Genomic DNA, 72,089 nt, shown 5'->3' with positions numbered 1-72,089 from the left:
TGTCATTTCTCAGTGTGAAGCCATTCCCTGTGTCCTGTCCCTTTGGCCCTTGGGAATTGTCTCTCTCCAGGTTTCCTGGGGCTCCTTCAGGCCCTGCAAGGCCACCCTGAGCTCAGCCCAAAGCTTCTCCTGTCCAGGCTGAACAATCCCAGCTGTGCCAGCCTTTCCTCCCAGCAGAGCTGCTCCATCCCTCTGCTCATCCTGGAGCCTCCTCTGGGCTCTCTCCTGCAGCTCTAGCTCCTCCCTGTCCACAAGTCCCATCCTACAACACTCTCATCCATGAGCCAGAGCCCATCCCAAAGCTCTCCATGGGCAGGGCTGGAAGGACACGGCTCAGCTCAGGATTTTGCAGTGGGAATGAGGAGCAAAGGAACATTCAGGGGAGTGGTGGGAATTTTGTGGAGCTGGGTGCAGGTGAAGGACACGTTTGTGTGTACATGGACACCACTCCAGGCACAGTGGGGATTGCTGGGCTGGCAGGGCCAGGAGCTGCACTGGGATCCTTGTGTGTCTCTTCCAACTCGGATATTCCACCATTCCATGAATCCTGTGTTTGGCTGCACCCTTGAGAAGCCCCTGAAGCCCCATGAGATCAGCTTTGCCCTGAGGGGCTGGGACAGGAGGGGCCCTCTGGAGCTCCCTGGGGCAGAGACTCCTCAGCCTCCCTGAAGCTTGAACACCTTTGGTGCTTCAATATTTTGGGTTCCTACACACCTCCTTTGGGTGAACCAATATTTTGGGTTCTTACACACCTTCTTTGGGTGATTAAATATTTGAAGTTCTTCCACATCTCCTTTGGGTAATTAAATATTTTTGGTTCTTACACACCTCCTTTGGGTGAATAAATATTTTGGTTTCTTACACACCTCCTTTGCATGAATCATTATTTTGGCTTCTTTCACAGCTCCTTTGGCTGCTTCAGCATTTTGGGTTCTTACACATCTCCTTTTGGTGAATCAATATTTTGGGTTGTTACACACCACACCACCTTTGGCTGCTTCAATATTTTGGGTTCCTACACATCTCCTTTTGGTGAATCAATATTTTGGGTTGTTACACACCACACCACCTTTGGCTGCTCAATATTTTGGTTTCTTATACAGCTCCTTTGGGTGCTTCAGTATTTTGAGTTCCTATACACCTCCTTTGGGTGCTTCAACATTTGAAGCTCTTACACACCACCTTTGGGTCCTTCCATATTTTAGGTTCTTACACACCTCCTTTTGGTGCTTCAATATTTTGTGTTCTTACTCACCACCTTTGGGTGCTTGAATGTTTTGGTTTCTTACACACCTCCTTTTGGTGATTAAATATTTTGGGCTCTTACACACCACCTTTGGGTGAACCAATATTTTGTGTTCTTACACATCACCTTTAGGTGCTTCAATATTTTGGGTTCCTACACACCTCCTTTGGGTGATTAAATATTTTGGGTTCTTACACATCTCCTTTTGGTGAATCAATATTTTGGCTTCTTACGCAGCTCCTTTGGCTGCTTCAATATTTTTGGGTCTTACACACCTCCTTTGGGTGCTTCAATATTTTGTGTTCTTACACACCTCCTTTGGGTGAACCAATATTTTGTGTTCTTACACACATCCTTTGGCTGCTTCAATATTTTGGGTTCCTACACACCTCCTTTGGGTGATTAAATATTTTGTGTTCTTACACAGCTCCTTTTGGCGAATCAATATTTTGGTTTCTTACACACCTCCTGTGGGTGAATCAGTATTTTGTGTTCTCGCACAGCTCCTTTGGTGTCGGGTTTCGCTCAGGTCTCCAGTCTGAGCCGGGATTTGTGTCCTGCCCATCAGATGGAAGCCCAGCAGAGCCGCCTGCCCTGCAGAGCTTATCCATTAACACCTGATTTCCTTTATTTACCTGTTCCCTGCTTCCAGTTCTCACAAGGTGAGGATTTCAAGGCCAACCAAAAAAAAAAAAAAAAAAAAAAAAAAAAAAAAAAAAAAAAAAAAAAAAACCAAACAAAAAAACCCCAGTGATAAGGAGTCCCTGATCGTTAACAAAAGCCAACAAAAATCCCTTTCAGTGCTAAGCGGTGCCTGCCCCGAACATCCCCGCAGGGTTGGAGCCCGACAAAAGATTAGCTCTTTAAATATTCCCGGCAGTTTTACAAAAGACAGAGGGAAGGACTGACAGGGCGTTAATTCTCTTTGTAGGACACACATTTCCAGCAGGAATGGTTTGTTACAGACCTGGCTGTGTCCGTGCCCTCGGGAACAGAGATTTTTGTCATTTTTTGGTGGAGCTGAGCCAGGTGAGGGCACTGGGACAGGGCAGGAAAGTGGGAACACAGAGAGCCAGGGACAGGTGAAGTCACTTGTCACTTTTGGGTGTCCCAAAGGAGTTTTGGGACAAACCCAGAGCTGTCCCAGTGGGAGCTTTGGATTCCTTGTTCCCGCACTCATCACTCAATCACTTATCAATTAACCCCCCCTGTTCCCTCAAGCTCTTTACGCCCCATCTGTTCCCAAACCAGCCCCCGGAGAATAAATTTAATTTTCGGAGCTCGGCGAGGATTAGCGCACACCTTCTTTATTAAAGGATGAGTGCAGGTATTAATGAATTAATGAATTAATGCTCGCAGATGTCAGACTTGAGCCGCAGCCCAAGATCCCCCCGCAGTCTGGTGGGAACAACTTTTATCCCTGGGGGTTTTTAATTTGCCTGGACTCGGATTATTGTAACCCCTTTTCCTTCCCGGCTGCAAATCAAAGTTGTAATTTTTTTTGCAGCCAGAGGTAAAGAAAAAGAAAAAAAATAAAAAAAGAAAAAAAATAAAATACCTTTTTTTTTTTTTTTTTTTTTTTTTTTCCCTCTAACTGGGAATTGGAGGGAAGTTGAGGCTCCAGAAATGGGGTGGGATTTAATAGGATTCCCCAGCATGGGATGGAGGGAGGGATTTGTCAGGATAAACACAGACAGGTACAAACAGCCCGCCTGGAGACAAGAATTACTTGGGGTATAAAACTTCCACGGATCCCTTGTGGTATAAAAAAATTACCTATACAAGAATATGAATACAGTATTATCAATATTTATATATTAATACTGAACATTAATAATAAAAAAATAACCCCCAACTCCTTATGTATTTGTACATAAGCCAGTTCTATATCCTATTTAAAATGTGATTTTTAACTGCGGGAAAGACAAAGTCGCAAGTGGAAGAATTCTGTTGGAGGACTGGGATTTTTTTATTGCTTTCAGAGCTTTTTTGTGTTCCTTAATTTTCCTTGGGGAAGTCGGTGTGAAATTCCATCATTCCGTGCCCGGGAGGGCGTTCAGAGAGAAGGAAGAGGGAGGTGAATTATTAAAAAACTGTGGATATTGATCTAATACCAATATCCAACTATTGATGGACAAAGACTTTCTAATAGTTTAAAGTTAGAAAGTGTGTGTTTGGGGCTCCCAAATACACAAATACCTCAATCCACGGATGATCACAGGGAGTTTTTATGTCCAGGAGTATTGAATACCCAAAACACAAATGCACATTCATAACTCTGGTACATCCTACTCTCTGCTTTGTATGGTAATTAGCCAAAAAGCCATTAAGCATGGGGAGTTTGTTCTTTGAAATGGGTCGGTGGTCTTTTTTATGGGGTGGGGTCCCAAAATGATGAAGAAAGATGGGTCTTCCTCTCTTTGAGGAACAGCTGAATCCTGTTTTTCCAGGACTGTTTGATTTATGATTGTATTGTACTCATGGGGTCTATTGATTATTCAGGATGTAAAAGCCTGGTTTGGCAGGTTCTGTGATTTATCAGTTCCTTCCATGATTTATCAATTCCTTCAGTCTGGCTTCTGTTAACAAAAGGGAAATTTAGCTACTTTACCTTATTTATTTATTTACATTTATTTATATATTTATATTTATATTTATATATTTATATATATATAAATATATAAATATCTTTTAAAATATATATTTATATATTTATATATATTTATATTTATATTTATTTATAAATATAAATATATATATTTATATTTATAAATATATATTTATATTAAGCAATATTTATTTTAACTAAAGTCTTTAATTCTTCTAAATCAATATTTCAGAGGGATGGGCTGCTGGAGATCCCGGCGGGTTGTGCTGATCCCATTTGTGCTCAGCCCGTCAGGGACAATCCCAGCCCTTCTCCTGCCTGGGGAAAAGGCTGGGCTGGGAAACGCAGAAATCCAAGAAACTCCTCAAAAGTCAGGCTGGGCAAGCAGAGAGGAGGAGGAGATGCTTCTTCATGCTGAATCCCACCGGTCCCTCACTTCCTTCTGGTTTTTATTTAATTCCTGAATTCCCACAGGAACTGGAGGAGCCCGGATTTAAATTCTGAATGAATTATTCTGGAGCGTGTTAAAAAAGCAGGAGAAAAACGGTAACGGAGCTTGCAAAAACAAAACAAAACAAAACAAACAAACAAACAAACAAACACAACAAAAAAACACAACCAAAAAAAAAACCCCAAACCAACCAAAACCCAACAAAAAACACATAAAAAACCCAAAAACAAACAAACAAAAACCCCCCAACCCCCCCAAAACCAAAAAACAACAACAACCAAAAACCCAAATAAAAAACCCCAAATAAACAACAAAAAACACAAAACAAAAAAAACCACAAAAACCCCCTTTATATATTATTATATATTTATATTATTATAATCGATATTATATTTGTATGTTTCCATTACTATATTATTTATATTAATATATCGTTTATATTAATATATTATTTATATATTATTTATTTATTATATTTATATGTCTTTATATGTTATATTTTTATATGTTTATCTATTACATTTATTTATACAATATTATACTTATATATTATATTATATTATATTATATTATATTATATTATATTGCATTTTAATATATTATTACATCTATATATAATATACTTAGAAATTAAAATTTTATGTGATTTTAGCTATATTTGAGTACTTTAAACCTGCTCATTGTCCAAAAGGATCTTTGATTTTCCTTTTATTTTGGATAAGCTGCACTATCCTAATGAAACAATAGAATAACGAGGCAGGCGAGGTAACAAACAGACATTATTTATTGTTTTGTTGTCTAAATGAATCAAATCCCGGTTTGGAATTAACTGGGAAGCAGTAAAGTCCTGGAATCTCGTATTTGGCTCCTTTTGGACAAATCCAGGCTTTTAATCCTGCTGGGGAAATCCCTGCTGAGCTCCCATCCCTCCTCTCCTTTTCCCAACATTCCTGAGCCTCCTCCTGCCCCAGGGAAGGGACTCCTTTAGGGAATTTAAAATCCCGCTCTGCTCCGGGGGGGTCCCGGAGGTGTTTAAAGCTGAGAGCCTCTGCAGGGCTCATTTAGGAATTGTGATTTCTTTATTGCCATCATCATCATCATCATCATCATCATCATGTTCTCCTCCTCCTCCTCCTCCTTCTCCTTCTCCTTCTCCTTCTCCTTCTCCTTCTCCTTCTCCTTCTCCTTCTCCTCCTCCTCCTTCTCCTTCTCCTTCTCCTTCTCCTTCTCCTTCTCCTTCTCCTTCTCCTTCTCCTTCTCCTTCTCCTTCTCCTCCTCCTCCTTCTCCTCCTCCTTCTCCTTCTCCTCCTCCTTCTCCTTTTCCTTCTCCTCCTTCTCCTTCTCCTTCTCCTTCTCCTTCTCCTTCTCCTTCTCCTTCTCCTTCTCCTCCTCCTTCTCCTTCTCCTCCTCCTCCTCCTTCTCCTTCTCCTTCTCCTTCTCCTTTTCCTTCTCCTCCTTCTCCTTCTCCTCCTCCTTCTCCTTCTCCTTCTCCTTCTCCTTCTCCTTCTCCTTCTCCTTCTCCTTCTCCTTCTCCTTCTCCTTCTCCTTCTCCTTCTCCTTCTCCTTCTCCTTTTTTCCTCCTTCTCCTTCTCCTCCTCCTTCTCCTTCTCCTTCTCCCCCTCTCCCCTCTCCTCTCTGCTCCTGGAATTCCTGAGGTGACTGGAAAACGATTCTGATTTCACCGGCTCCAGGCAAATAAAAACCTTTAAAACAAACCGGAGCCGTTGTGCCCAGTGCCCGGGACACGTCCACACTCCCAATTAAATCTATAAATTCAGTGCTGGATGTTTTTCTGGGTTATAAACGCTGCTTTTCTCACATTATACAAAATAGGATCACGACTTCCATCAGAGCATTTTACTGGGAGCCTGGAAATAACTCAAAGCTTTGGAAGCTCTCGGGGATTTTCTTCACTTTAAATGAAGTGTCCAGATTGTCTTGAACTCTATTGTTTTAATTCCTACTACGTCAAGCTGTCATTTATTTTAAATGTTTCCTGGTTTATTGTGCCTGTTACTTCTTGAAATACTTTCTTGGGATATAACCCCTAATGACAGTTCATTTGATTTCTTTTATACTCTTGTTTTAAATTTCATTTCACCTTCAGAGCGTTTAATTTTTTCCCCCTCCATTCTGCACCATTTCCACTTGATCTTGGCTTTTATTTCAATTCTTCTTTGTAAAACTCAGGGAACTTTTTAAGTTTAATGTGGCTTTTTTAAGAACTATTTGTGGACATGGTGCAGGGGTGATGCTGGAGGTGCTGGGGTTACAGGGGGGATGGATCATCCCAAAGGGCTCTTCCCACCTCAGTCAATTTGTGATAATTCTGGATTTGGGAATAAAAGCTGGAATATTTTAAAGCAGCAATATAAATATTTGAGTTGCTGATATTGATGTTGCATGTGCAATCAAGAGGTGCAATGAGAATTTTTCTTTTTCATAATGGCATTTTATTTTATTTTATTTTATTTTATTTTATTTTATTTTATTGCAGGTTATGCTACAATCCTCTCCTTTTCCCTTCTCCCTTTCTTTTTATTTTTCCTTTTAAATTTTATTTTTCTCTTTATTTTTTCTTTATCTCCTTTTTATTTATTTATTTTTTGTTTCTTTCTCTTCTTTTTCATTCTCTTTCTCTTTTCCTCCTTTTTTGTTTCTCTTTTTGTCCTTCTCGTTTTTCTTTTCCTTTCCCTTTCTCTTTCTTGTCTTTTTTTTCTTTTTCTTTTGCTTTCCTTTTCCTTTTCCTTTTCCTTTTTTTCCTTTTTCCTTTTCTTTTTTAATTTTTCTTTTTCTCTTTCTCTATTTTTCTATCTCCTTTTCCTTTCTTTCTTTCTTTCTTTCTTTCTTTCTTTCTTTCTTTCTTTCTTTCTTTCTTTCTTTCTTTCTTTCTTTCTCTCTTTCCTTTTCTCTTTCATTTTCTTTCCCTTTTTCTTTCTTTTTATTCGTCCTTTTTCTCTTTGAAATATTTCTTTTCTTCCCTTTTCTTCTTTTACTTTTCCATTTCCCCTCTTTTTCTTTCCTTTTAAACCATTTTTCCTTTTCCCAGGCTTAGGACTCCAACCGTCCTCTGTCTCCTAATAGCTTGGACAGAACTTTTACTGAAACTTTGTTATATTTATTTTTATTATTTCCTTTCAGCAGCTCTTGCCGGACAAACCCGTTTGTTCCACAGCACTTGTGACCGAGCCCTGCTGTAAATCAGTAACTGGGGCTGTTACTGATTACTCTGAATTAATTAATTTAAAAAAAAAAAAAAAAAAAAAAAAAAAAGCTTTTCCCTCTCCTGTTATTTCTCTTTCCTACCTCATTTAGAAGCCAATTTACCTGGGCAGAGTTGGAAAATCAGGAAGAGGAGCAGGATAAATAACCTGGGATGGAAACAGATCCTGGAGATCTGGGGTGGCATCTAAGGGTGGCAGCGACCTCAGGGGAGTGCAGCTTGTCCCAGCACTTTGGGGAGTGAGGGAAAGGAATTCCAGAGCTGCTTCCCAGCTCCTGGGATTGGGAAGGAGCAGAACAAGCCACAGGAGGAGGGAGATCCCAGTGAGAGAGAGGAGATTGGGCTGATGGCACCCAACAAATCTGCTGAGCTGGGTCAGGGACAGGAGTTTTCTGCCTCTCCCAACCCTCCCCAACAGCCTCAGCCTCCCTTCCCAGCCTCCTCCCAATAGCAGAGAAGCAAAACCTGAACTCTACTGTGCTGGTTTTGTTTATTGGTGTTTTATTTCCATCTTTCATTAGAAGAGACCCACAGGATCTTGGGGAGTTCCACAAATCTCAGTGCCAGGGGCTGCTCCTGGTTTGGGACAATCCCAGGGATGAGCAGGGACTGGGGAAGGATCTGGGGGATCTGATCTCCAACCCTGCCCTGGGCACAGTTCACAGCCAGAAATGTGGGGATCAGGAAAGGGATTGGGATGAGGAAAGGGATTGGGATGAGGAAAGGGATTGGGATGAGGAAAGGGATTGGGATTGTCCCCTGTGCCCCCCCAGGTGAGGCCCCACCTGCAGAGCTGCCCCAGCCCTGGGGCCCAGCCCAGGGAGGACGTGGAGCTGCAGGAGAGAGCCCAGAGGAGGCTCCAGGATGAGCAGAGGGATGGAGCAGCTCTGCTGGGAGGAAAGGCTGGCACAGCTGGGATTGTTCAGCCTGGACAGGAGAAGCTTTGGGCTGAGCTCAGGGTGGCCTTGCAGGGCCTGAAGGAGCCCCAGGAAACCTGGAGAGAGACAATTCCCAAGGGCCAAAGGGACAGGACACAGGGAATGGCCTCAAAGTGAAAAATGACAAGTTTAGGTGGGATGTTGGGAAAAAATCCTTCCCTGGGAGGGTGGGGAGGGGCTGGGATGGAATTCCCAGATTTGCTGTGGCTGCCCCTGGATCCCTGGCAGTGCCCAAGGCCAGGTTGGACATTGGGGACAGTGGGAGGTGTCCCTGCCATGGATCAGGTTGAATTTTAAGGTCCCTTCCATCCCAAACCATTCCATGATCTGTGATTCTTTCTTGCCCTGGGACAATCCTGCTTTTCCCTTTGACCTTTCCTGTCAGTGGCTCCTTCACAGGGCTCTGCCTCCTGTGTGCTGCAATCCCTCCTGAGAGCCTCATTTCCTGGGATATTTCACTAAAAAAATCAGCAAACTCTCCCATTTACCTTTTTGAGGTGTTTTTCATGGGCCAAGCAGCTCCTCTGGGCTCATTTCTCAGACAGATTGTTCCCCTCAACACAGACAGAGCTCTGAGCTTCTCCAACACAAGCCAGACATTTAAAGTGAGTTTATAAAGCACCCAAAATATTTAGTTATTAATAATTAATATCAATTATATATTATATATTATATATTATATATTATATATTATATATAAATATATGTTATTAAAGTATAATATAATTATATAATATATAATAATTATTAAATTATATTTATTCAATTATATATTACATAATACATTATATAAAATAATATATAGAGTACATATTAGCTATAAATAAATATTAATAATTATTTATAATAAAGAATTAATATGATAATCAATTAATTAATATTAAATACTTCAGTTTAACTTTACTTTGAGCAAAGCAGGTGCCCTCCAAAAGAAAACAGACCTAAAGGAAATCCCTAACCTCATTTAACAGCTTATCCTGATGTTAAACGTTGTTAAAGTTTTTTTTTTTTAATTTCTTGCTTAAATCTGTTTAATGACTGGAGTTGTTTGTTCTTGTTTTGTGACAAAAACCCTCCCGGTGCTCCACATTTAGCTGGAGCCTCTCCTCACCATTCTTTTTGCTCAGCTGAGCAGATCCAGCCCTGAAAACATCTCAGGAGTGGGTTTTTTTTTTTTTTTTTTTGTTTTTTTTTTTTTTTTTTTTCTCTTAAAGCTCCTAAAAGTGGTTTCACACCTGGTCCAAACCCCCCACGGAAAATGTTCATCTTAAAACAACACAGGTTTCATTTTTTATTTATTTATTTCTTTAATAGATCACTTTTTAATATTTGCTGGTGTTTTTACTAACAGCATCCCAGGAATTCACCATTCACATTCACTATTTCCAGCTGTATTGGCTGAAAATCTCTCATGATTTTGGCTCTTAAAGGAAAATGTCTGTAGGAGCACAAGCCAAGGGTTCAGGTTGGATTTTAGAAAATAATTCCATGGAAAAAGGGGTCAGGGGGACAGGGTGGTCCTTGGGGACAGAGTTTGGGGTGATGCTGGTGCTGCTGGATCGTCCTAAAGGTCTCTTCCCACTTTGGTAATTCTGGGATTCTGTGATGTTTATTCTTTCTCTGTTTAGTTATAACTCAATATATTTTATTTTTTATTATTTTATTTTATTTTTTATTATATTTTATATTTTATATGTTATATTTTATATGTTATTTTATTTTATATTTTATTTTATATGTTACTTTATTTTATATTTTATATTTTTATATTTTTATATTTTATTCTATATTTTATTTTATGTTATTTTTAATATTATATTTTATTTTATTTTATATTTTATATTTTATTCTATATGTTATTTTATTTTATTTTTTATATTTTTATATTTTATTTTATATTTTATTTATTTTATTTCATTTTTTATTTTTTACTTTATTTTATATTTTATATGTTATTTTATATTTTATTTTATATGTTATTTTTAATATTATATTTTATATTTTGTGTTATATTATATTTTATTTTATATTTTATATGTTATTTTATATATTTTTAATATTATATTTTATATTCTATGTTATATTATATTTTATTTTATATTTTATATTTTATTTTATATTTTATATTTTATTTTATATGTTATTTTATTTTATATTTTATATTTTTATTTTATATTTTATTTTATATTTTATTTTATTTTATATGTTACTTTATATTTTGTTTTATATGTTATTTTTAATATTATATTTTATATACTATATTACATTATATTATACTATATTTTATATTTTATTTCATTTTATTTAATTTTATTTCATTTTATTTTTCCCAGCTACTTTTCCCTTGAGAAACGCAGATTTTTGGATTTTTTTTTGGAGGCAGATCCCTACCATAAAAATCCCCCTCTCCAGGAATCCCTGGAGGTTTTTTGTACCACTAGATGGTGATGTCTGTGCTGGGAACATTCCCCTGGCTTTTTTCCAGGCATCGCTCAGCTTTTCCTGCGGGTAAATCATTCCCCTTAATCCCCCTCACTTACAGCCAACGATTGGCTCAAACATTGCAAAGAAAATCCATTTATTTTTCCTTCTCTCGCCGCCTCTTCCACTCAAAAGCGTTTCCTTCCTATGGAAAAAGAAAATATGAACAATTAAATCCTCAGATTAGGGAGATTCAAGTTTAATTTTTTATTATTTTTATTTTTTTCTGACGTTTGTGATTAAATTAACGCTTAAAACTTTGAAGCCCCGCAGGGTTTGCTGAGAACGATCCCAGACGACCTTTAACCTCAATTAATGACAGAAAATATCATTAATAAATATATTTTCTCCCTTCAAATGTGACACCTGGATTGTAATAACCACCTAGTACCATCAGCAGCAGTTAAAAATTAATATTTCCCAGTGGTTTTCCTGCCAGGCTGCAGGGACAAGAATTTATTGCTGGATTTTTATTTATTTTTATTTTAAATTCTATGGAAAAACAGATTTCATTTAGGATTGCTCAGGTGGAATTTGCACAAGGGGTTGGAATGATGCAGAAAATCCAGAGATGCTCCTCAAGAGAGGAAAATGTCATGTCAAGAAGCATAAAAAGCATAAAAATGTGGTTTAAAATGGTTTTATTTTGGCTGGATTTATCATTAAACACTTTGGGGTGGCTCAGAAAAATCACTTTTATTTTAAGAGACATTTTGTCTTGATCTGAGAAGGTGAAAATTTATGTCACCTGGAAAAAATGATCATAAAAAACACCCTGGATTTATCTTATTCCTCTGAAAAAGATTTAAATGGTTCCAAAAGTGAGTAGAGAATCTGAAGAAATTTGGTGTGGGATGTTTGGAGATGGGTGAATATAACAATAATTTAATTTAAAAACTCTCTGAAGCTCCTTCTCGGGCCTTTCTCTGGAAGGTGGTATAAAATAAATATATAAACATATTATATTTATATATAATATTTGTAAATTATATTATATATAATTATATATAATACTAGAGAAAATATTTTATATGGACACAGGCACAGAAACAAATATCACAATAATTTAATTTTAAAACTCTCTGAAGCTCCTTCTTGGGCCTTTCACTGGAAGGTGGTATAAAAAAATATATATATAAATATATTTATATATTGTATATAAAAATTATATTATATATAATTATACATAATATTAGAGAAAATATTTTATGTGGATACAAACACAGATACAACTAAATATCACAATAATTTAATTTTAAAACTCTCTGGAGCTCCTTCTTGGGCCTTTCTCTGGAAGGTGGTATAAAAATAAATATATAAATATATTTATCTATAATATATAAAAATTATATTATATATACTTATATATAATATTAGATAAAATATTTTATATGGAATAGAGGCACAAATACAATTAAATATCACAATAATTTAATAAAAAAAAACCTCTGTGACCTTTGAAGCTCCTTCTTGGGTCTTTCTCTGGAAGGTGGTATAAAAATAAATATATAAATATATTATATTTATATATAATATTTATAAATTATATTATATATAATTATATATAATATTAGAGAAAATATTTTATATGGATACAGGCACGGATACAATTAAATATCACAATAATTTAATAAAAAAAAACAACTCTGTGACCTTTGAAGCTCCTTCTTGGGTCTTTCTCAGGAAGGTGGTATAAAAATAAATATTTAAAAATAAGTATAAATATATAAAAATAAATATATAAAAATAAATATAAATGCAAGCAAAATATTAGAGAAAATATTTTATATGAATACAGGCACGGATACAATTAAATATTAAAAATAGAATGTATATAAATGTAAAAAAATATATAAAATATTTCTCTGGGTCTCTTAGGTGAGACAAAGGTAGGTCAGCTTGTCCCCAAAGATATGAGAATTACAACACACACAGGGGCAAATTTCAGCTGACTTGGAGGTCCTGGAGTGAGGAATTTTTTATATTTATCTGGTATTTTGATATAAATATTTAGTATTTATATTCTAGAACAGGTCACTCCGAGCTCCATCAAACACTGAAAACTTCCAGGGATGGGACATGGAGCTCCTGCTTTTCTCTCTAGAAATAATAAAACATTACATAAACATTAATTTATATATATATATACACTGTACATTATTATAAATAGCGTATTTTATATGTATTATATATATTCTGTATGTTATACATATTAGTACATTATTACATAAAGCACTTGTTATATACTATATTCTGTATATTAGGTACACATACAGCATATAATACGTAGGATATATATATATTGTTATATATAATATATAAATATACAATATATTTAGTACACTATTACATATAATATATAAATAGATAAATATATTTGGTACACTATAGGGTATATATATGGTGTATTACAGACGCTAAATTTTAATATCTAGCATATATACATAGTGCGTGCGTGTATTACATGTACAGTTTATATTATATACACAGTACAGATGATAAATATAGTATATTTATCGTATTTATAGTTTATTTTTTGTTGGATCGACGCCGCTCCCCCACGGCGCTGCCCTCACCCAACATGGCGGACACCACCTCACCCACTACCTGTTGCCGCGCCAGCCGCGGCTTCCTATTGGCTGATGCGGCGCGGGGTGGGCGGGGCGGCTACTTCCGATTGGCTGACGCGACTCGGGGTGGGCGGGGCGGCGTCTTCCTATTGGCTGCTGCAGGGCGGGCGGCTCAGGAAACAAGATGGCGGGCGGGGGGTGGGAGAAGCCGCCTGAACGACGCCGCCGCCTCCGCTCGGCTCCGGCCATGGAGGAGCCGCCGCTCCCGCCGCCGCCGCCGCCCGGGGAGGACGAGGAGGAAGGCGAGGAGGAAGAAGAAGAAGAAACAGACGCGGAGTGGAGCTTTGTTGACCGCGAGATGGAGGCGGTGGCGCTGCGGGATCTCCCCACGGCCACCATCGCCTGTAACCTGGACCCGCGCGTCTTCCAGGACGGCCCGTACCGGGTGAGCCGCGCCGGGGGCCGGGAGGGGACAGCGAGGGGTTGTCTCGGTTCTCTGCGGCCGCTTCTGCCCTCGGGAATGTCGAGGAAAGGGGGGAATGAAGGGGCGAGGCTGTGGCTCCGTCCCCTCGGGGTTTTGTCCCGGCTGAGCCGAGCCCGGTCCCGGCTCCCGGAGCGGAGGGTGGAGCCGGGGAGGGCCGGGATCTGCTCCGGGAACGGGGACAGCAGCTCGGGCTGGGCCAGGGGAGGCTCAGCTTGGCCAGCAGCAGGAATTTCCCCATGGAAAGGGGGCTCAGGCCTTGGCAGGGGCTGCCTAGGGAGCTTTGGAGTGCCCATCCCTGGGGGTGTCACCTGGAGGTGGCACTCAGGGTGACAACGTGGGCACAGGTTGGGCTCCTTGACCTGGGAGGGCTTTTCCAGCCTCAGGGATTCCATGGAAAGGGAAGGAGACATTTCACAATGAGGGAAACCCATCCCTGGGTGTTTGTGCCAGGCTTTTGTGTCCCGGGTGGTCACTCAGAGCTCTGGGCTGGGGACAAGGTGGGCACAGCTGGGATGTTCTGGGAGGGCTTTTCCAACCTCAGGGATTCTGGAATGAGCTGGGGAAGGGTCTGGAGCCCCAGGAGGGGCTGAGGGAGCTGGGGAAGGGTCTGGAGCCCCAGGAGGGGCTGAGGGAGCTGGGGAAGGGTCTGGAGCCCCAGGAGGGGCTGAGGGAGCTGGGGAAGGGTCTGGAGCCCCAGGAGGGGCTGAGGGAGCTGGGGAAGGGTCTGGAGCCCCAGGAGGGGCTGAGGGAGCTGGGAAGGGGCTGAGCCTGGAGAAAAGGAGGCTCAGGGGGGACCTTGTGGCTCTGCACAAGTCCCTGCCAGGAGGGGACAGGGACAGGAGGAGAGGGAACGGCCTCAAATTGCACCAGGGGAGGCTCAAAGTGGAGATTGGAAATATTTTTTTCCCCTCACAGAGTGGGAAAATCTCTCATCCCTTGGGATGAAGATCCTGTTCTGGGATGAAAAGAGCAACACTCAAGTGTGTCTGGAAACCTCAATACCTGGAATTTCTTTTCATTCTTGTGTGGCCTCAGGCTCCAATGGATGAAATTCTGCAGTTCTGTGGTGACAACTGAGAGCAGGAAAAGGGCTGAGAGAAAATCCTGGAGTGACCCTTTAGTGCTGGATTGTGTGGATGGAGCTGGGAGGTGGGAGCTGGGATCTGTCCCAGGGAACAGGGACAGCAGGAATTTCCCCATGGAAAGGCTGTTGTTCACTGAGAATTTCAGATTTTCTGTCCTAACAGGGACTGACCCTCAAGCAAACACCTCGTTTGACTTGAGGCTGTGGAAAAGGTTCCCAAAATTGAGTGACAGCACTGGGGTTGTGGAGTTTGAATAGTGTTGTGTGATCTCAGAGGATGAAAAACTGAGATTTCAAGGGTTTAGTATAGAGTAATATATATGGGGCAGTCTGGAGGATTCAGGGCGTTGTCCAAGTCCTTCTTCATGGCTTTGGGTATTTTCTTCTAATTGGGTGAAAAAGGCCCCCATTGCAGACCTTGGGTGGTCAATTATTGGGTCAAAAGTATAAATAATACAGGTGTCATTCTTGTTATTGGGTAAATAGTGCGTAAATAAATAGAAATAGTTTAGAGACAGCTCCATTTTCTGCCTTGTTTGTTAGAGCTCACAGCTTGTGAGACTGTGCTGTGGATCAGAATTAACAAACACTGAATCCAAACAGGAAACTGTGACTCCTGAGTGTTAATCCCAGCTCTAACACAAAGAAAAAAAAGATTAAAAATCCACAGAAAGGGAGGTTTGGAGTGCCCATCCCTGGAGGTGTCACCTGGAGGTGGCACTTGGGGACAAGGTGGGGATTGGGCACAGTTTGATCTGGAAAGGCTTTTCCAACCTCGGTAATTCCATGATTTTTGGACTTTGAACAGCAATTTTACCTGGATTCCTTTGATTCCTGATCCCTTATAGGCCAGGGTGAAACTCTGTGTGAAATAAAATATCCCTGGATTGCCCCTACCCCGAGCTTTGTCCTTAAGGTTTTGTTTGGTGCACTCGATATTGTGGTTTTATTTTTCCTTGCTTTTTTTTTTGTCATTGGTTTTGCTGTCAAACCCTTTCATACTGAAGGAGGTGATTCATTTTTTTAAATAGTTTTGAATTAAATTGAATGGACTAGAAAAACAAATTGAGTTTCATAATCTCAGCAAAAACTGTATTGTCTTCACAAATAAAATGTATTTACTGCAGAAATTACATTTCTAAGGTAAAGAATGGCAGAATTGTCTTGAACTTGAACAAATATCTGTCTCCAGGAAGGGAAGAAAAGTCTCAAAAGTTTTATAAATAACACAAAACTTAAAAATAAGGCAGGTGAAGGTTCTTGGTGAGTTATAAACACAGTAGGAGCACGCAGAGTTTTAATAGATAAAAAAATCAGTTCAGGTGTGTGGTCATTGAATTTCAGCACTGAAATACATCATTTACCTTCAGTTAATAAAGTTACAGAGCCAATAACTCTTTAAAAGCTGGAAATAAATGACTTTTACAGGAACACAACCTGTACAGATACTGCAGAAATTACATTTCTGAGGTAAAGAATGGCAGAATTGTCTTGAACTTGAATAAATATCTGTCTCCAGGAAGGGGAGAAAAAGTCTCAAAAGTTTTATAAATGTAAATATAATAAAAAAATATAAATATATATTTAAATTATATTATATATATTATAAATATATATAATAATTTTTATATATTATATATAATTTATATCTATTATATATAATATATTATATATATTATAAATATAATATATATTTTATATCTATTATATATACTATATATTATATTTTATAATATATATTATAATATATTATATATAATGTATATTAAAATATACTATAATATATAAAATTACTATAATATATATATAAATATATATATATTTATAAAATATAAACTGGCAAGAGCCAATAACTCTTTAAAAGCTGGAAATAAATGACTTTTACAGGAACACAACATGGATTTTTAATTTGTTTTCTTTGCCAAATATCAGGAAGGTGCAGAGTGGGAAAGTAGAACGAGGCCCTAAAGCTTTTTATCCCAGAATTTGGAGGTGTGAAAGGTGCCCTCAGATTTAGGAAATACAGAGTTATATTAAAAATGAGAGAAATAACTGAATTGTCTCGTGGTGAATCCAGTTTTCCAGAGTGTTTGGTGGTTCAGTTCCAAGGAAATTGAAGTTTTGGGAGGTGATGGTGGTCACTCTCAGAGTGCAAATTAACTTTAAAATAAATCAATTTTTTGGACTCGATTAGGGGGTGAATTTTCAGAAAATCCCCTTGTGCACAAAAAAAAAAAAAATATCCAAATTTGTGCAGCAAATTTGGAATTTGGTGATGACAGAGGGATCCTCACACCAAATGTTTGTAAATATTCTGAATTTTGGTGTGAGCAGTGGGTTGTTTCTATTCTGCTTTTCCCAGCAGACTTAACGCTCCTAAAATACCTTTTCTTTAGAATTAAATGGGGGTTTTTTTGCCCCTTAATAATCCTGGATTGCCCTATTTGAGGAGAGTTGATCCAATCAAAGGTGAGACAAAACAGCTACTGACAAATTCTTTTTATTCTGCCCTTCCCAAATCATTATTTGTGCTGCTTGAATATTCCTCTTCTTCCTCATTTTCAATTTTTTTAATGTGTTTTATTATTATTATTTTTTTTTTTTTTTTTAATTTTTTAAAATTTTTTTTTTATTGAGGTGTTGATAATCCCAGTTGAGAAATCAAAAGATTTTTATAATGGTTTGTGATCAGTCTCTTAAAACTCCTTATCCAGGTTATAGTTCTGCTAAATGACAGTTTATTCTCATTAAAAAAATAAAATAAATATACTCCATGACCAGTTTTTTAGTCTCAAAATCTTCCAGAGAATGTGGGGGGTTCTTTTAGGTTTTTTTTTCCATTTTTTTTTTTTATTGAAGTGTTGATAATCCCAGTTAAAAAATCAGTTTTTTAAATGGTTTGTGATCAGTCTCTTAAAACCAGACCTTCTTATCCAGGTTATAGTTCTGCTAAATGACAGTTTATTCTCAGAAAAAATAAAATAAAAATATTTCATGAGCAGTTTTTTAATAGCAGTCCCAAAATCTGCCAGAAAATGTGTTTTTTTAAATTATTTTTATTTTTAAAAATTTTTAAAATTTTTTAAATTTTTTTAAATTTTTTTTTAAATTTTTTTTCTTGAGGTGTTGATAATCCCAGTTGAAAAATCAGTTTTTAAATGGTTGAAGCACAAGAAATCCCCTCAAATAAAACCCTTTTTCTGAATTTCCAGTTGGCAAATTACCTTGGGAAAATTTAGATTTTTTTTCTGAATTATTTTTTACATCAAATCTGCAGCTTTTGGTGCTTTCAGTGTTCACTCTGTGCTTGAGGAAATTGTGATTTTTCTTCACCCAACACACAGAGAAATTTTATTTTTAACTCTGTCTTCCTGTGCACTCATTCATTTAAGAAAAGGTGTCAGTAGCTAATTTTCCAATTAGGTCTTTTATATTTTTTTCCACCCTTTTCATGTGATATTCCATTTTTAGGAGCAGTTTTATGTCAGTAAAGGACACTCAGGATGGGTTTTTTTTTAATGGAATTTGTGCTGTCAAATCCAAACCAAATTCAGCAGAATTATCCCAAGGGCTGGGCCACAATTCCCTGCTGAATTTCCCAATTCTGGCACACTCAAAGGAGGGCTAAATAATGAAATAATTTCATTTTTGCCTCTTGCTGAGGAGGTTTTTACCCAGGTATTTCCTCCTCTTCACTGTGAGCACCTTTAGTTTGAGCAGTGGCAAAGAGAATTCCTACAAAAGATTGAATTTCTCACAAAATCCTTGAATTTTAGGACTCAAGAGAGATTTTTTGATGGAGATCATTTTCTTTAGAATGTGTTGAGTTCCTTAAATACTTTGGAAATATTTTTGTGGTGGTGGATTCTCCATCTCTGGGATTGTTCTGGAGGTGTTTGTGGCACTTGGGGGCATTTCAGGTGTTTAAAAATCACATTTCAGACCCATTTCTATATATTTTAGACCAATTTCTATATATTTTAGACCTATTTCCATATTTTAGACCAATTTCCATATTTCACACCATATTTTTCTGGATGTGGCACTTGAGGGCATTTCAGGTGTTTAAAAATCATATTTTTAGACCTATTTCTATATATTTTAGACCTATTTCTATATTTCAGACCCATTTCTATATATTTTAGACCCATTTCTATATTTTAGACCAATTTCCATATTTCACACCATATTTTTCTGGATGTGGCACTTGGGGACATTTCAGGTGATTAAAAATCACATTTTAGACCTATTTCTATATTTTAGACCCATTTCTATATATTTTAGACCTATTTCCGTATTTTAGACCAATTTCCATATTTCACACCATATTTTTCTGGATGTGGCACTTGGGGGCATTTCAGGTGATTAAAAATCACATTTCAGACCTATTTCTATATATTTATTGGGTTTAATTTGGTTCTTTCTCACCTGAGATTCCAAGGCTGGTGGCAAAGAGGAGCACAAAGAGAATTCCTACAAAGGATTGAATTTCTCACAAAATCCTTGAATTTTAGGACTCAAGAGAGATTTTTTGATGGAGATCATTTTCCTTAGAATGTGTTGAGTTCCTTAAATACTTTGGAAATATTTTTGTGGTGGTGGATTCTCCATCTCTGGGATTGTTCTGGAGCTGTTTGTGGCACTTGGGGGCATTTCAGGTGTTTAAAAATCACATTTCAGACCTATTTCTATATATTTTAGACCTATTTCTATATTTTATCCCAATTTCCATATTTCACACCATATTTTTCTGGATGTGGCACTTGGGGACATTTCAGGTGTTTAAAAATCACATTTTAGATTTATTTCTATATTTCAGACCAATTTCTATATATTTTAGACCAATTTCTATATATTTTAGACCTATTTCTGTATTTTAGACCCATTTCTATATATTAGATCTATTTCCATATTTTATCCCAATTTCCACATTTCACACCATATTTTTCTGGATGTGGCACTTGAGGACATTTCAGGTGTTTAAAAATCATATTTTTAGACCTATTTCTATATATTTTAGCCCTATTTCTATGTATTTTAGATCTATTTCTATATTTTAGAAAAATTTCCATATTTCACACCATATTTTTCTGGATGTGGCACTTGGGGACATTTCAGGTGTTTAAAAATCATATTTTAGACCTATTTCTATATATTTTAGACCTATTTCTATATTTTAGAAAAATTTCCATATTTCACACCATATTTTTCTGGATGTGGCACTTGAGGACATTTCAGGTGTTTAAAAATTACATTTTAGATTTATTTCTATATTTCAGACCTATTTCTATATATTTTAGACCTATTTCTATATTTCAGACCCATTTCTATATATTTTAGACCCATTTCTATATTTTAGAAAAATTTCCATATTTCACACCATATTTTTCTGGATGTGGCACTTGGGGACATTTCAGGTGTTTAAAAATCACATTTTAGACCCATTTCTATATTTTAGACCCATTTCTATATATTTTAGACCTATTTCCGTATTTTAGACCAATTTCTATATTTCACACCATATTTTTCTGGATGTGGCACTTGGGGGCATTTCAGGTGATTAAAAATCACATTTTAGACCCATTTCTATATATTTATTGGGTTTAATTTGGTTCTTTCTCACCTGAGATTCCAAGGCTGGTGGCAAAGAGGAGCACAAAGAGAATTCCTACAAAGAATTGAATTTCTCATAAAATCCTTGAATTTTAGGGCTCAGAGAGATTTTTTGATGGAGATCATTTTCTTTAGAATGTGTTGAGTTCCTTAAATTCCTTGGGAATATTTTTGTGGTGGTGGATTCTCCATCTCTGGGATTGTTCTGGAGCTGTTTGTGGCACTTGGGGGCATTTCAGGTGTTTAAAAATCACATTTTAGATTTATTTCTATATTTCAGACCTATTTCTATATATTTTAGACCTATTTCTATATTTCAGACCCATTTCTATATATTTTAGACCCATTTCTATATTTTAGAAAAATTTCCATATTTCACACCATATTTTTCTGGATGTGGCACTTGGGGACATTTCAGGTGTTTAAAAATCACATTTTAGACCCATTTCTATATTTTAGACCCATTTCTATATATTTTAGACCTATTTCCGTATTTTAGACCAATTTCTATATTTCACACCATATTTTTCTGGATGTGGCACTTGGGGGCATTTCAGGTGATTAAAAATCACATTTTAGACCCATTTCTATATATTTATTGGGTTTAATTTGGTTCTTTCTCACCTGAGATTCCAAGGCTGGTGGCAAAGAGGAGCACAAAGAGAATTCCTACAAAGAATTGAATTTCTCATAAAATCCTTGAATTTTAGGGCTCAGAGAGATTTTTTGATGGAGATCATTTTCTTTAGAATGTGTTGAGTTCCTTAAATTCCTTGGGAATATTTTTGTGGTGGTGGATTCTCCATCTCTGGGATTGTTCTGGAGCTGTTTGTGGCACTTGGGGGCATTTCAGGTGTTTAAAAATCACATTTTAGATTTATTTCTATATTTCAGACCTATTTCTATATATTTTAGACCTATTTCTATATTTTATCCCAATTTCCATATTTCAGCCCATATTTTTCTGGATGTGGCACTTGAGGACATTTCAGGTGTTTAAAAATCATATTTTTAGACCTATTTCTATATATTTTAGCCCTATTTCTATATATTTTAGACCAATTCCCATATTTCACACCATATTTTTTCTTGATGTGGCACTTGGGGACATTTCAGGTGTTTAAAAATCATATTTTAGACCAATTTCTATATATTTTAGACCAATTTCTATATTTTAGACCTATTTCCATATTTTAGACCAATTTCTATATTTCACACCATATTTTTCTGGATGTGGCACTTGGGGACATTTCAGGTGTTTAAAAAATCACATTTTAGACCTATTTCTATATATTTATTGGGTTTAATTTGGTTCTTTCTCACCTGAGATTCCAAGGCTGGTGGCAAAGAGGAGCACAAAGAGAATTCCTACAAAGGATTGAATTTCTCACAAAATCCTTGAATTTTAGGACTCAAGAGAGATTTTTTGATGGAGATCATTTTCCTTAGAATGTGTTGAGTTCCTTAAATACTTTGGAAATATTTTTGTGGTGGTGGATTCTCCATCTCTGGGATTGTTCTGGAGCTGTTTGTGGCACTTGGGGGCATTTCAGGTGTTTAAAAATCACATTTCAGACCTATTTCTATATATTTTAGACCTATTTCTATATTTTATCCCAATTTCCATATTTCACACCATATTTTTCTGGATGTGGCACTTGGGGACATTTCAGGTGTTTAAAAATCATTTTTTTTAGACCTATTTCTATATATTTTAGATCTATTTCTATATTTTAGACCAATTTCCATATTTCAGCCCGTATTTTTCTGGATGTGGCACTTGGGGGCATTTCAGGTGTTTAAAAATCACATTTTAGACCTATTTCTATATATTTATTGGGTTTAATTTGGTTCTTTCTCAGCTGAGATTCCAAGGCTGGTGGCAAAGAGGAGCACAAAGAGAATTCCTACAAAGGATTGAATTTCTCACAAAATCCTTGAATTTTAGGACTCAAGAGAGATTTTTAATGGAGATAATTTTCCTTAGAATGTGTTGAGTTCCTTAAATTCCTTGGGAATATTTTTGTGGTGGTGGATTCTCCATCTCTGGGATTGTTCTGGAGCTGTTTGTGGCACTTGGGGGCATTTCAGGTGTTTAAAAATCACATTTCAGACCTATTTCTATATATTTTAGACCTATTTCTATATTTCAGACCCATTTCTATATATTTTAGCCCTATTTCTATATATTTTAGACCTATTTCCATATTTCACACCATATTTTTCTGGATGTGGCACTTGGGGGCATTTCAGGTGTTTAAAAATCACATTTTAGACCCATTTCTATATTTTAGACCAATTCCCATATTTCACACCATATTTTTTCTTGATGTGGCACTTGAGGACATTTCAGGTGTTTAAAAATCATATTTTTTAGACCTATTTCTATATATTTTAGATCTATTTCTATATTTTAGACCAATTTCCATATTTCACACCATATTTTTCTGGATGTGGCACTTGGGAGCATTTCAGGTGTTTAAAAATCACATTTTAGATTTATTTCTATATTTCAGACCTATTTCTATATATTTTAGACCTATTTCCATATTTTATCCCAATTTCCACATTTCACACCATATTTTTCTGGATGTGGCACTTGAGGACATTTCAGGTGTTTAAAAATCATATTTTAGATTTATTTCTATATTTCAGACCAATTTCTATATATTTTAGACCAATTTCTATATTTTAGACCAATTTCTATATTTTAGATCTATTTCCATATTTTAGACCAATTCCCATATTTCACACCATATTTTTCTGGATGTGGCACTTGGGGACATTTCAGGTGATTAAAAATCACATTTTAGACCTATTTCTATATATTTATTGGGTTTAATTTGGTTCTTTCTCACCCAAAATTCCAAGGCTGGTGGCAAAGAGGAGCACAAAGAGAATTCCTACAAAGAATTGAATTTCTCATAAAATCCTTGAATTTTAGGGCTCAGAGAGATTTTTTGATGGAGATAATTTTCTTTAAATGGGTCGAGTTCCTTAAATTCCTTGGGAATATTTTTGTGGTGGTGGATTCTCCATCTCTGGGATTGTTCTGGAGCTGTTTGTGGCACTTGGTGGGGGCATTTCAGGTGATTAAAAATCACATTTCAGACCTATTTCTATATATTTTAGACCTATTTCTATATTTCAGACCTATTTCTATATATTTTAGATCTATTTCTATATTTTAGACCAATTTCCATATTTCACAGCATATTTTTCTGGATGTGGCACTTGGGGGCATTTCAGGTGCTTAAAAATCACATTTTAGATTTATTTCTATATTTCAGACCAATTTCTATATATTTTAGACCTATTTCTGTATTTTAGACCCATTTCTATATATTAGATCTATTTCTGTATTTTAGACAAATTTCCATATTTCACACCATATTTTTCTGGATGTGGCACTTGAGGACATTTCAGGTGTTTAAAAATCATATTTTTAGACCTATTTCTATATATTTTAGCCCTATTTCTATATATTTTAGATCTATTTCTATATTTTAGAAAAATTTCCATATTTCAGCCCATATTTTTCTGGATGTGGCACTTGGGGACATTTCAGGTGTTTAAAAAATCACAGTTTAGACCTATTTCTATATTTTAGACCAATTTCCATATTTCACACCATATTTTTCTGGATGTGGCACTTGGGGACATTTCAGGTGATTAAAAATCACATTTTAGACCTATTTCTATATATTTATTGGGTTTAATTTGGTTCTTTCTCACCCAAAATTCCAAGGCTGGTGGCAAAGAGGAGCACAAAGAGAAATTCCTACAAAGAATTGAATTTCTCACAAAATCCTTGAATTTTAGGGCTCAGAGAGATTTTTGATGGAGATAATTTTCCTTAGAATGTGTTGAATTCCTTAAATTCTTTGGAAATATTTTTGTGGTGGTGGATTCTCCATCTCTGGGATTGTTCTGGAGGTTCAGGTGTTCAAAAATCACATTTCAGACCTATTTCTATATATTTCAGACCAATTTCTGTATTTTATCCCAATTTCCACATTTCACACCATATTTTTCTGGATGTGGCACTTGGGGGCATTTCAGGTGCTTAAAAATCACATTTTAGATTTATTTCTATATTTCAGACCAGTTTCTATATATTTTAGACCAATTTCTATATTTTAGACCAATTTCTATATTTTAGACCTATTTCTATATATTAGATCTATTTCTGTATTTTAGACCAATTTCCATATTTCACACCATATTTTTCTGGATGTGGCACTTGGGGGCATTTCAGGTGTTTAAAAATCACATTTTAGACCAATTTCTGTATTTTAGACCAATTTCTGTATTTTAGACCAATTTCTATATTTTAGACCTATTTCCATATTTTAGACCAGTTTCCATATTTCAGCCCATATTTTTCTGGATGTGGCACTTGGGGGCATTTCAGGTGTTTAAAAATCACATTTTAGATTTATTTCTATATTTCAGACCTATTTCTATATATTTCAGACCTATTTCCATATTTTATCCCAATTTCCATATTTCACACCATATTTTTCTGGATGTGGCACTTGAGGACATTTCAGGTGTTTAAAAATCATATTTTAGACCTATTTCTATATATTTTAGACCTATTTCCATATTTTATCCCAATTTCCACATTTCACACCATATTTTTCTGGATGTGGCACTTGGGGACATTTCAGGTGTTTAAAAAATCACATTTTAGGTTTATTTCTATATTTCAGACCAATTTCTATATATTTTAGACCAATTTCTATATTTTAGACCCATTTCTATATTTTAGACCTATTTCTGTATTTTATCCCAATTTCCATATTTCAGCCCGTATTTTTCTGGATGTGGCACTTGGGGACATTTCAGGTGTTTAAAAATCATATTTTAGACCTATTTCTATATATTATAGACCTATTTCTGTATTTTAGACCTATTTCCATATTTTAGACCCATTTCTATATTTTAGGCCAATTCCCATATTTCACACCATATTTTTTCTTGATGTGGCACTTGAGGACATTTCAGGTGTTTAAAAATCATATTTTTAGACCTATTTCTATATATTTTAGCCCTATTTCTATATATTTTAGACCTATTTCCATATTTTAGACCAATTCCCATATTTCACACCATATTTTTCTGGATGTGGCACTTGGGGACATTTCAGGTGTTTAAAAAATCACAGTTTAGACCCATTTCTATATTTCAGACACATTTCTATATATTTCAGACCCATTTCTGTATTTTAGACCAATTTCCATATTTCGGACCATTATTTTCTCCTATTTTCATGCTGGTTCTGCTGGGAAAGTCACTCCCAGCCTTGAAGATCCTGTGATAATTAATTTTAATCTGGGAATTTTTTGCAAATTAATGAAAGTAGCAGCGAGTTTTCCATAATTAACAACATCTTATATTCCTGGAGAAACTAAAACTGTCTTGGGAACAATTTTTCTCTGGGAAAACTTTGCTGGAAAAGTGAATTATTAAAGAAATTCAAAATTTGGAGTCGAACTTTGTCTGTGTCCTCACAAAACCCTCAGAACTGGCTGGAAAACATTCTCTGCAATTATTTATTTTTTTAAAAATTAGAAATATTCTATTTTTGCTGAAGATAAAAAGCCCAGGGAGGTGAGTTTTGTTTCCCAGGAAAAGCAGAGCTGCAGGTGAGTCAAATCCTGGCAATTCCAGCTCCCAAATTCTCATTTTTTTCCTTCACTTTTGTGTGTTTTTTTACTGCAGAAAAGCCTTTTATGAACTCAACTGAAAATAAAACTATTAAAAGAGCCTTGCAAGGCACTGAAATCATCATTAAGTGGATTTTGGTTTTTTTTTTTTTTTAAATACTTAAAGAATTATTTCTGCCTTGCAGGAAATTCAGCAGAGATTTCTCAGGAGCAAAACAAAAGTTTCTTTAGGAATAATCTCAATTTTCTGGGTAATCTCTTCCTGCCTCAGCCTGGTTAATCCTTTTACTTCACATTTTTTAATCCTCTTAAATCACATTTTAAAAAAGAAAACATTTTCAAAGTAGATTTCCAAAAACGAGGAGTGTTTTTGTTTATAGATTTTTGTGACCACAGCTCTGGTTTTGGCAAAATATTCCCTAATGGGAATATAAAATTCAGTTATTTTATTTTATATTTATATATACCTGGATATATTTTGAAGGTTTTCATTCTTTCTCTGCCAAAACAAAAAAAATCTCTTTTTTTGTGACAGTGTTTATAGTTTTTTAATGCTTTTGCTTTCCAAATGAAGCCCAGGGTTAAGGCTGTGGTTCAAAATCACTTCTCAATAATCTGCATTTACTTTGAACACTAAAACCATTACAAAAAATAATAAATAAATTAGAAACCTTCCATTATGAAAAGTTTTTCACAAGAACTTCTCGGAGGAATTTTGAGCAGGTTCAGGTTTATATCACACTTTTGTTGGTGTCCAAAATAATAATAATAATAATAATAATAATAATAATAATCCCATTCATTAATTAAAAATATGAAAATAAATGCAGTTTTAGAAGTGAGGCTGAGTTGAATCTCAGCCCAAACACCCCTCAAGAACATCAGCATTAAATAATTATTAACATAATTAATTATTAATTATTAATTAATAATTATTAATAATTAATTTAATTTAAATTATTTTAAATAAATTTAATTAATTATTGATTAATTATTTATTATTAACATAATAGCAGCCGTGGCTGAACTGCCCCATGTAGAAAGTCTTTTTTAGCACCAAAAGTTCAATTCTGTGACAGTTCATTGCTGAAGTCATTTATTCAAGTTTTAATTAATATTATATATAATATATATATTATATATAAATAATATATATATACACACACATTTATTTATATAGGTTAATAATAAATAACATTATTTGGTAATAAGCAGTGTTTATACATTTATTTATACATTTACATACATATAGATATACATTTATTTATATAGGTTATTAATAAATAACATTAATTAATAAGTATTTATACATTTATTTATAAATTAACATATATATATTTATATGGGTTATTAATAAATAACATTATTAATAAGCAGTGTTTATACATTTGTTTTTAAAATTACATATATATACATTTATTTATATAGGTTATTAATAAATAACATTATTAATAAGCAGTGTTTATACATTTATTTAAAAATTCACATCATTATACATTTATTTATATTGGTTATTAATAAATAACATTATTTGGTAATAAGCAGCGTTTATACATTTATTTATAAATTTACATACATATATATTTTTATTTATATAGGTCATTAACAAATAACATTATTTGGTGTCATCACTGAAAGGTTAGGAGATCTGAAAATGAAGGAAATAATTAAAAAAAAAATACAAATTAATATATTGATAGTAACCAGAAATTCCAGTGGAGTCTGGGGTTGTTTTATTGTAGAAAAACACAAAATCCTGGGATGGTTTGGCTTGGAAAGGACCCCAAGGATCATCCAATTCCAGCCCTGCCCTGGCTGAGTTTGCTTTAATTTGGGGTTTTTTTAATGATGTTTAAACACTTTCCTCATTTAGGACAATTTTCATTGGGGTTTTTATTTCTTATTCTGACCAGCTGCTGTTTTTTCCTTTAAAAAATATTGAATTTTTCCTGGGGATGATTGAACTGTGTTCAGTTGGGACTGACTGAGGCCTAAAATACCAATTTTAATTTTTTTTGTGGGTATAATGCATAATTAAACTATAAAAATAGTATAAATAGTATATATATAAAAATAGTATATATATAAATAGTATAAATAGTATATATATAAAAATATAAAAATAATTGTCTTACAAGTTTGGGAAATCCCAATATTAAAAATAAGTTGATTAGTGAGTGGTACCTCCTAATTTAAAAATTTAAAATTTAGGATTTTAGGCAATTTCCTAAACAGACTTTGTGAGGTTCTACCAACTTTAGGTGGGAGAAAAATCATCCACAACCTTTAAACCTTTTGTCTCTTCCTCCCAACATTCTTTTACTGCCAGAGATTAATTTTATTAATTTTATTAATTTTATTTTATTAATTTTATTAATGATGACAGTCATTGATTACTGGCTCCACTCACAAAAGCAGAGCTGTCAATACTCACTAAATTTCATTTATTAAAATGTAATTTCCCTCTTCCCTGGGCAGGTCACAAGTGAAGAACTGGATTGAATTTTGCTTTTTTTTTTTATTTTTTTGAGGTTTTATTTGGAGTTATTTTGGTGCTGCCAAACAATTGTTGGTTATTGAAGAGTCCAAACCTCAGCAGTTGGATTTGAGTTTGGTTTTGTGGCTGAAATCCAAAAGGCAGCAGGAAATTTGAGGCATCACCTCTGGCCCAGCAGTGAATTCAGGGGGTTTTGATAAATTAATTTATTTGATAATAATAAATTAATTTATTTGATAATTTGTGTGATAAGCTGTTAGGGAAAAAAAAAATCAGAAAAAAACCCCATAAACATAAAATTTTTGACTTTTAGATGCAGCCAAATAAATAAAAATCACTTTTTTTTTTTTTTTTTTTTTTTTTTTTTTTTTTTTTTTTTTTTTTTTTGCATGGACTGCAAACCATTGCGGAAACTTCCCTGAAGGTTTGGTCCTGATTTCTGAACAAGTGGCTTTTTGTCTGGAAGCCTCTTAAAATTCAGGTTTTTTTCCAAGGAGAGCTGGCTGAAAGGCAGAGGAATTATTCCTTTTTTTCCTTTCTTTCTTTCCTTTCTCTGAAGGTAAAGAGCTGAGCTGGGGGGAAGTGCCAGAAAAACCAAACTGTATTGTTATAATAAATGGAATTTTTTTCCTGTTTGTATTTTTTTTTTAGCCATTCATAATCCATATAGTTAAACAAAAAACACTTCAGTGGGTTTGTAGTTAAAATATCCTCCTCCTTTCTGATAACCCAACAAGTTAATACAGATAATATTATTAAATACATTAACAACAACTCCCATCTCTGATTATTTTATATTATATTGTTTGTATTTATTACAATATTTGTATTTATTATATTGTAGAGCTGTTGCCAATTACTGAAGGCTGCAGCAGGAATGTTTCCATCACTGTGGAAAGAAATGATGAAATAAGAACTAAAATGTCCATTATTGTGGAAATAGAAAATGAAATAAGAACCAAAATGTCCATTTTTGTGGAAGGAAATGATGAAATAAGAACCAAAATGTCCATTATTGTGGAAAGAAATGATGAAATAAGAACCAAAAGGTCCATTATTGTGGAAAGAAATTATGAAATAAGAACTAAAATCTTCATTTTTGTGGAAGGAAATGATGAAATAAGAACTAAAATCTCCATTATTGTGGAAATAGAAAATGAAATAAGAACCAAAAGGTCCATTTTTGTGGAAATAGATGATGAAATAAGAACTAAAATGTCCATTTTTGTGGAAATAGATGATGAAATAAGAACCAAAAGGTCCATTTCTTGCAAGTTGTGATGTTAAATATGATGGGAGGGTTTCTTGTGGCAGCCAGAGAGGGAATCAGTGGGAATTCCTGGCTTGTTTCAGTTTTTGGGCTGTGTGGCCACTCCTTTGCAGGATTCAGTGGCCCAGCATTGCCTGGCTCATGGAAACTCTGATTAAACTCTGAATTTTCCTGACTCTCCAGGATGAAGCAGCTGCTGGGACGGGCAGTGGAAAGTCTGAGCAGCTCCTGCCTGGGGTTGTGTAACGCAGAGAGAATCAGCTCAGGGCAGGTGAGATCAGCCTGGAACTCCACTAAAAACAGCCCAGCCCATAATGCTTCCCATATCAGTGGGGTATTGTCCCCTTTGGGAAAGGTTTAGAGTCTCTGTAAGGTGCAGAACAATTTTAAACATGTTTTTTGGAGGGTTTTTTTTTTTTTTTTTCTGGGATTTATCCTGACAGAAAAGCTCCTCACCTTTCCCAGTGCAGAAATTCCTCACAGGAGAGTTTGTTCTTTATAATGAGCATTTTATCTTCATTCCTGAGCTGCCTCAGTGGAATTCTGTCCTTATCCCCTGCTCTGCAATGATGTTTTTGGGAGGGTTAAACACATTTTTTGGAAGTTTTTTCCTGCGATATATCCCGACAGAAAAGCTCCTCACCTTTCCCAGAGCAGGGATTCCTCACAGGAGAGGTTGTTCCTTATAATGAGCATTTTATCTTCATTCCTGAGCTGCCCCAGTGAAATTCTGTCCTTATCCACTGCTCTGCAATGATGTTTTTGGAAGGGTTAAACACATTTTTTTGATTGTTTTTCTGGGATTTATCCTGACAGAAAAGCTCCTCACCTTTCCCAGAGCAGGAATTCCTCACAGGAGAGGTTGTTCCTTATAATGAGCATTTTATCTTCATTCCTGAGCTGCCTCAGTGGAATTCTGGGGATTCTTATCCCCTGCTCTGCAATGATGTTTTTGGGAGGATTAGGGTTAAACATATTTTTTTGATTATTTTTTTTTTTCTGGGATTTATCCTGACAAAAAAGCTCCTCAGCTTTCCCAGTGCAGGAATTCTTCACAGGAGAGATTGTTCCTTATAATGAACATTTTATCTTCATTCCTGAGCTGCCTCAGTGGAATTTTGTCCTTATCCCCTGCTCTGCAATGATGTTTTTGGGAGGGTTAAACACATTTTTTTGATTATTTTTTTTTTCTGGGATTTATCCTGACAGAAAAGCTCCTCACCTCTCCCAGTGCAGGAATTCCTCACAGGAGAGGTTGTTCTTTATAATGAACATTTGTGTCTCCATTCCTGAGCTGCCCCAGTGGAATTCTGTCCTTATCCCCTGCTCTGCAATGATGTTTTTGGGAGGGTTAAACACATTTTTTTGATTATTTTTTTTTTCTGGGATTTATCCTGACAGAAAAGCTCCTCACCTTTCCCAGAGCAGGGATTCTTCACAGGAGAGGTTGTTCCTTATAATGAACATTTGTATCCTTCATTCCTGAGCTGCCCCAGTGGAATTCTGTCCTTATCCTCTGCTCTGCAATGATGTTTTCATCTCCCCTGCTGGAAAAAAAATCCAAATCCAGACATTTCTAAGGAGATGCAGAATTGTGTTGACTTTCAGCAGGTGGAAGTTCCTAACCCCAAAACCACTCCCTGGAATATTCAGGAATTTAAAATGTTTTCAAGAATTAATTTCTAATGCTGACTTTTTTTTTTTTTTTTTTTTTTTTTTTTGCCCCTTTAATCAAAAGAGGTGATTTCTTGCCACATGAAGAAATAAATAAATAAAATGCCTCCTCAAAGCTCTGTTGTTATTGTACCATAAAAGCTTTAAATGCCTTTAAGTGCTGCTGATGTGTCACTAATTAATGTCTGAGATAATCACAGTGTGTCAGGCATTAACCTCACCCACAATGCAGGGGATTTGGGATAAATTCCAGACTCTCCTGTGGATCCTTTTATTATTTTTTATTATTTTATCAAGGCCAGGTTGGACAGGGCTTGGAGCGACCTGAGACAGTGGAAAGGGGTTGGAATTAAATGATTTTTAAAGTCTCTTATTCCTAATCCATATAGTTAAACAAAACACTTCTGTAGGTTTGTAGTTAAAATATTCTCCACCTTTCTAATAACCCAACAAGTGAGATTTATTTTAAAATAAATTCCTTATTATTTTATTCCTTTAATTGTTTTATCAAGGCCAGGTTGGGCAGGGCTTGGAACAACCTGGGATAGTGGAAGGGAGTTGGAATTAAATGATCTTTAAACTCTCTTCCCACCAAACCCATTCCATCATCTTTATTATTATTATTATTTAAATTCTTTTGAAATTTCCAGGTACACTTAATTTGTTATTTGAAATGCAGAAACTGCTTGTAATTGCTTTGGGTTTTTTTTTTTTTTTCCTACCCTCCCAGAACATTCTTAGAAAATCTTTTTCAAGTTTATCTCCCATTCTTCTTCCTTCTGTGAGTGCAGTGGAAAATGTCATTCTTTAAAGATCACAGAAATACCAGGCTGCTTCTGCCCAGCTCCTGTGGTTTTCCAAAGCCTCCTGTGTTCAGGTTTAATTTTTTATTTCCTTTTGGTTTTTTTTTCCCTTAGTCACAGAGGATGTGTCAGAGGATGAGCACGAAACTTCTGCTCGCCTGGGATGAGATTTTTAATATTTGACTTAAACAAATCCCGCTGTCGTGTTAGAAGGAACTAAAAATTAAAACAACCCCCAACACCTGCTGTTTTCATCCTTATCTTTGCTCTCCCTCAAGGCATAGTTTTGGCCCAGTACAGCTGCATTTTTCATGATAATAAATTGTTAATTGCAGAAGTATTTTTCAGGCTACTCCATGAGAATTATGGTCATATCTTCACTCAGTGGGACAGTTCTTGTACCTGTCACAGCTGAAAAAACAACATAAAAGTTTAGATAAATATTTAGGGACAACTGCTTTACCTCTTAGAATTTATTTTTTTAAAAAAAAACTTTTCAGAAGTGGCAGTTAAACAGGAAAAGAAAAAAAAATCCTAAATCTGTGACCTTACAGATGATACAGTCCTGAAGGTGTGTGGGGAGCACAAAACAGCTGCAAAATATTTGTTAATCAGAGTGAATTAACCAGTATAAAATAATGATTAATTCTTAGGCACTGCTGGGAGACCCTTCCATGGTTCACAGGGGTGATGTGGAAATTGAAATAAAAACTTAGAGAATCAGGTTTTTATTTAATGGAATCAGAGTGGGTTGGGATGGAAGGAAGATCAAAGATGGTTTAATTCCCACTCCTGCCATGGCAGGGACACCTCCCACTGTCCCCAATGTCCCAGCTGGCCTTGGGCACTGCCAGGGATCCACAGCAAATGTGGGAATTCCATCCCAGCCAGGAATTCCTGCCCAAAATCCCCTCCAGCCCTTCCCTTCTCCACCCTCGGGCCATTCCCTGTGTCCCGTCAATCTGTGCCCTTGTGGAGCTTTGGTTAAATGAGGATTATTTTAGTGAATCTCGTGGGGTCATCAGTGCAGGAGGTAAATAAAGAGTCAAGTGCAGCCCCTGTTGGGTTTTATTTTCTTTTTACCAGGCTCAGAATTAAATGCTCTAGACATTATTTTGTGTTCAGACTCAGATGTTTATTAATTCTTATCTATGTTACAGTCTCACGAACTGTGAGTTCTACAGCACTTGTAGCTAATTATCTAAACATGGAGCCCTGTCTCTCTCTCTCTACGAGGACTTTTAAGGATAAATTGTCCAAATTATGAAATGACACCAAAATTATTTTGACTTTTACCCCAATAACCAACCCCCCCTGGCCCGCAATGGGGACTTTTCTATCCAATCACAAAACACCCCCCAGACCATGAAAAGGTGAAAAAGAAGGACTCAGCCCCTGCCCTAAATCCTCCATCCTGCTTTAGATCTCTATTCCTGTATTCTAAACCCTCCAACTCTGAGCTTTGCCCCCTGTGATATCACACACTTCTATCCCAACTCCACAGGCACAATCCCAGGGCTGTCACTCAATTTTGGGAGCCTTTTCCAGGTCAGTGCAGGGTTTGCTGGGGGTCAGAGCCTGTCAGCACAGAAATCTGGAATTCTCAATACCCACTTTGCAATTCAGGGGGGTGAGGAGGTGCTGGGACCTGCCTTGGAGCTATTTAGGGACCACTTTGGGCTGAGAAACAAAATGCTGACAGTGGGGGCTATTTTTGAAAGGTGTTTATTTCTCACTGATCATCAGCTCCTGGAGTTATTTGTAGAATATCCATCCTTTCCAATGCCTTGGTGAGTAATGAGTCTTTAAAAGGTAAAAAAATCTAAAAAAAACTCTTGAAGAAATAAATTTTAAAGATCCTCAGTTCTAGGAGGAGCAGATGGAATGACAGGAATGAGTTGTTGATCACTCAGTGATTGTAAATTGAAAAGCAGAGTTAGTTAAATCTTCCTTCTGTGTCACCCTGTCCTGGACTAAATCTGGTTTAGGCTCCCCCAGTTCAGTGTTTGGTGCTGATGGTTTCATCATCACTGGTAGGAGAGCAGTTCCCCCATCATTTTATCCTTAAAAACTGCCCAAGGATAAACTCTAAGCCAACAGGAAAAGATCCTGTGAAAACTGAGTGACAGAAGAACAAAATCCAGCTGTTACATGACCACGAGGATTTGGGGAAAACAGCTGGATCAGTAAATCTAAAACCAAACAATCACCATAAAACAAAGAAGTGCTGAAAGACTTTAATGTGTCACCCTGAAAGTGAATAATCTTTATTTTTTGGAGCTGATTGGATGTGGGACACCAAATTCATTAATGAGCAGAGAGCTCCTTATTATGTAATTTTATTATTACTGTATTTATTTATTACTTTATTTATTTAATATATTTGCAAATTATTGTTTAATCTCTCTCTCCCTCCAGTTATTTGAGTCTCTCTTTGTTGCTGCCTGTCCTGATTAGGAATTTGCCTTGCAAATACTCTGATTTGAGGACTCCATAATTTGGCATTTCAATCTGTAAGGTTGGGGTTACAAAAGGTGAAATTGGAAATGCTGTTTAAGGTCTTTTTTTTTTTTTTTTTTTTTTTTTTTCTCTGCTGGGCAGATTGGAAATGTCAGCTGTGATTTTCTGACTTGGCTTTAGAGACAATCAAGGTAGAGGCTGTTGGATCAAGTCACTTTGAGAAGTGACTGGTTTGTGGTGCTTAAAAATATAAAACTCAGTGTTTGTGAAACTCTGCGCCCTAAAAGGGGCTCTAATCATGGCCAGGTTGTTTTTTATGGAGAACACTTGAGCACATTCATTAAATGTCATATTTAGTCCAGCTCCTGCAATAAAACACTCCAAGCTTTTTAGAGGAGCAGTTCAATCACAACCCAGTTCATCTGGAAAAAATGCTAAAGCTCAGCTGGTCACACTTGTGTCAGTGTTTGCTGAAAGGCTCAGCACACAACAGGAGTTTTTCCTTTCACTGGGACCTTGTTCTTGTTGCAGGAGCTTAATGAGGTTCCTCAGAAATACCTTGGAGAGTGGCACCAACTGCAAACACACCAGGAATAGCTCAGGGCAGAGCCCTCGTGGGAGTTTTGGGCTTTTCTGCCTTCACTGGGAAAAAGGAGCTGGGGGATTGTCCAAAGCAGGGCTTGGGAGCTGAAAGAGGCAATAAAACAGGAATTCTGAAAGGGATCCAGCCCAGGGAGGAGCTGGAGCTGCAGGAGAGAGCCCAGAGGAGGCTCCAGGATGAGCAGAGGGATGGAGCAGCTCTGCTGGGAGGAAAGGCTGGCACAGCTGGGATTGTTCAGCCTGGACAGGAGAAGCTTTGGGCTGAGCTCAGGGTGGCCTTGCAGGGCCTGAAGGAGCCCCAGGAAACCTGGAGAGAGACAATTCCCAAGGGCCAAAGGGACAGGACACAGGGAATGGCCTCACACTGAGAAATGACAAGTTTAGGTGGGATGTTGGGAAAAAATCCTTCCCTGGGAGGGTGAGGAGAGGCTGGGATGGAATTCCCAGATTTGCTGTGGCTGCCCCTGGATCCCTGGCAGTGCCCAAGGCCAGGCTGGACATTGGGGACAGTGGGAGGTGTCCCTGCCATGGAAAGGGTGGAACAAGGTGATCTTTGATGTCCCTTCCATCCCAAACCATTCCTCGATCCTGTGATTCATTCTAAGATCAAAACAGGTTACCAGTGTCGTAAAATGTTCCAAATGAAGGTTAAATAATAAATCTCAAGGTGATAACACACTTGGATGGAATTAAAAGAATCCCAGACTGGTTTGGATTGAGAGGGATCTCAAATCCCACCCAGTGCCAGCCCTGCCATGGCAGGGACACCTCCCACTGTCCCCAATGTCCAACCTGGCCTTGGGCACTGCCAGGGATCCAGGGGCAGCCACAGCAAATCTGGGCAGAGAGAACAGAACTTGTTTTCTGTAGAATTGCACAGGGGCAGCAGCTCAGGTATAAATAGTGTGGAAAATGACCTAAAGGAGCTTTAGTGTCCCCACAACTGATCTGCATGGGAATCAAAGTAAAGTTCCCTTAAATTTGTTAAGGAAAATGGGAAGAGATGAGGGGCCTGGGAACTGCTTTGAAGGTTTATTTAAGCAGAACCCTCCAGACTGAGCTGGATCAGAGGCTGAGCAGGATTTGGGGCAGGTCTGAGTTGGTCTCACTGATGTGAGTTGGGTTTAAATGACACCTGAGGGATTTTAGGAACCAGTCAGGCAAGGAGTCTCAGGGAACTTGTAATTATTTCACAGTCCTTCTATGTAAAAAAACCCTCTTTGTAGTCTTGTGACTTCCAAGAATAGAACAAAATTTAATAGGTGACCACCAAAACAAGTGTTCTTTCTAAATTTCCTTTAAATAAAAGTAAAGAATAGGAAAAAAGCACCTGGCTTTTTAGACTTCTAAGGCTGGAGTTGTAATAAATCAGGATATGCAGGGAATAGGGTGAAAGATGTGTGTAAGTTTTGTTTTTTCTGATATTTAGGAGAAAAATAATTAAATCAGAGTGGATAGAATGAAGTTATTCAACTGCTATTTGTCTCTAAAGAGAGAGAGAGAGGCACAAAGATTCCCAGTGAGAAGCCAGCCCAGGAGAATATCCTGCTTTCCATACCTTGCAGACTTTGAGAAATGTTTTCCAGGAAAGCTGAGCACAGCCATGAATCACTTCTGGAAAAGCCAGTGGAAGGAATTAGTCAAAGAAATGCTGCAGTGGCCACCCTTTGCCTACCAGGAAACGGGGCAGCTTTCCATGGTTTGATACAAATCCATTCTCAAAAACTCTCATGAAAAGAGCAAGTGAAAAAAAGCTGCTGCTCATTGATTTCCTAAAAATTTATTTTGAAATAAATATGGCATTTAATATCAGCCAAAAGGGTTTTTCTCTGAATTTCCCTTTTCTCTGAATTTCCCTTTTCTTCCCTGGATTTTCCTGCTGGCACAATCCAGGGAGTTGGAGGGGAATTGGCAGTGAATTGTGTCCTCACAGGCAGTAAATTGGCCAAATATTTCTGTCCCGGTTGATAATCAATTAATTATTTCATGTTATTAATGTAATTATCAGCCAAGTTCTCCAGTCTCTGTTTTGTCCCTGCAAATACCTGGAAGTGTGAGAACTTCCATGGTTTTCCCATGGATTTAACACGATCTGTGTTCATTATTCTGCTGTTACAGGGCTAAAACAAACCAAAAAATTCCACAAAAAAATGAGGAGGGTGAGGGATTTCAGCTTTCAGTGTTCTTGGAGTAAATCCTGTGTGGAATTTTTGTGTGTGGGCTTTGGATCCAAATGTCTGGGGCTGCTCCTGGGCTTTGGGAAAAAGCTGCTTTTCTCCTGTCAGAGATACAAAGCTGAATATTGAATTTGTGCCTGACAAATCCCACTTTCTGCAGCTCCCATTTCCTTGCCAAGAGCTGCCTCTGCCAAAGGTGATGCAGCTGAGATTTTTAGGGATCTGCAGAGGAAGCTGGGTTGTGTTTGGATTGTTTTTTATTTTGGTTTTGGTTTGTTGTGTGTTGGGTTTGGTGATAGTGGTTTCTTTTCCTGTGAGAACAGCTCATGCATGTTTTTATCCTGGATCAAACCAGCTCAGGTCTGGGGGAATAAATTGAATTTTTGTTATTAATAAATGAAATCTGCTGCCTTTATTTTGTGTTTAAAGTGCCCTGCTCAGTTTGGGAAGAGGGTGAAGCAAAGGGATGGTGCTTAACCACCTTTAATATCCTGAGAAGGAAATTTCACGTTCAGCTAAATCCACCTTAAGATATTTTTGACCACTAGGAGACATTTCAAAAGTGAATTTTCAACTATTCAAGACCCCACAGAGCTGAGCACTCTCCTCCCCTCCAGAACCAAATTATTGGAATTTTTATTTCTCCCCAATTTGTGTCCACTTTCCATCACCTCAGGGAACCAGTTGAAATCCTTCCTGTCACTTTTGGCCTTTGATTCTTAAATCCTGAAGGCTGCATCCTCTGCCAAATGCACTTTTCATTTCTCCCTTGTCCTTGAACCCTTTTTTTCCTGCTGGAAATTTCTCTTGAGAGGCTCCAGACATTCCAATAGTTGGCTGCTCTCTGATCATTTGGGGAAATGTCTCTCAAGGTGACTTGGAAAAAGCTTTTTAAAGGATATTTTCCTTCCCTGAAGGAGCTTTTTCAAAGGCAAACTCAATTCCTTCTCTTCCAGATTATTCTTGAAAGGATTGAGTGATGTCCTGAGGAGATTTTCCCTGATGTCTGAATTTGGGGTTACAGGCTCAGGGTGAGCAGAGAACACTCCTCACAAATTCCCAACCTTTTTCCTGCTTTTTGTTTTCCCCTTTCAATGAGAACCAACTCGCTGGGAGCTTTCTGCCTCCCTCCATCCATCAATATTCCAGTTTTCCACAGAGATTCAGCTACTCTGAGATTTGAGCTCCCCAGTGCAGGGTGGGGATGAGCCCAAAGAAATTCCAGTGCTGATGAGGCTTTCAGGTGGATTAGGGATAAATTAAAATCATAATTCCTCTGCTTACTTTCCTTCGTTCCAAAATACCAATTTTTGAACAAATCAGAGAGATTTTTGGGTTTTCCTGAGAGGGTTTTGTTCTTCCCTCAGCAGTTTTGGTTGAAAATCCTGGATGGCACAGGTGGTGGAATGTTTTTTCCAAATGGAATGATTTATTTTTTTTTTTTAGATGAATAGAAGAATAATTGCCACAAAACACTGTCTGAAAATCTTTCTTTCATTTTGATTATCCAAATGAGGGTAAAACCATCATTCATTTACTCTGGGTCATTTGAGTGTATTCCCAGGAGTGGAAACATGTTGGAAAAAGCCTTTACATTTTGGAATAATATTTGCCACATTCAAAAGTTTTTTTTTTTCTAAATGAGGCTGGTGATTACTCAGCTACTCTGTAGTGGAATTTCCAAGTGCCCACTTTGGTGTTCCCACTCAGTGAACAGGAATTCAGTGTTTAATGCTTGGAAATGGAAGTGGAACTCATCCATTTTTCCAAGGATGGAAGAAGCACACTGGAGGTATTTATTTTTCACATGGTTGGGGCTGGAAAACTGTGGCCCATGGAATCTGTAAATGGCCCTTGTGTGACAGAGCACGACTCTGGATATTTGATTTGAATATATTTGGATCTCCTAATGCAAAAAAAAAAAATGACACCAGCTCATGCATTTGGAGCTATTCAAATGTATCCTGTGAGTCTTCAGGAAAAACAGCTCCTTCTTGGCACTGCACTTGGAATTTGCATTAAAAAATCATCAGGGGGTTATTTGAATCTTTTTTTTTTTTTTTTTTTTTTAATCCCTCAGTGGAGTGGCTGCAGTTTGTGTGGGAATTCAGGAATTGGTTTCCCAGGAGCCTCCCTGACATCCACAGGTGCTGCAAATTCCCAATTCCACTGGGAGAACTGGGGGGTCCCTCAGCATTGCAGCTCCAGGGTATGGCTCTGCAAATAAATTAAATATTTGTGATTGCAGGAGGAATTCATTGGAGCAGGATTTTCACCCAGGGAATGGGAATGAGGCTGCCAGAGCTCCAGGAGCCTTTGGAGCTGCCCAGGCTGGGATTGTTGGGGGATCTGGGCAAGGACAGGGCTTGGATTGATAATCCTGTGGGTCCCTTCCCACTCAGGATATTCCATGATTCTCCTTTATCCTCCTTTTGAAATAATAGCAATAGATGCAGGAAACTTTCTGCAAGATTTTCTTCCTTCTGCCCCAGGAACGGAGCCAGAATTTCTCTGTTGAATTAAGAGCCAGAAAATTAGGAAGTGAAATGGGAGCAAAGCCTGGGATGGCAATTCACAGCCCTGGAATAGGTGAGAATTTAAAGTGAAGGAGGAAGAATTAAGGCTGGAACTTTGAGGGAGTTTTTACAGCAGTTTGTGGTGACAGGACAAGAGGTGGTGGCTTCAAAGGGGTGGAGGGAAGGTTTAGATTGGAATTAGGAAAAAATCCTTCCCTTTGAGGATGGGGAGGTTGCTCAGATTTGCTGTGGCTGCCCCTGGCAGTGCCCAGGGCCAGGTTGGACACTGGGGACAGTGGAATTTGTCCCTGCCATGGCCAGGGTGGCACTGGATGGGCTTTGAGGTCTCTCCCAGCCCAAACCAGTCTGGGATTAAATGGTAAACAAAATTATCTCCCAGATCCAGTGAGGAAAAACTGCTTGTTCCCAAACCATTCTCCCCAGCTTTGTTGGCTGCACAGCAAACAATAATCACTGTTGTTCCTGCAGCAAATGTCACAGGGAGCAATAACAGCTCTTGGATCAGCTGGATCCCAGCTGTGGGGGGGAGCAGCCCTTGCAGTGACACCTGTGGATTATCCTGGCTAAAAGGCTACATCAAATTCCCCAAAAAAACATCTGGAACATCTGTGGAGCAGCCTCTGGGAGCTGGGACCACCCAGCTCTGGATAAAGGTGACATTTGGCTGTTACAGGGGGAGGAAATGCAGAGTTCACTGCAGTGATAACCCAGGCTGCCTGTTTTCTCTCCATGAGCCTTGGGGAATGTGCATCTCTGCTGGAGAAACTCCAGCCTGCAGAATTTGAAGGCTTTCCAATAGGAAAGTGCAGGTGAAATGAAGAAGGGAAAACTCCCCTGGCCCAGCCTGAGGCCGTTCCCTCTCCTCCTGTCCCTGTTCCCTGGGAGCAGAGCCCGACCCCCCCGGCTGTCCCCTCCTGGCAGGGACTTGTGCAGAGCCACAAGGTCCCCCCTGAGCCTCCTTTTCTCCAGGCTCAGCCCCTTCCCAGCTCCCTCAGCCCCTCCTGGGGCTCCAGACCCTTCCCCAGCTCCCTCAGCCCCTCCTGGGGCTCCAGACCCTTCCCCAGCTCCCTCAGCCCCTCCTGGGGCTCCATTCCCTTCCCCAGCTCCCTCAGCCCCTCCTGGGGCTCCAGACCCTTCCCCAGCTCCCTCAGCCCCTCCTGGGGCTCCAGACCCTTCCCCAGCTCCCTCAGCCCCTCCTGGGGCTCCATTCCCTTCCCAGCTCCCTCAGCCCCTCCTGGGGCTCCAGACCCTTCCCCAGCTCCCTCAGCCCCTCCTGGGGCTCCAGACCCTTCCCCAGCTCCCTCAGCCCCTCCTGGGGCTCCAGACCCTTCCCCAGCTCCCTCAGCCCCTCCTGGGGCTCCAGACCCTTCCCTGCCCTGGACACCTCCAGCCCCTTTGACTTTCAGAACAAATTTGGGAACAAAGCCTTGGTTGCTCCAAGAAAAAGTAGTTGGGTTCCTTTAATTGCTTTACCTGAACCTTTAATATGCCCTGATTGACTCTGTTGAGATGTTGAGTAGGGAATACAGACAGGCTGACACAGATTCATTCCTTTTGCCTTTTTTTTCCTCTGTACTGACCTTTTATCTTTACCTCCTTCATTATCTGGAATGTACAAAGTGAGATAAAAATACCTTGACTTCTTTAGTCTTCTCAGAAAAGTTTCAGTGAAGATGGAATCACATTGAACTAAAATTTCCACCTGCCTTTTGGTGCTGGTGTGATGATCAGTGTGTGTATCATCAAACCAACCAGCCAAAGAAATACCTTTTTTCCTCAAGGAATATTTAAAAGCCTGGGATGCTGACATCAGCCTCTTACTCTGACATTATAAAGGTGGATATATGTATTTTGAAGACAAAATGTGTGATACAAATTGGAGTAATGGAATGGTTTGGAATGGAAAGGACATCAAAAATCACCTTGTTCCACCCTTGGATGGGCAGGGACACCTCCCACTGTCCCCAATGTCCAACCTGGCCTTGGGCACTGCCAGGGATCCAGGGGCAGCCACAGCAAATCTGGGAATTCTATTCCAGCCTCTCCTCACCCTCCCAGGGAACAATTCCTGCCCAAAATCCCATCTAAACCAGTAATTTTTCAGTTTGAAGCCATTCCCTGTGTCCTGTCCCTGCAGCCCTTGGGAATTGTCTCTCTCCATTTTTCTTGAAGCTCCTTTGGACTCTGGAATTTGAATCTGCATCCCAACCTTAGAGAACCAGCTCAGAATTTAACTTCTGAAAGCTCTTGTCCTGTAAAATTCATTGTGTCCTCATCACTGCTCTGACACATGGGAGCAAAAGTGATCTCAGCTCGTTGGCACTGGGTTTTTCTGAATAATGAACCATGTCTGGCTTCAGTGTTCTGTGTCTCATTTGTGTCGTGGCTGCTGATGGAAGGCAGGAATTGGGGAAGGATGTGCTTCCTATGGGAACATCTGGATCAAGGGGAGCTCTGACCCCTCTGGCTTTGATTGGGTGGGGTTTGGGTTAGGGTTAGGGTCAGCTGTCAGCTTTGGGGCTGGATTGTGGCACTGGCACATAGTGGGGAACTTTCCCTTCTTCCCATGGAGGAGAATTAAGGAACTTTTTCAGAGGGACCTTGTGGCTCTGCACGACTCCCTGACAGGAGGGAACAGGGACAGGAGGAGAGGGAAGAGCCTCAGGCTGGGCCAGTCTCAGGTTTTATCCTGGTTTTTTCTCACCCGAGATTCCAAGGCTGGTGGTTCATGTGGGCTTGAGGGAGTGATTTTCCCTCTTGACCTCTGTGGGATTCAGGGTCTGCTGTCTGACTCTGTGTCTGTGCTGAGCTCAGTGCTCATCATCCTTCTCGATGCGAGAATGATGAGGAGTCTCAAGGTCTTGGTTTTCTTGGTTTCTCGCGTTGTTTATTAATTCTTATCTTACAATTCTCTGTGTCCCCCAAGGTGTTCACAGGAGCCTGGACACGATGTGACTGCCCCGTGATGGGAGGTCACTGTGCCTTTATACAGATAATTCCGTGGTTATTATTGACCATTCCATAGCAATGTCTGTCACCTGCACTAACAGAGTCATTTCTACTCTGCCCCAACCCACTGAAACTCCTTTGTGCCCACGTCACTGCAGGAGATGGAGGCCAAGGGAGAAGGAGAAGAGCCCAGGGCACCGCCCTGAAATCTCCATCTTGTCCCTTTGCATCTGCATTCTAAAATCCCAAAACTACAAAATCTTCTGCACAGTGATAACTCCACCACTGTCTGTCACACATTTGTGACTTGCAATTCTTCTCTCTGTTGGATGTTTTTCTCATGGACCAAAATCAAAGCCTGTGTCCTCCTGGGCTCTGTGCCAGGCAAACCCCCCTGGGCAGACCCCAGACCCCCCTGGGCAGACCCCAAACCCCCCTGGACAGACCCCAAACCCCCTGTACAGACCCCAGACACCCTGGACAGACCCCAGACCCCCCTGCACAGACCCCAAACCCCCCTGGACAGACCCCAGACCCCCTGGACAGACCCCAAACCCCCCTGGACAGACCCCAAACCCTTTTTTTCAGGTCCCAGGCCTCTCTACTGAGGTTTGTGACTTTCCAGGGCGCCCAGAGGGATGTCCTGGACTCCAACAGGCCAGGGGAGGCTCAGCTTGGCCAGCAGCAGGAATTTCCCCATGGAAAGGGGGCTCAGGCCTTGGCAGGGGCTGCCCAGGGAGCTTTGGAGTGCCCATCCCTGGAGGTGTCACCTGGAGGTGGCACTCAGAGTGACAAGGTGGGCACAGCTGGGACTGCCTGGGCTGGGAGGGCTTTTCCAACCTCAGAAATTCAGGAATTCTGGGATTCCCTGAGCTTTGTTCCCATCCCTTTCACCCCCATCCTCTCTGGTGAGCTGTCCCAGCCTGGCTGTGTTTGTGTGGCAGCTCCCACTCCCCATCCCTTCATATTTTACCTGCTCAGGTTTGTTCTCCTTGTGCCTCTGTCACCATTTCAATAAATGTGAGTTGAATTTCTGTGACATTTTCTGTGCTCACTCCAGCTGTGCTCACTGGCAGAGCCTGCAGGACACACTCCAGAACTCCAGGAATCCGACTGGAAGTTTGTGCCCTATTCCCTGTATCTCTCTCTGCTCAGTCTCACTTATAAATAACTTTACAGCTGTTCCCTCTTCATAAAACAGCGAGATCTTCCTGCAGAAGGTGCCCCCTCACTCAAGAAATAATCATCCAAATTCCCTTTTTTTTCTTCAAGAGTGATGTGTTTGAACATGTCCCTTCTTTCTATCTTCAGTTATTTCATCTTGCAGCTCCACAGATCTGTTAATTACTTTCTAGATGGAATTTTTTTCCCCTTTGAGCTATTAATTCAAATAAATAACCTTGAAAAGGTCAGAGTGGAGCTGATTTTTCCTGGTTGCAGTGGTAGGAATCTCTCATGCTTCCTTTATTTCATTGTTACCCAGTGCTTGGGAGAAACCTCTTTTTGTCTTGGGGGCTGCAAGAGCATTTTAAACAAATAACTTCCTTCAATTCTGCTGTAAATAGCTTTTCTCCAGTATGAAAAATGCCCTGTTAACCCATTTTGCTCTCCAAGTCCTTGTCCTTTTTTAGTTCCTGACAACTAGAGGTGATCTTTGGGGAATTTCCACCTCTTCCCCCTTTTTTAACCTCCACTCTGAGGGAAGGATTTATATAGACAGCTATATTTAGAGAAGCCTTCAGCAAGCTGGAGAGGAGTTGTTTGAGGATTTCCTGCCCTTCCCTTTCCAGACTTAGCTTTTCCTTGGGTGGCCTGTGCTCAGTTTCTGTGCTGACCCTGCACTCCTGTCCCTGTCACCTTCTTTCCTCCTTTTTCCTACAAATAAAAATAAAATTCAACACTGCAACTGCAGCTGGCCATAGGAATGTTCTTGTTTGTTTTTTTTTGTTGGGGTTTACTGTCATCTTTGGCTTTTTCTTTTGTCTTGGGCTGTTTGTTTTCTCTCACCCCAAGATATCATGAGTTAATTATGACATGGCTGGACAGTCCTCCCCAGGAATTTTCATTGGCTTTTAAAAAGATCTTGGAGGCTGTTTTGGTGATCTGAACCCAAATTCTCTCTCTCTGGTGAGGGAAATGTTTCTTGGATTGACTTTGCAAGAACTTTCTCCTTCCCTTTTCTAATCTCCCAACCTAATTACTGCAAAAGGTGTTTCATAATGGGCTTTTTTCTACTATAAATACATTACCTGTAGATAAATTTGGAATTAGAATAAAGCAGTTAATGAGTTTAACCAGAAATAAAGACAGTAGAAATAGGCAGAGGTTTTTTTATAGACTCATAGACATTTATCGCTCTGAAACTTTAGGTGTAGGAAAGTGTTTGAGTCTTGAGTTTGTATTTGAGTCTTGTGTTTTAAGGTGTAGAATCCTCACAGCTTTTCCACTGGCTTTCCTGTGAAAAATGGGCACTCATTCCTCTGCTTGTGTTTGGAACAGGAAAAGATTTTCCTGGAATAGCTGGAAGTCTAAACCAGAGGTGACACTGCACCCCAGACACGCTAATGACAATTATTATTGTCAGCAGTGAATATCTGTGTTACCATTCAGAGCCTGCCAGTGCTAATTGTGCTGAATTCACGCTCTGATAAATATTCCCAACAGCTTTTATTTCTGAAAAGAGCTCAGAATTGCCCAGCAGTGGAGTTTCACCACGGAATCTTCCCAGCCAGGCCTTTTGTGCTCCCTGTTCCACGGAATCACATCCTTCAAGTTGCTTAAAAATCCACAAAGCTTGAGCTCTGTGTGCCTGGGGATTCTGAGGAGTGAAATCTCTGCAGGGCTGTGAGACACTGAGCTCTGTGTTTGCCCAGGTGGTGCCAGGAGCTGCTGCCCTGTTTGGGAAAGATTAATCAGGGAAACCTTATAAATATGATTGCTTAGAAAAAGATTCTGAGAATATGAAACCTGTAATCGAAATAGAAATGGAAGCTCACTTTGAGTTGTAGGATACCGAGTTTTAGTGACTATAGAACCTAAAAACAACAGCCTGGGCAGCTGGAGGAGAATCCCTTTGGATTGAACAATCCCCTTCTGCTGCCTGAGGGATCCAAAGGTCAATGCAGCAAAACAGAAAAGTCTAAAGAGGAGTTTTTAGAGTTTAAAATATAACACATGGTAATGTAGTAGTTCTTATAGGCTGTGTGGAGATTCTATAGGATTTTGTGTCTTGTGTTGGTTGGTCACTGTAAATTAGAATATTCATCACAAAAGGAGATAGAATGGATTGGAACCAGGACCTGACTCTCCTTTCCCTGCTCTTCCCCTGCACTCTGACCCTGCCCCTGCTCTCTCTCCTCTTCTTACCCCAAACCCTCTTGTTCTTTCTCTCTCTCTCTCTTTGGGGTTTCCCTCCAGCCCAGGCTGGTGGCTGAAGGCAAAGCCCTTTTTACCCACCACCCTTGCAATAAACCCACATATTCTAGAATGTCTCAGCTCTGCAGAGTTCCTTGTCCCTGTAAGTCACGGATGTTTCTACACTGCCCCACCCAGCTCCAGCCCCTTTTCCATGGAGTCACCCCGTGGGCATTCCTTGGCTCCCTCCATGGGCACGGTGGCATTTGGAAAATCAGTTTGTGGGCTCGTGTTTGTTGTGCTCTGATTTCTTTACTGTAAATAAGTCTGCACATGCTGCTTGTGCAGTTCATTCTGTGATCCTACTGATGCTTGAAGTTTTATCTCTGATATATTTCACATTCTGTGGTGGCCAGGGGGGCAGCTCTGAGCTCACAGTCAGTGTCACTCAGCTCTGCACACAGCAGGGACACAAAACAAATCCTTTTCCTGCTGCACACCAAGGACAACTGGGACAAGTGTTCAGGCCCAAAAGCACAACCAAGGCTGGGCTGAGGAGAGAAAACAAGAAGGATGGGACTGCACCACCTGGGGCTGGGATTGGACAATTCAACCCCAAGGTGCAAATGGACCAAAACTTAGAAAAGTGTGAGACCTCCTGACCAGGTGTCCATTTTGGGTCCATTTTGTGACCATTTTGTGTCCATTTTGTGTCCACCTTGGGTGTAGCCCTGGCCAGGCTCTTGTCCTGCCCAAGGTGGATCTTTAAAGGCCTTTTAATAAATCTCTACTTTATTCTCCAGCTCTGTCCAATCTCTGCTCCAGCTCAGCCTTCCCAGGGCATCACCACACACTTCTGTTCTCATTAACAAATTGGTTTGTGCAGATGATTTCCCTGCTGGAGGAATGGATTTATTTAACTTACATCTTTCTGAGGAATGCAGAAAATACAGAGTGGAATATGTAACTTTAAAACGCAGCTTTTTATAACCACAAAGCCGAAGAAGTTGTCACTGAATTACAGAATGGTTTAAGTTGGAAGGGACCTTAAAGATGATTTAATTTCACCCTCCTGCCATGGCAGGGACACCTCCCACTGTCCCCAATGTCCAACCTGGCCTTGGGCACTGCCAGGGATCCAGGGGCAGCCACAGCAAATCTGGGAAAGGAAACCTGGACATGATTTCTTTTTGCAAGTCTGACAGAATTTCTCATAAAGTAAAATCCCTGGCAGACCAATCCTACCTTAGAACACTTTTGTCCCCAGAATCCTCCAGCAGCCTGAGCCCTGGGATCTGGCACTGCCCACTCCTGCCTCTCAATTAACATTAGAAATACTTCCCATGCCAAACACACCCAGGTCACAAAAAAAAGGGAAGAGAAGGGAGGCAGAATTATCATCCAATATTGATGTTAAAGAAATTTTAGGAAGAAATTCTTTACTCAGAGGGCAGTGAGGCCCTGGAATAGAATTCCCAAAAAAGCTGTGGCTGCCCCTGGATCCCTGGCAGTGCCCAAGGCCAGGTTGGACATTGGGGACAGTGGGAGGTGTCCCTGCCATGGCAGGAGGGTGAAACTAAACCATTTTTAAGGTCCCTTCCAACTTTAACCAGTCTGAGAATTTATGATTTTTATTTTGAAGTTTTTGGGGGTGTTTTTTTGGTGGGGAGGAAGGGAGTAGTTTGGAATGTGGATTCATTTTTGGCCAGTAAAATGAGAGTAAAGCTCGTGCAGGGGTTTGGAGGCAAATGGCTTTAACTCTCTGCCCTCACTCCTGGCTCTGGGTGATCCAGGCAGCTCAGAATGATGGAATAATTTGGGATGGGGCCTCCCCACCCTCACAGGCAGGAATTTCTTCCCACTATCTGATCCAGGTGTGTGCCAGCACCCACAGAGCTTCCTGACCCCAAAAATGCAGGGATGGTTCTGGAACCTGTTCATGCCTTTGTGTCTGCTCCTCCCTGTCCTTTGGCAACCCCCAGGAAAATGAAACCAGTGTGATTTTCATTGTAGATAAACTTGAAGATGTTTATCCCTGTCCTGAGGAAGGGCTTAGGCAGGATAATGAACATGGGGACAGGAATAGAAGTTGTGTGTTGATAGGAAAAGAGCAGCAGCTCTGGAGTGGGAGGACAGGGATTACACAAAGAGCCACCTCCAAGGGCAGCTGCAAAACCTGCCAGGGAGGAGAGAGAATGGACTGGATTGTTCTGATTTGTGGCTCTTGGGGGGTGATTTTATTGACTTTGAGGATTCCCAGCATATTTAACCTCACATTGATTTTCCTTCTCTGCTCGTTTGTTTTGCTGTTGCAGTTATTGGCACTTTTGGTGCCTGATTTCTGCTTCTGTGGCCTCACTTCCTTCTCTTCTGTGTCTGAACCTATTCCACTGCTTGTGGAGATGAAATTGTGGGACTAATTATGCCATTCAATCATTCTCTGTCCCCACTATTTCATATATTTATTGGACTCTCTGATTGTCCTTCCAGCCCCTAAAAATGTTCAAAAAATGGTCTCTGTCACATTTCTTCTGTCCTTGGGCAGTGCTGGAGGATCTCTCAGGTGCTCTTGGTGTTTGGGAGCACTTTAGGTCTTGATGGAGCAGCTTGTCTGTAATTTTAGAACTCAACTTCCAGAATGTGAGCCCTGGAATCTGCAGTTTTCAAAGGAAAGGTGAAAACTGAGGAAGTGGAGCTGACCCTGCTGTCCTGTCCCAGTGCTCTGACCCCTTTGCTTTCATTCCCAAAGTGCAGCAGCACCATGGAATGGGAAGGACCTTAAATCCCATCCAGTGTCACCCCTGCCATGGCAGGGACACCTCCCACTGTCCCCAATGTCCAACCTGGCCTTGGGCACTGCCAGGGATCCAGGGGCAGCCACAGCAAATCTGGGAATTCCATCCCAGCCCCTCCCCACCCTCCCAGGGGAGGATTTTTTCCCACCATCCCACCTAAACTTGTCATTTCTCAGTGTGAAGCCATTCCCTGTGTCCTGTCCCTTTGGCCCTTGGGAATTGTCTCTCTCCAGGTTTCCTGGGGCTCCTTCAGGCCCTGCAAGGCCACCCTGAGCTCAGCCCAAAGCTTCTCCTGTCCAGGCTGAACAATCCCAGCTGTGCCAGCCTTTCCTCCCAGCAGAGCTGCTCCATCCCTCTGCTCATCCTGGAGCCTCCTCTGGGCTCTCTCCAGCAGCTCCAGCTCCTCCCTGTGCAGTTTATTTTGCCCTTGTTCAGTCTGTAGCTCAGCAGGGGACAGGAAGCACCAAACTCTCCAAAGGGAGATAAGGGAGCAGAAAAGCCACTCTCTGATAAGATCAGAACATCAAATCCAGGACTCCTGAGGTGTTGCAATGTTCCTGTCCCAGCCGAGGTGTTTGCACACCAAACCTTCCAGGAGCTGAGCCTGTGGAGGGAACATTGCAACACTCAGAATTCAGCAGTGGGGCTTTTGTAACTTTGCCTCGTGGTTTGTTCATCATCTCAGGGCTCTCCTCACAAAGCCCTGCCTTAAACAGCTCCTCATTACCTGCACCAGGGGCACTGGGAACTGGGGCTTTTTCTTTTGACAAAGTGCTTGAGTTTGGTGTTAATAACTCCAAGTGGTTTATTTAATACACTTTAATACTGGTCTGAGCTGGAGGAGGGCAGGGCTGGATTATGGGCAGGAATTGTTCCCTGGCAGGGTGGGCAGGCCCTGGAATGAAATTCCCAAAAAAGCTGTGGCTCTCTTTGGATCCCTGGCAGTGCCCAAGGCCAGGTTGGAGCAGCCTGGGACAGTGGGAGGTGTCCCTGCCATGGCAGGAGGGTGAAACTAAACCATCTTTAAGGTCCCTTCCAACCCAAACCTTTCTGTGATTCCATGATTTGGTGCACAACCATATCAAAAACTCATGGTGATAGTTACAAAATGGAACATTCTAGGTGTGATTTCTTTGGGGTTTTAAAAGGGCAAGTTAAAAACATTGTGTGCATCAGTAGGACTTAAACATTCCTTTTAAATCTGGAGAACACTGTGAAAAAATTCTTATGTGAGGTGTTAAATTTTTCAGCCCCACTTGGTTTGTTCACAGGCAGGATCCGGTCCTGGATTAGATGACAAAGTTCTGTCTTGTCAAAAGACTCTTTTGACTTCCTACAAAGCCATTCTCATTCTGCAGTCGTTTTCCCTGGCTCTTAATGGCCTTGAGGATGGCAATCAGTGAGATTTTTATTATTTTTCTCTTTGTGAGCTCCAGGGACAGAAATATCCCCCCAAAGGTGCTGCAGTGACCCGGGGCTTTGCCAGCTCAGAGCAGGAAAACCTGCTCTGTTTTCTTATCAACAATTCCCTGGTATGTGGGCAGCCTGTTTGCCTTTGTGCTCTGGTGATTCATGGCCATTCCTTCCAGGTGAGCATCCCAACCTCTGCTTTGTGGCCTCACACCTGCTCCTTCCACATCTCAACTCTTGGGGGATCCTTGACAGCAAATTCCAGGTCAGGGACAGGATTTGGGATGTGCTCAGCAGTGTCATTTCAGTGAATCCTGAATTCCTGTGTGTGCCCAGTGCAGATGTCCCATCCCATCCTCACTGATGGAATTCATCCTGGGCTTTCCCAGCCTTGGGAGGTTTGGAATTCCCATCCCTGCAGGTGTCCAGGGAATATCTGGATGTGGCACTCAGAGCTCTGATCATTCACTCACTCAATAGTCCTGAAGTGCTTTTCCAACTTCAGTGATCTTTAAGTGAGGACTCTTAAGAAAAGTGCTAAGAAATTGTATTAAATATTATTTTCATGCTGTGGTTACTTTTACACAGCAGAGTTTGACTTTAAATGGGGATTTTACCAAGTAGACCCCTCTAAAAATGGAGAATAATCTTCATATGAACAGTTTTCTTATGTAGTTAAATCTTGATGAAATCAGGTTGTAAACTTTAGCACTGTGCATTGTTTGCAGGTTTTCCTTAAAACTTGGTGCCCTGTGTTAAAACAGAATCAACTAAAGGCACTTAAGATTTTTCACTGCATTATAATTTTGGAGCTGAATGTGAGCACAGGAGAGTTCCAAACAGCTTCTGAAAGCTTCAGTTTAAACTTCATTAATTACTTGAAAATGGTGGTGAGTTTTTTTAATGATTCTTGATTTTAAAAAAAAACTCACACAAAATCAAAAATCTCCCCCCCCCCCCAAAAAAAAAAAATCCACAAGGAAAGAACACAAAACCCCCACAAAAACCTGTGTTCTGTACTGGTTTTTTTTTTTTTTGAGAAATGCTTTGAAACTGGGATACAAGTGGCCCAGAAAATATCAAAAATTCAGGTTCCACAGCTGCTCCCTGCTGCTGTGTCTCAGGTTCTGCAGATTGCTGAGCAAACTCCTGGTAGGAAAAAAAAAGCACAAAACCAACCCCTTTTTGTGAAGGCTGGGAAAGAGTTTTTTTTAATAAGATGAAAACAATAATTAATCCACGGAATTGCTTTGAAGACGCTTCCAAACCTTGCGATGGGAGGAAAATAATCTTCCCAAATCAATCTCTAAAATTCCAACCTGTGGAACAAAAAAAAAAAAAAAAAAGCCAACAAAAAACAAGCTGAGTTTTTTTTTATTTTCCATCCCCAAAGGATGAGGAATGAGGCACTTTTCCTGCTCCCTTTCCCAGAGCCTTCTGCAGAGACAGGAACATTTTCCATCCGCGGCAGCTCCGAGTGGGAGCTGCATGGAATTACTTGCCAGTGGAAACTATGCTGCAAGAAAGAGGCTGGGCAGCAGCTGCCCCTGCTCAGCTCAGCTGGATTTTCCATGTTCCTGCTAATTAACAGAGGGAAGCTGACTAATTACTGACGTCACCTCTTTCCAGTCCAGCTTACATTTTGTTCCCGGCTCTCTCCAAGCATGCAGGACTCTGCTGAGGAATTCGCTGTCGCACACACACACGGGATGCTCTGAGAGCATTTTTTTATTATTATTATTTTTTTCCACCAGGGGTTGGACTGGCTTTGCTTTATAAACTCTGTTTGCAGCAACCAGAGCTGCTGAAAAAAATCCTGAGATTTCTTGCTGGAATCGCAGAGCCCTGAAATGCATTTCCGTAATTTCCATTACACTTTCAGCTCGCTCATCGCCTGCCTGGCTGATGGGGAGATCTTCACCCAGCCTGAAAAAAGGGTAGGTTGGATGGGATCCTGTCTGGGAACTCCACTTTGGCTTGGAAGGGTTTGGATTAGTGAGGAAATTCCAGTTTGCTCCTTTCTGGGAACTCCACTTTGGGTTGGATTTGTGAGGGAATTCCAGTTTGGTCTTTTCTGGGAAGGGTTTGGATTTGTGAGGAAATTCCAGTTTGCTCCTTCCTGGGAACTCCACTTTGGGTTGGAAGGGTTTGGACTTGCAAGGGAATTCCACTTTGGGTTGTAAGGGTTTGGATTTGTGAGGGAATTCCAGTTTGCTCCTTTCTGGAAATTCCACCTTGGGTTGGAAGGGTTTGGATTTGTGAGGGAATTCCAGTTTGCTCCTTTCTGGGAAGGGTTTGGATTCTTCAGGAAATTCCAGTTTGCTCCTTTCTGGGAGCTCCACTTTGGCTTGGAAGGGTTTGGATTCTTGAGGGAATTCCACTTTGGGTTGGGAGGGTTTGGATTTGTGAGGAAATTCCAGTTTGCTCTTTTCTCTTGGGTCTGGATTTAGCTGATTGGCTAAATAATAGATGATAATAAAATAATAATAAATGACATAAAATAGATAATAAATAATGTAATGATGTAATAATAAATTGGGTTGGAAGGGTTTGGATTCGTGAGGAAATTCCAGTTTGCTCCTTTCTGGGAACTCCACTTTGGCTTGGATTTGTGAGGAAATTCCAGTTTGGTCTTTTCTGGGAAGGGTTTGGATTTGCAAGGGAATTCCACTTTGGGTTGGAAGGGTTTGGATTTGTGAGGAAATTCCAGTTTGCTCCTTTCTGGGAACTCCACTTTGGCTTGGAAGGGTTTGGATTTGCCAGGAAATTCCAGTTTGGTCTTTTCTGGGAAGGGTTTGGATTTGAGAGGAAATTCCAGTTTGCTCCTTTCTGGGAACTCCACTTTGGCTTGGAAGGGTTTGGATTTGTGAGGAAATTCCAGTTTGCTCCTTTCTGGGAGCTCCACTTTGGGTTGGATTTCTGAGGAAATTCCAGTTTGCTCCTTTCTGGGAAGGGTTTGGATTTGCAAGGGAATTCCACTTTGGCTTGGAAGGGTTTGGATTTGAGAGGAAATTCCAGTTTGTTCCTTTCTGGGAAGGGTTTGGATTCTTCAGGAAATTCCAGTTTGCTCCTTTCTGGAAATTCCACTTTGGATTGGATTTGTGAGGAAATTCCAGTTTGCTCCTTTCTGGAAATTCCACTTTGGATTGGAAGGGTTTGGATTTGCAAGGGAATTCCACTTTGGGTTGGAAGAGTTTGGATTTGTGAGGGAATTCCAGTTTGCTCCTTTCTGGGAAGGGTTTGGATTTGTGAGGAAATTCCAGTTTGCTCCTTTCTGGAAATTCCACTTTGGGTTGGAAAGGTTTGGATTTGCAAGGGAATTCCACTTCGGGTTGGAAGGGTTTGGATTTGAGAGGAAATTCCAGTTTGCTCTTTTCTCTTGGGTCTGGATTTAGCTGATTGGCTAAATAATAGATGATAATAAAATAATAATAAATGATATAAAATAGATAATAAATAATGTAATGATGTAATAATAAATTGGGTTGGAAGGGTTTGGATTTGTGAGGGAATTCCAGTTTGCTCCTTTCTGGGAAGGGTTTGGATTTGTGAGGAAATTCCAGTTTGCTCCTTTCTGGAAATTCCACTTTGGGTTGGAAAGGTTTGGATTTGCAAGGGAATTCCACTTTGGGCTGGAAGGGTTTGGATTTGAGAGGAAATTCCAGTTTGCTCCTTTCTGGGAAGGGTTTGGATTCTTCAGGAAATTCCAGTTTGCTCCTTTCTGGAAATTCCACTTTGGATTGGATTTGTGAGGGAATTCCAGTTTGCTCCTCTCTGGTAAGGGTTTGGATTCTTCAGGAAATTCCAGTTTGGTCCTTTCTGGAAATTCCACTTTGGGTTGGAAAGGTTTGGATTTGCAAGGGAATTCCACTTTGGGTTGGAAGGGTTTGGATTTGTGAGGGAATTCCAGTTTGCTCCTTTCTGGGAAGGGTTTGGATTTGAGAGGAAATTCCAGTTTGCTCCTTTCTGGGAACTCCACTTTGGCTTGGAAGGGTTTGGATTTATGAGGAAATTCCAGTTTGTTCCTTTCTGGGAAGGGTTTGGATTTGTGAGGGAATTCCAGTTTGCTCCTTTCTGGAAATTCCACTTTGGATTGGAAGGGTTTGGATTTGCAAGGGAATTCCACTTTGGGCTGGAAGGGTTTGGATTTGTGAGGAAATTCCAGTTTCCCATCAAAGTCCTGGAGTTTGGGAGTTTGCAGCAGCCTGCTCTGCTGGGAGTGATTCCAACTCTGGGAATTATTCAATTTTAGTTGTGTGTGGCTGGGAAAAATGAGCTCAAGTTTTCCCTCCAGCCTTCTTTGACTGTGTGGTGTATTCTGAATTTTCAGCAAATATTTATTTCTAGTTTTGGTAGCAACGTCCACTAATTTCTAATCCATTTGATACTTTTCCTGGGATTTTTTTTTGTTTGTTTTTCCTGGTAAAACTGTAAGAAATCCTCTTGGGTTTGGATTTAGCTGATTGGTTAAATAATAGATAATAAAATAATAATAAATGAGATAAAATAGATAATAAATAATGTAATGATGTAATAATAAATGTTATAATGTTATAAATATATATAAATATATATAAATATACATATAAAATATATATATAATTATATAAATAAATACATACATATATAAAATATTTTAATATTTTATATTTATAATACAATTTTTATATTATAAATAATATTTATAATAACAAATTTTATAATAAATTTTTATATTTATTATGAAAATTTATAATAATAATTCCTATAATAAAATTTATAATAAATAAATAAATTTTATTATAAAATTTATAATAGATTTTATAATATAGTTAATATAATAAATAATATTTATAATATAAATATTTATAATATTTATATATAAAGTATATAAAATATATAAAAATATATACATATATACATATACAAATATATATAAATGCTATAAATAATGTTAATATAAAATAATATAAAATATTTCTCAGTCCTGATACAATGAGTTGTCACTGCTAAGGTACCTTAAGGACAAAAATAACATTTTTTCTTTTTAGTGTCAGAGCGCCAAAAGTGACATTTCTGACCTCTATAATCACATATTAAATTAAATAAATATTAAATAAAACCCCAAGATCTCTCTGGGTTTAAATATGGAATGGGGACTTGGAAATGCAATTTTTGGGTGTATTTTCCATGGTTTTATCTCAGTTTTGTGGCTCCCAAATCCCAGTTCTGTGTTTCACACTTTATTCTGAAGAAGTTGGAGAAGCAGAACAGCTCTGATTTTAAAATCTCTTTAAAATATACTAATTTTATCCCCAGCTGTGGTGAGTGTGTGAAGTGAAGCTTCTCAAGGGAGAAAAATGAAATTTTGAATTAATTTTTGCCTTCTTACATAATTTCCCTGCTTTTTTTTTTTTTTTTTTTTTCCCCTAATAATTCAAAATATTGTAGTAAAAAAGCTCTCAATGAAGTGATATTTATTTTGGCTTTATCCTGAGTTTGAAGGAAGCTTTTAGGGGAGAGAAAAAATCTGAGTCACTGGAGAAAATCCCATTCAGCTTGAAAATCAGGAATTTTTTCATTTTTCTCTTATCAAAACTTATCTTGATTCCCTTGAAATTTGCGTGTTCGGGCGAGAGTTTTTTCCAAAGTTTTTTGGGTATTAATTTTTCAAAGAAACATTGCTTTTCAACATCTTACTGTTGGTGATTTGTGGTGTCTTGTGCAACATTTATTCCTGATAATAATATAATAAGTGATAATTATTATCACTATTATTAATGTTAACAATTTGTTCTGATGCTACAGAGAAATAAATGATGAGGTAGAAAATTTCATTCTAGAAAGAAAAAAGAGAAACAAACAAAGCTGTTATAATAATCAATATTCAAGAGTTTATTTTATTTTTTAATTATTACTTTATTTTTATTATTATAAATATTATATTGAATCAATATTCAAGAGTTTATTTCATTTTATTATTATTACTTTATTATTATTATTAGATATTGATATTATATATTGAATCAATATTCAAGAGTTTATTTTATTTTTTAATTATTACTTTATTATTATTATTATAAATATTATATATTGAATCAATATTCAAGAGTTTATTTTATTATTATTACTTTATTATTATATATTAATATTATATATTGAATCAATATTCAAGAGTTTATTTTATTATTTATTATTATTACTTTATTATTATTATTATCTATTAATATTATATATTGAATCAATATTCAAGAGTTTATTTTATTTTTAATTATTACTTTATTTTTATTATTATAAATATTATATATTGAATCAATATTCAAGAGTTTATTTTATTTTTTAATTATTACTTTATTATTATTATAAATATTATATATTGAATCAATATTCAAGTTTATTTTATTTTATTATTATTACTTTATTATTATTATATATTAATATTATATATTGAATCAATATTCAAGAGTTTATTTTATTTTATTATTATTACTTTATTATTATCTATTAATATTATATATTGAATCAATATTCAAGAGTTTATTTTATTATTTATTATCATTACTTTATTATTATTATTATATATCAATATTATATATTGAATCAATATTCAAGAGTTTATTTTATTATTTATTATTATTACTTTGCCCTTATTAATAACTTTTCCTTTCTAATTAATAACTTTATTAGTGTTTAATTCTGATTTTTCTGCTCTTCTTCCTTTCTCTCCAGGCCAAATTTGAATCCCTGTTCCGACCCTACGACAGGGAAATCACCTTTCAGTATTTTAAGAGTTTCAAAAGAGTGAGAATAAACTTCAGCAACCCTCTGTCTGCAGCAGATGCCAGGATCCAGCTGGACAAGACAGAATTCCTTGGCAAAGAGCTCAAACTCTATTTTGCTCAGGTAAAAATTTAAAAAAAAAAGCTTTTTGGGATTATTCTTGGGGAGATTAAAGTTTTCCTTGTTCCCATAAATCCTCCAAAAGTGATGGATGTTTGGAAAACCTTGGGACAACAGGGTTGGAAAGATGATGGGAATTTAACCTTTTAAATGTTTTGTGCATGTTTCTTCTTGGTTTTCTAAAGAAATTTGCTTTCTTTTCTAGAGTTTCTCCCAAATTTCTGGAAATCTGGGAATTGCTTCAAGTATTTCTTATTTCAGCATCCCAGAATTCCTTCTTGGTCATTTATTTTTATTTTTTTTTTTTGTCAGATTAATTAGAGAATCCAAAGTTATTCCAGAGCTCCATAGATTTGGAGGCTGTTGGTATTTGCCATTTCTTGGATAACCTGGGATGGGAAATGAGCACATTCCAAGGATTTAAAGAGCTGAGGGAAGTTCTTGGCAGCATCCAGGGAGTCCCTGGGGGATCCAAGGTGTGGAGCTGCACATTCCAGAATGGAGCTGCACATTCCAGGCTGGAGCTGCACATTCCAGAATGGAGCTGCACATTCCAGGCTGGAGCTGCACATTCCAGGCTCTCCCTGCCCATCCCAGACTTTGGGATCTCCCCCAGAGCAGCTCTGGAGTTCTCTGCTCCTGCACAAACTCAGGCTGCTTTTCCAGCTGTTTTTCCCTCGGAAAATCCAGTGGGAAAACAAATCCCAGGAGTGTTGTATCCAGGTTATTTTTATCCCTGCTGGAATTCCCTCCACTCTCACTCTTGGGGATGATTCCCCATTTGTCATTTGGCCTTAGAGGTGCTGCTGCTGGTGCTTTGGAAAGGCAAATGTTGGATTTCAAGGGAAGAACATCCTGTAGGAATTTCCTTTGGAGCTGTGTCCCGTAGGAATTTCCCTTGGAGCTGTGTCCCGTAGGAATTTCCCTTGGAGCCGTGTCCCGTAGGAATTTCCCTTGGAGCCGTGTCCTGTAGGAATTTCCTTTGGAGCTGTGTCCCGTAGGAATTTCCCTTGGAGCCGTGTCCTGTAGGAATTTCCTTTGGAGCTGTGTCCTGTAGGAATTTCCCTTGGAGCCGTGTCCTGTAGGAATTTCCTTTGGAGCTGTGTCCTGTAGGAATTTCCTTTGGAGCTGTGTTCTGTAGGAATTTCCCTTGGAGCTGTGTCCCGTTGGAATTTCCCTTGGAGCCGTGTCCTGTAGGAATTTCCCTTGGAGCCGTGTCCTGGCTGGTGCTGCCACCCTGAGTGCCGGGCAGGGCACAACATCCCTGTCCCCGTCCCATTGCTCTGAGCCTGGGATCCAGGGATTCTGGGATCCAGGAGTTCAGGAATTCAGGGATTCAGAGATTCAGGGATACTGGCATTCTGGGATTATGGAAATCAGGGATTCACGCATTCAGAAATTATGGAAATCAGGGATTCAGGCATTTAGGGTTTCAGATATTCATGGATTCAAGGATTCTGAGATTCAGGCATTCATGGATTCAGGGATCCAGGAATTCAGGGATCCAGGTATTCAGGGATTCTGGAACTCAGGCATTCAGGGATTCAGGAATTCAGGGATTCTGGTATTCAGGGATTCTGAGATTCAGACATTCATAGATTCAGGAATTCAGGAATCCAGGAATTCAGGGTTTCAGGCATTCAGGGGTTCAGGCATTCAGGAATTCAGGGATTCAAGGATTCAGGCATCCAGTGATTCAGGAATTCAGGGATTCATGGATTCTGGAATTCAGGGACTCAGGGATTCTGGAATTCAGGCATTCAGGGATTCAAGGATTCAGGGATTCTGGCATTCAGGGTTTCAGGCATTCATGGATTCAAGGATTCAGGCTTTCAGAGATTCAGGGATTCTGGAATTCAGGCATTCAGGGATCCAAGGATTCATGGATTCAGGAATTCAGGGATTCAAGGATTCAGAGATTTTGGAATTCAGGGATACAGTGTTTCAGGCATTCAGGCATCCAGGGATTCAGGAATTCAGGGATTCATGGATTCTAGAGTTCAGGGATTCAGGGACTCAGGGATTCTGGAATTCAGGGATTCAAGGATTCTGGGATTCAGGGTTTCAGGCATTCAGGGATTCTGGGATTCTGGAATTCAAGGATTCTGAGATTCAGGAATTCTGGCATTCATGGATTCAGGATTTCAGGGATCCAGGGATTCAGGGATTCAAGGATTCAGGGTTTCAGGCATTCAGGAATTCAGACATTCAAGGATTCTGGAATTCAGGGATTCTGGGATTCAAGGATTCAGGCGTTCATGGATTCTGAGATTCAGGAATTCAGGCATTCAGGGGTTCAGGCATTCAGGGATTTTGGGATTTGGGCATTCATGGATTCAGGAATTCAGGGATTCAAGGATACAGGGTTTCAGGCATTCATGGATTCAGACATTCAGGGATTCAGGAATTCCGGGATTCAAGGATTCAGGGTTTCAGGCATTTGGGGATTCAAGGATTCTGGAATTCAGGGATTGAAGCATTCAGGGATTCATGGATTCAAGGATTCGGGAGTTCAGGGCTACAGGGTTTCAGGCATTCATGGATTCAGGAATTCAAGAATCCAGGGATTCTGGAATTCGAGGATCCAGGAATTCAGAGTTTCAGGAATTCAAGGATTCAGGAATTCAGGAATCCAGGGTTTCAGGAATTCAGGAATCCAGAGTTTCAGGAATTCTGGAATTCAGGCATCCACGGATTCAAGGATCCAGGATTTCAGGAATCCAGGGTTTCAGGAATCCAGGGACAGCCCGTGTTTTCCTGCTCTCTCTGGCAGACTTTGCACATCGGGAGCTCCCACCTGGCCCCCCCCAACCCGGACAAGCAGTTCCTGATCTCGCCGCCGGCCTCGCCCCCCGTGGGCTGGACACAGGTGGAGGACGCCACCCCCGTCATCAACTACGACCTGCTCTACGCCATCTCCAGACTGGGGCCAGGTAACACCGGGAGAACAGACAGACACCGGGAAACTTCCTGAGGCTCTGAAACTTCGCCAAGGATTTTTTATTTCTCTTTGTTTCTATTTATTTCTATTTTATTTCTATTTTTATTTCTATTTATTTCTATTTTATTCCTATTTTATTTCTATTTTTATTTCTATTTTATTTCTATTTTATTTCTATTTATTTCTATTTTATTCCTATTTTATTTCTATTTTTATTTCTATTAATTTCTATTTTATTTCTATTTTATTTCTATTCTTATTTCTATTTATTTCTATTTTATTTCTATTTTATTCCTATTTATTTTTATTTTATTTCTATTTTATTCCTATTTATTTCTATTTATTCCTATTTTATTCCTATTTTACTCCTATTTATTTCTATTTTATTCCTATTTATTTCTATTTTATTCCTATTTATTTCTATTTTATTCCTATTTTATTTCTATTTTATTTCTATTTATTTCTATTTTATTCCTATTTTATTTCTATTTTATTTCTATTTTTATTTCTATTTATTTCTATTTTATTTCTATTTTATTTCTATTCTTAATTCTATTTATTTCTATTTTATTTCTATTTTATTTCTATTTTATTCCTATTTATTCCTATTTTATTCCTATTTATTTCTATATTATTTCTATTTTATTCCTATTTATTTCTATTTTATTTCTATTTTATTTCTATTTATTCCTATTTTATTCCTATTTATTTCTATTTTATTTCTATTTTATTTCTATTTATTCCTATTTTATTTCTATTTATTTCTATTTTACTTCTATTTTATTCCTATTTATTTCTATTTTGTTTCTATTTATTCCTATTTTATTTCTATTTTATTCCTATTTATTTCTATTTTATTTCTATTTATTCCTATTTTATTCCTATTTATTTCTATTTATTTCTATTTTATTCCTATTTATTTCTATTTATTTCTATTTTATTTCTATTTTATTTCTATTTATTTCTATTTTATTTCTATTTCTATTTCTATTTCTATTTCTGTTTATTTCTATTTTACTTCTATTTATATTTATTTCTCTTGTCATTTTATTTCTATTTATTTTTAATTTCTATTTTCTATTTCTGTTTTCTTTCTATTTCTATTTATTTTTATTCCTATTTCTATTTGTTTTTATTCCTATTTCTATTTATTTTTCTTTCTATTTATATGTTTCCTTCTATTTATTTCAATTTCTAATTCTAGTTCTATTTTATTTCTCTTTAATTTTCATTCGCTTTATTTTTCTTCCTTTAATTTTCTTTCTATTCATGTTTCTAATTCTAGTCCTAGTTCTATTTTCTTTCTCTTTATTTTCCTTTCTCTTTATTTTCCTTCCTTTAATTTCCTTAACACCATTAACAGCTTTACCAGCCCAGTCAATGCAGCTGCTTTAGGACTAAATTATGATTAAAAAAACAGATTTTTTGAGAACTTTTTTTCCAAAACTCCCAACAGAATTTAATATTAAATTTATTTTATTGCTTTATTATGTTTATAATTTATTTTATAATTAAACATGATAAATTACTTATATTTTGTTTTTATCAGGAGATAAATACGAGCTGTGTGCAGCCACTGCCACATTTAAACTTAACCGAGTTCATCTTAACAGAACTTAATGTTAGAATAGTAAAGTAATAAAATAGAACTTAATATGTAATTAAATAAATGGAATTTAATTAAATATAATGAATATATATAAAATAAAATAAAATAAAATAAAATAAAATAAAATAAAATAAAATAAAATAAAATAAAATAAAATAAAATAAAATATGTTCTGTTTTATCTGTTTTTATCAGGAGATAAATCTGAGCTGCATCAGCCACTGCCACCACTCCATTAATCCACACTTATAACAGAGTTCATCTTAACAGAACTTAATGTTAGAATAGTGAAGTAATAAAATAGAACTTAATTAGACATAAGAAATAATAAATATATTCTGTTTTATCTGATTTTATCAGGAGATAATTATGAGCTGCATCAGCCACTGCCACCACTCCACTAAACCACATTTAAACTTAACCGAGTTCATCTTAACAAAACTTAATGTTAGAACAGTAAAGTAATAAAATAAACTTAATTAAACCTAAAACATGACACTTGATGCCATGATCCAGTTGAGGTGTCAGGACTGGATTGGACTTGATGATCTTGAAGGTCTCTTCCAACCTGGACATTCTGTGATTCTGTGAATAGTAAAGTAATAAAATAAACATAATAAATTTTAAATAATAATAAAAACTTCTATTGTGTTTTTCCCAGGAGATAAATACGAGCTGCAGGCAGCCACTGCCACCACTCCACTAAACCAGGCTTAAACTTAACCAAGTTCATCCTAACAAAACTTAATGTTAGAACAGTAAAGTAATAAAATAAACTTAATTAAATGTAATAAGTGAGGTATATTCTGTTTTATCTGTTTTTATCAGGAGATAAATACGAGCTGCACGCAGCCACTGCCACCACTCCACTAAACCACATTTAAACTTTACAGAATTCATCTCAACAGAACTTTATGTTAGAATAGTAAAGTAATAAAATAGAACTTAATATGTAATTAAATAAATGGAATTTAATTAAATATAATAAATATATATATAATAAATAAAATAAAATAAAATAAAATAAAATAAAATAAAATAAAATAAAATATGTTCTGTTTTATCTGTTTTTATCAGGAGATAATTATGAGCTGCATCAGCCACTGCCACCACTCCATTAATCCACACTTATAACAGAGTTCATCTTAACAGAACTTAATGTTAGAATAGTGAAGTAATAAAATAGAACTTAATTAGACATAAGAAATAATAAATATATTCTGTTTTATCTGATTTTATCAGGAGATAATTATGAGCTGCATCAGCCACTGCCACCACTCCACTAAACCACATTTAAACTTTACAGAATTCATCTCAACAGAACTTTATGTTAGAATAGTAAAGTAATAAAATAGAACTTAATATGTAATTAAATAAATGGAATTTAATTAAATATAATAAATATATATATAATAAATATAATAAAATAAAATATATTCTATCTATTTTTATCAGGAGATAAATACAAGCTGCACGCAGCCACTGCCACCACTCCATTAATCCACACTTAAACTTATAACAGAGTTCATCTCATCAGAACTTAATATCAGAATAGTAAAGTAATAAAATAAACTTAATTAAATGTAATAAATTACTTATATTGTGTTTTATCTGTTTTTCCCAGGAGATAAACACGAGCTGTGTGCAGCCACTGCCACATTTAAACTTAACCGAGTTCATCTTAACAGAACTTAATGTTAGAATAGTAAAATAATAAAATAAACTTAATTAAACGTAATAAATGAGTTATATTCTGTTTTATCTGTTTCTCCCAGGAGATAAATACGAGCTGCACGCAGCCACTGCCACCACTCCCAGCGTGGTTGTCCACGTGTGTGAGAGCGACCAGGAGAACGACGTGGAAGAGGAAACCAAGAAACCCAAACCCAAAATCATCCAGACCCGTCGCCCCGACTACACTCCTGCCCACCTCAGCTGAGCTCCTGCTGCTGGTGGTGGTTTTTCTTTTATTTTCCAAGGATTTTTGGAGTTAAGAAAACTGCCAGGGGAACAGCAGCTCCCAGGTTTGGTGGCAGCAGCTGCAGGAGGAGAATTCCAAGCTCCAGTTTGCTCCAAAGGGAAGGAATTCCGTGCTCAGTTTGGTGCCCGGTGTTGATCCGTGGCCTTGGAAAATTCCCACATCTCTGGGAGCAAAGGATGGGACATTTTTGGGATGTGACAGGACAAACTGGGCTTGTTTCTTTTAGGGGAAAAGCAGCTTTCCCATAAATCCTCCAAGTGATGGGTGTTTGGAAAACCTTGGGCTGACAGGGTTGGAAAGATGATGGGAATTTTTGGGGAATTTTAACCCTTTTTCTTAACACTAGGTTTTTGTGCATGTTTCTTCTTCTTGGTCTTCTAAAGTAATTTGCTTTATTTTCTAGAGTTTCTCCCAAGTTGCTGGAAATCTGGGAATGGTTTCAAGTATTTATTATCCCAGAATTCCTCCCTGGATGTGTACATACATATGATATATTTATATTTGGTTTTTTTGGCACTCGTTTTCCAACAGGATCCAATTCCTCCAGCACCTGCTTTTGGTGCTCTGTGCTTTTAAAATTTTTCACCTTTGAAATTCCTGCAGAGGGTTTTTACCTGGCAAAGCAATGGGAAAAAAAAAAAAAAAAAGTGCAATAGGAGAGTTGGGTGGAATACATGGATTTTAAATTATTTAAGTTCAGGTAATTTATATCTTCAACAGGATTTGTTTGGGAGCTTTGACTTTTTTTTTTTGAAAAAAAAAAAAAAAAAAAAGGACTCAGATAATGCTGATGGTGCATATTCAAAGCAGGGAGATTTTTCCAGTAGGAAAAAAAAAAAAATTAAAAAAAAATGGAGAAACTTGAATCTGCAGTTTTGGTGAGTAAAAATTTGACAGGGATTGGAAAATTCCACCCAGGAAGCAGCGAGGAGAACTGGAGTGCCTTTTCCTTGTCCATTCCTACTCCAAGCTGCACACTTGGATCTTTTTCTACTGGCTTTGGATATCCAGAAATCCAAATTTTTCTGAGCTTTGCTTCCAAACTCAGCTGGCATGAAATGCTTAATGCCCAGGAATGCTGATTTAATACACTGGGAATATGTGGGAGAAGCTTTATTTATGGCTTTTTTTAATGGCAGTGTTTAAAAGCTCCTAAATAAAAAAAAATTTCAAAGACAAAAGATGGCAGAAATATTTTATTAACTGTTTTTTAAACTGGAGATCCTCACCTTGAAACAGAGTTCAGGATTTTTTTTTTTTTTTAGAAGAGATAGGAATTAATAGAAAATAGAAAATACCACTTGGAGTCTTGGAAAAGGGATTTTTTTAGCCTCTCATGGTGTTTTTAGGAGTCAAACTGAGGCTCTCTCTGGGTTTGCTTTTGGGCTGAGAAGAAATTGAAGCAAATGTTGACTGAAATTCCTGGTTCACACTTTGGCTTTTTTAAAATAATACTGGTTTGAAAAAAGAATGGAGCCACGGAATGTTCTGGAATTCCTGACTGGAACAGAAATCTGGGCCCAGAGACCAGGAATACACTGAATTTTCTGCTCTAGTTTGGATTGTTATTCCCTGGGAACTGGAACAAAGCCTAGTTCTGGTGTTTGAGTGGCTCTGGACACACAGGAAAATCAGATTATTTTGGGGTTACCAAAATAATTTTGGGGTGGAGCCATTTTGGGGCTCCACCTGCTGCTTTCAACACCCAAAATAAAGGAACGAAGTGGAGAAAAACTTGATAGGTTTTGCCACAACTGCCTTGAAACCTTTCCAAGACTTTTCCATGTTTCTCAAATGGACTTTGTGTCTCACAACACTCACTTTAAAACATTGGGAATAATTCCTGTCCTGTCCTTTCTCCATGAAAAATCCAAGTATGAATTTAGCATTAGAAAACCCAGGTGGCTGTTGGTGGGTTTTACAAAAGCAGAGCTGCTTTTTAATTCAAACCATCAATAAATCTGATTTTTTTTTTTTTTTTGGTCATTTTAATACCCGAGTTGGGAACCATGGAAATCTTGGGATGCTCACAGTGGTGGGATCTGTCACCTCCTGACTCCAGTGTGCTGCTTGCTTTTTTTTTTTTTTTTTTTTTTTCTGGTTCTTTTATTTTTGTAATGTTCCAATGGATGCTTAGTTGGTATTTTATACACTTGTATAGCACGGGGCAGATGGAAATTAAAATATTTTGTTGTCTTCTTGTAAATGTCCTGGTGTTTCCTGCACGGAATCCACGCAAAGCTGGGGGGCCAAAATGGGAATTTGCAGCTTCTAAAGGGGCAGAATTTGGTGCCAGGCCCTCAGAAATTGATTCCTTGGGAAAGCTTTTCCAGCTTTCAGAGAATTGCATGAGCTCCAAATGTGAGAATAAAACCCAGTGGGGGGAGATATTCCAGTGAAAACTTGATTTTTCTGTGCCTCAAATTCCTAATAAAGGTATCAACATCTTCCTGCTCCAGGATAATCCCTGTGCATTCATAAGACATGAAATATTTATATACAAAAATGAATAATTTGGGGGTTTTTTTCTGGATTCTCCATCCCTGGAAGTGTCCAGGGTCAGGTTGGATGGGGCTTGGAGCAACCTGGGGTAGTGGAAGGTGGAATGAGATGAGCTTTAATGTCTCCTCATCCCCAAAAATTCCATCCTTCCATGATTTTTGAAGCTCCTGGAATATGAAAACACCTCAGGATTTAAACACCTTTCCCTGATAAACTTTTAAATCCTTTTGTTGCAAAAGAAATGAAGGAAAACCATGAAAGTTTTGCTGTGAGTGGGGATGGAAGTCCCCAAGTGATGGCAAAAAGGCATTTCTGGTGCTCAATTAAAGCCTGTCCTCATTAGCAGAGTGAAGATAACGACCTCCAAAGTTGGTTTTTAATCACTTTTGTTTTCCAGACCAGCACCAAGTGTGGGAACTTTGCTTTCTGAAACTGGAGCAGGACATCAGTTCTTGTTCAGCCCAGACTCGCCAGGGCTGGGGAAAAGAATGAAGTCCAGCAGCTCTGGGACCATTTAAACTAGTTTTGAACCATCTTTGAGCAATTCCAGCAGGGATTTTGCCCTTGGCATCATCACCTGCCCTGCTCAGGTTCTGCTTGTGGCTTGTCTTGGGCAACACAAATTCTTCATTTTTGTTTTTACCCTGCCTTGCTCAGGTTCTGCTTGTGGCTTGTCTTGGGCAACACAAATTCTTCATTTTTGTTTTTACCCTGCCTTGCCCAGGTTCTGCCTGTGGCTTGTCTTGGGCAACACAAATTCTTCATTTTTGTTTTTACCCTGCCTTGCCCAACACACTCCAGAAACATTTTCCAGATAATTACTCCTTGCTAATGCTTTTAATAATTCATAATTGGATCTGAAAAGACAAAACCAGTGATAAAGACATTCCCCAAAACACTGGTAAAGAACATTTTGACATTAAACTTCCAAATAATCCCCAAATTTTCAATGTTACAGAGAGCGAGGCAGGAGCACAGAGGTGACTCCAATGACAAGGGACAGGATGGAGCTGGATTTATCTTCCCTGACAAAATTTCCATTGATAACAGGAGCTGTCACATTCCAGACTTTCTGTCCTGTTGAGTGTTTGTTTTCCTGCCAGGAATTCCTTTTGGGGAATGGGGAATGGGGCTGGAAAAAACATCCTGGAGGAGGAGCAGCTTGAGTGAGCTGGGAATAAATTCCAGCTATTTAGAATGGAGAAAAGGAGGCTCAGGGAGGATCTCATTGCTCCCCACAACTCTGTTCAATATTTTCATTGATGATATGGATGAGGGTATTGAGTCTTTCATTAGTAAATTTGCGGATGACACAAAGCTGGGAGCGTGTGTTGACCGCTTGGAAGATGGGAGGGCTCTGCAGAGAGACCTGGAATGGTCAATGGGCAGAGTCCAACAAGATGGAGTTTAATGAGTCCAAGTGCCAAGTCCTGCACTTTGGCCACAATAACCCCTGCAGTGCTCTGGGCTGGGGATGGTGTGGCTGGACAGTGCCCAGGAGGAAAGTGACCTGGGGGTTCTGCTCAGCAGCTGGACATGAGCCAGCAGAGTGCCCAGGTGGCCAAGAGGGCCAATGGCCCCTGGCCTGGATCAGGAATGGTGTGGCCAGCAGGAGCAGGGAGCTCATTCTGCCCCTGGACTGGGCACTGGTGAGGCCACACCTTGAGTGCTGTGTCCAGTTTGGGATGGACATTGAGTGCTGTGTCCAGTTCAGGATGGACACTGAGTGCTGTGTCCAGTTTAGGATGGACATTGAGTGCTGTGTCCAGTTCAGGATGGACATTGAGTGCTGTGTCCAGTTCAGGATGGACACTGAGTGCTGTGTCCAGTTTAGGATGGACATTGAGTGCTCTGTCCAGTTTGGGATGGACATTGAGTGCTGTGTCCAGTTCAGGATGGACATTGAGTGCTGTGTCCAGTTCAGGATGGACATTGAGTGCTGTGTCCAGTTTGGGATGGACATTGAGTGCTGTGTCCAGTTCAGGATGGACATTGAGTGCTGTGTCCAGTTCAGGATGGACATTGAGTGCTGTGTCCAGTTTAGGATGGACATTGAGTGCTGTGTCCAGTTCTGGCCCCTCAGTTCAGGAAGGACATTGAGATGTTTGAACGTGTCCAGAGGAGGCAACAAAGCTGGTGAAGGGATTGGAAAACAAGCCAGATGAAGAACGACTGAGGGAGCTGGGGGTGTTTATCCTGGAGAAAAGGAGACTCAGGGGTGACCTGATCACTCCCCACAACCCCCTGAAAGGTGCCTGTGCTCAGTGGGGTTGGTCTCTCTCCAGGCAGCACTGACAGAACGAGAGGACACAGCCTTGAGCTGCACCAAGGGAAATACAGGTTGGACATCAGGAAGAAGTTTTTCACATAAAGAGTGATTAAATACTGGAATGGTCTGCCCGGGGAGGTGGTGGAGTCACCATCCCTGGATGTGTTTAAAAGGAAACTGGATGTGGCACTCGATGCCATGACCCAGTTGAGGTGTTGGGGTTGGGTTGGACTCGATGATCTTGGAGGTCTCTTCCAACCTCCACATTCTGGGATTCTGTGAACTCCCTGACAGGAGGGACAGGGGAAGGAGGAGAAGAAATGAGCTGAAATTGCACCAGGAGAGGCTCAGAAAATTGGGGGAAAAAAAATTTCCCTGCCCTGGAAGGAGCTGCCCAGGGAGTGGTGGAATCCCTGGAATTATCCAGGAGGAGTCTGGGTGTGGCCCTTGATGCTGCTGGGGTGGGACTGGATGGTCCTGAAAGGCTCTTCCCACTTTGAATATTCTGGGATTAGAGCCTTAAAACGGGATTAAACCGCTGGATCTGGAGGATTTCCAGAGGTACAAGGAGGTGCCCATAGGTGGAGCTAAATACCCAACAATGGCTTTATCCTGAATTAAAAAACCAATTCCACCCTCAGCCTGCAGCTCTGGCTCCCATCCCCACAGCAGATGTGAGGAAAAACATCTTGGACATCCCTTCCAGCCCTCAATATTCCATGGTTTTATGATCCCACATTTACAAACTGCTGTTTTCTGATTTTTCTCTGGAAATCCCTTTGGTTTGAAGGAGCTCCATAGGGCCACACACAGAGAAAAGGGAAATTTTGGGTGCCACTTGTGGCTCTGTCTGAGTGATCCCAATCCCCAGGGATTTATTATCCCAGAATAATGGGGATTGTGGGATTTACAGAGCAGTTCTTCCAAATAATTCCCTGCTGGGAGTTACTGCCAGGCTGATGGGAAGAGCTTCAGCCTGGAGGAGAGGAAACTCCTGTGAAAACTCAGAGCCCATTCCAGAGCCTGAGAGGGGGCTCTGAATAGGAGTTTTTTACATGGGCAGAGAGTGCCAGGACAAGGGGAATGGTTTTAAATTGAAGGAGGGCAGGGCTGGATGGGATCTTGGGCAGGAATTGTTCCCTGGGAGGGTGAGGAGGGGATGGGATGGAATTCCCAGATTTGCTGTGGCTGCCCCTGGATCCCTGGCAGTGCCCAAGGCCAGGCTGGACATTGGGGACAGTGGGAGGTGTCCCTGGGTGACCCTGGATGGGCTTTGGGGTCATTTCCAACCCAAACCATTCCATGGATCTGTGATCTCTTATGATTCAATGATATTTTGTTTTAACCAGACCTGTGGGCAATTTAATCTCTCGATTTTTAAAGTGAAAAATGGAACTCTTTGCTTGACCCAAGTACAACCCACAACAGATTTTAAAACTAAAACCTTTAACCCTTTAGAGGGATGGAGCAGCTCTGCTGGGAGGAAAGGCTGGCACAGCTGGGATTGTTCAGCCTGGACAGGAGAAGCTTTGGGCTGAGCTCAGGGTGGCCTTGCAGGGCCTGAAGGAGCCCCAGGAAACCTGGAGAGAGACAATTCCCAAGGGCCAAAGGGACAGGACACAGGGAATGGCTTCAAAGTAAGATTTGATGGGATATTGGGCAGGAATTGTCCCCTGGGAGGGTGGGCAGTGCCTGGAATAGAATTCCCAGATTTGCTGTGGCTGCCCCAGGATCTCTGGCAGTGCCCAAGGCCAGGTTGGAGCAGCCTGGGACAGTGGGAGGGATGTGATCCTAAAAATCCTTTCTAGCCCAATTTTGGGATTTTCTTAAGTGCCTGTAACAGCATGAATTTCTCTGACCTTTTCTAGGAACTGAATTATGCTGGATTGAGCCTTTTTAAGTAAACTAATGATCCATTTATTGATGTTATTTCAATGGGAAAACACAAGACCTGCCATAAAAAGCCGCTTTTTTTCCTGCTCAGCACCACAACCCTCCCCAAAACTGTGCCAGTCCCTTCCCTGGAAGGCTTTGGGGAGCCTGGATGGCTCCGTGTGCTGCCAAGGCATGGAAAGTTCTTGCTGAATTCCTCTCCCACACAGCACAATTTAGCAGAGGGATTACAGCTGCACCTGCTTTTTAATCTGCTGGACAAATTCTGCCTGCTCAATCTCTCTCTCTCCTGAATCAGCAGGAGATTATTGGGAGCTGGGACGTGCAGGAATGTCGGGCTGGGAGCGTCCTGAGCTCCTCTGGGAGCTGCCCCAGCATTGCTGCCCTGTCATTAAACTTGTGTCAAAGTTTCCATCCTGCCACCCCTGCAGGGAGAGCTGAGCTCCTGGAAGAGGGAGAGTTACTCAGCAGATTGATTAGGTCTTTTGTTGGCTGGGTTTAAATTGGGATTTTAATATAATGTGGATTTTTTTTTTTTTTTTTTTTTTTTTTTTTTTTTTTTTTTTTTTTTTTTTTTTTTTAGTGTTGTCTGAGATGACAGAGTGAAGAGTTGGGGCTCATCCAGATTTTCCTGGTGGGTACAGCAGCCCTGGAATTCTGGAAGATTCCTCCCTGGGCCAGGGGAGGCTCAGCTTGGCCAGCAGCAGGAATTTCCCCATGGAAAGGGGGCTCAGGCCTTGGAACTGCCCAGGGAGCTTTGGAGTGCCCATCCCTGGAGGTGTCACCTGGAGGTGGCACTCAGGGGGACAAGGTGGGCACAGCTGGGATGTTCTGGGAGCAATTTTCCAGCCCCAGGGATTTGGGAATTCTGTGATCTATGAGATAACAGGACAGCACACCTTGGGCAGTGCCTCGTGTCAGCCAGAGCCACCTCACACAGTCAGGAAATTCAATTTAAAAGCCAGATTTTTCTCCCCAAGCTTTTTTTTCCCTTCTCCAACAAGAAGTAAAACTCTTCTCAAGTGTCCTTCACCACTCCCTGTCCTGCCAGGCAGCAGCTTTGACCTTCAGTGTGAGAACCAGGAGGATCCTGCCATTCCCTCCCCCAGGAATTCTATTC

General features: G+C 39.0%; 1 protein-coding gene across 2 annotated transcripts; it reads left to right on the top strand.

Moving 5' to 3' along the window:
- Window positions 1-13,733: 13,733 nt before the first annotated feature.
- On the top strand, window positions 13,734-66,768 carry RCAN1 (regulator of calcineurin 1). Of its 2 annotated transcripts, none has more exons than XM_083884347.1 (4): window positions 13,734-13,962; window positions 57,605-57,778; window positions 60,549-60,708; window positions 64,100-66,766. In XM_083884347.1, the coding sequence occupies exons 1-4, from the start codon at window positions 13,765-13,767 to the stop codon at window positions 64,261-64,263; spliced, it is 696 nt and encodes a 231-aa protein (XP_083740473.1). In that variant the 5' UTR covers window positions 13,734-13,764; the 3' UTR covers window positions 64,264-66,766. The 2 variants fall into 2 exon arrangements, with proteins under 2 accessions (XP_083740473.1, XP_083740474.1); XM_083884348.1 differs by lacking the exon at window positions 13,734-13,962 and adding an exon at window positions 52,475-52,833 and having other exon boundaries at window positions 64,100-66,768.
- The last annotated feature ends 5,321 nt before the right edge of the window (window positions 66,769-72,089 follow it).

The sequence above is a fragment of the Zosterops lateralis genome (assembly GCF_965231275.1).
Source record: "Zosterops lateralis genome assembly, chromosome: 2".
NCBI lineage: Eukaryota > Metazoa > Chordata > Aves > Passeriformes > Zosteropidae > Zosterops > Zosterops lateralis.
Note: the sequence above shows the minus strand (reverse complement) of the source record. Positions and strands in the feature narration are given on the sequence as shown.

Excerpts from the sequence above, each read along its gene's own strand:
- RCAN1 (XM_083884347.1), top strand. The coding sequence starts at position 13,765 with ATGGAGGAGCCGCCGCTCCCGCCGCCGCCGCCGCCCGGGGAGGACGAG. Across the intron at positions 13,963-57,604 it reads TCCAGGACGGCCCGTACCGG|GCCAAATTTGAATCCCTGTT; the intron begins GTGAGCCGCGCC and ends CTTTCTCTCCAG. Across the intron at positions 57,779-60,548 it reads TCAAACTCTATTTTGCTCAG|ACTTTGCACATCGGGAGCTC; the intron begins GTAAAAATTTAA and ends TCTCTCTGGCAG.